Genomic DNA, 61122 nt, shown 5'->3' with positions numbered 1-61122 from the left:
ATTCATGGCAAAGATTCTAACCAGTACTCTTGAATGCAGATTTCTAATAATGTTTAGATGATGGACTGAATAAAAATTTTCCTTAACTTTAAAGGAGAAACTGTTGAGTTTGTGAAACTGCTAATCAAGATCAAGCAAAAAAAAATTAATTACATGAAATTGAATAACTGATAAAGATTATGTTTTATGGCTTTTATTTGAAAACTATTGGTTCTTTATTTAAATGTTTTGTTTCCCAGATTTAAAGAAATTTTGTCTTTATCATTTTTCTCTTTATCTACAGCTTGCAGTTTGGTAAAATATACTCTTGTGAACAAAAGTGGAAACATTTACTTTTTTTTTGCTGATCGATCCCTCCAAAATTTGGAAACTATTTGTGAATATTCTTATTTTTCTAGCAATAAGAATCTCCTCTTTTTATAACAGGATACAATTGCAAGTATTGGTTATATTACCAAGGTTTTGACTTAGATTTTAGTTTTAAGTTGTTTATACGTCCTGCAGACAAAGTCTGAAGTCTGCCTTGGTTCGGCTTTCTAGCCTCAAGGGGTTTTTTAATCTGAAATTACCATGTGGTCAATCATTACTCTTGCCACACTATGTAAATGATCTGGTAAAATTTAATAAAAACTAAACTTATTTTACAAACAAATTAGTCTTACTTTGATTATCTCTGATAAAAATCAGGATTACTATAGAGAGAAAAACTATATTTCTCTATAGCTATAATATGCTTTTCATTAGATTGCAGCCCTATACATTGTTTTTGAGTTCTGGTTATCTACCTGTAGACTGAACTAGGTTCTGAATTATCTTACTTTCCTCCAATATCCAGCTACAATGCTCCAACTAAAAACAATAACTGTTCTGTTCCTGAAGCCCTATAGCTGAAACTAAATGAATTTTAAGGGACAAGTCTCATGCCTGATGTATGGGTCACACCAAAAGTTCACTAGACCACTAATTCCATTACTGGAGGTGTTCAGACTCCAAACCAGGACGAGGTATAGGCAGTTGACTGCTGTGGACAGCTTTTCTCACAGTGACAGAACAAAACTCCCAGCATAATGAGATTCTTGCCCCTCTTAATTTTCCCTTGCTTGTGCCTACCTTTTTTTGGGGCAAGATAATGCTAAGCACAATCCTAGCAGACTAATGCTGGCCCAGTGCTTTGAGATGATAGCCAAGGCCTATGGAATAGACAAAAACTGAACTTAACAATGGACTCCAGGTCAACTCAGTCAAGAGCCACTCCTTCCAAACCTCCCTTGTTGCTCAAATGTTGCTAAAAGAATTTTGACCCAGACTCCTAGTCACCAGTCACTTCTCTCCAACAGAGGATCAGATCAGCAACCTGGGACAGGTCCACACTGACACTGAGGGATAACCAAAACTTATCAAGATGACCGATCGCTGATGCTTTCAGAGAAAAATCTTGATCAAAAGGGGGAAATGTGAACATTGTCAGAATCAAATGGAGTCATTTATGTCAAGCCCTGACAAAATGGAACCAGAGAAGGCAAGAAGGGATTTTTTTCATACGCATATGCCTGATAACAAGAACTATCACAAAAGACTCTGCAAAAGCCATATGCACAAAGGACATCACAACCTCACACAAAAAAATTCCTTATACAAGGACATCTGTCCACCAACTGCCTGTTTAACATTGGACTGATGCCACCCTTGTTATTGGTTCTTGTAGCCAAGGATAATTAATTCAAAACAACTTATGTAATCCTCCTTATTTTACCTTTAAAAATTTCTCCTTGCCTCAACCTCTTTGAATGCACACATAGTTAGTTTACTGTGATACACATATTCCCATTGCAATGCTACTGCCAAACAAATATCATTTTCTTTTAGAGAGCTTCCCTCTCTATGTGTTACTTAGTTTGACACCTTCTATTTGTCTTGTAGAATGGCCTCACCATCTGTCTATTCACTTCAGCTTAAAATGTTAGTTGCTGATTTCTCCTGTTTACCCACCCCTATCCTCAACTGGGCTTCAAGATGCTTAGCTTCTACCTATCAAACTTCTCTACATTTTCTCCTCTGTGGTCTGGTTTTTCTAACACTGTCCTGGTTTATGCCTTCATTAATTTTATTCTGTATCAGAGTCAACAGCTTCTGATCAGCTTTTCTTTCTCCTACTGAGTCCCCCTATTTCATTCAATCTGTCTCCCCCTTGCAAGGACACCTGTTCACTCCTTAGCCAGCATGAAGGACAATCTCCTGGGGGTGGATGTCCAGCCTCGCCACACCCTGCATCTGCGACTTATTCTCCACTGACACATGCATTTCAGCTACACAGCCTCCTCTAGGCTCCCAAACGCACCTTGCCCTTTCACTGTTCTTGCTTTTCCTTTCCTAGAAATAGCTTCCACCGCTCCCTTATCCTGCCTGAGAAATCGTCATCATCCTCTAGGGCTGGGCAGAAGCATGGCTCCTGCCACCATTGTCCTGTCCTGGTAACACTTGTTCTCTGTGTGCTCCACAATTAAGGCATTACCAAGCCTGCACTGGGTGTGAGGCCATGCCCTGCTTATAGGGAGTAGGCCCGACTGAAAGGAAAAGGTTACTCATAGAACCTGTCTCTGAGGAAGAGCAAGAGCCTCACACTTGAAAACAGAGCTGAGGGTGAAGGCATTGGTTTGGACTACAGAAGGTTCCCAGGGGCGAAGGGAGAGATCCCTGATGAGTGCATTTCACATGGGGTACATGTTCTAGAGATAGGCAGGGAGCTAAGAAGCAGGCACCAAGACAGGGCATCCATGACAATAAGCCAGCCCCACGGGGCTGAGTTTCCCAACACAGGATCCTTGGAAACTGCCTCAGAATCACCCGTGATGCTTATTTCAAAATATTCATTCTCGAGCCTTCCTTAGATAATAAGTCAGAACCTATAGAGATGGGACCTTGGAATCTGCATTTTAACAAAATTCTCAGGAGATGCTGAGACATATGAAACTTTTAGGACTCCTAGAATGAGGGATGGGGCATCTCGTGACAACAAGAAACACAAGGCAAAATTACCAACTCCCAGCCTTCAGGACTGGATTCCACCCAGAAGACCTAGTTCCCTAACATGAAAGAGGCTCATGATTTTCATCAGTTAATTGCAGTAATGCACCAAATGGTACTGGAATCTAGGAAACCAAGCTAGGAGGGCAGTCCATTGGTATATCAGACTGAAAGGGACAGAAGGGGTGGAGTTGAGGCAGAAGCAAAGAACAATTAGCAGAAGTTCAAGAAACAAAGTGAGGATCAAATACCAGTCCCTACCCTTACAGGGTTTTTGTGCTACACATAAACGTGGTTGTGTATATCAAGCATCTAGCACATGGCTGGTACAGAGTAGATCCACAATGGATCTCAGCTGCCCTTGGATTCATTCCACTGATTTTTCCTTTTATATGCACTTTGCGGAGCCATTGTTGAAGGTTTTAAGAAAGCTAAGCTAGGATGATACCTGTCTCCCGGCCCCACACACCTGGTGCTCACAGAGCCACATCAGGTAAGTTGGGGCTGAGTCCCCGGGTCTTACCTGTGGACAGATGCTCATACGGGTAGAAGTGCTTTTGGGCAGTGCCTTGCTTGCTCCTACTCACCAAGACCCAGTACCACCAGCCTCTATGAGCCACGTATTTCACTGTCCCCACCCTGAACTGTGGGTGGTAAATTATAGTCACACCAGGTGCAACGTGAGTTCTAGAAAGACGGAAAGTAAAGTTTCAATTAAGCAAGATGAATAGCTTCTAGAGATCCGCTGTTCAACACTGTAACTATAGCTGATAATAATATATTGTTGTACACTGAAAATTAGTTAGGAAGTTACAACTCATATTAACCGTTCTTACCATAAACAAATTTTTTAAGCTTGGGGAGGTGGCCTAGAATGAAGCGTTAAGGAATGTTGCAGAGTGTCTTGGTGGCAAGGAGAAGAAAGCACTTCAACAATGTCCCCACAGCAGCAGGGGCAGAAGGTCTAAGGCAGGGCGGGAGTTCACAGATCTTAAAGAAAAGCTGTAGCAACTGACAGTTCCAGGCCCTGAGCAGCACTGTTATAATGTGACGGACAGCGCCATCTAGTGGAAGAGAATATGAACAGAAGTGACCGATTCTCTTAAAGGTTGATAGTAACATTGCGTTTGAGTTGGAAGGCAACTTAACAGTTAATATTTTACAGAGGAAACATAGAGACTAAGTTTGATTTCTCCACAGATGAAGCCGGTTCTCAAGTGACATAGCTGTTTCCTTCTCAGCCCTGACATCCACCCAGACATAGAAGCAAACTCCCTATGGTGTCAGGGTCGAGACAAAACCAGAAACAACCTCACACCTAGCAAAAATAACACCTCGCCTGAGGCCAATGGAGATGAAGGAAACCTGAAAAGCTCCTTTCTGGAGAGCATTTTTACTATTCCACCCTGTTATATAGACAGCGCGACCATATAATTAGTCTTCCACACCAGGACAATTCTGAAAGGGAAAAGGGCATCAAAAATAATTACAGTTATAGAGATAGAGATAGAGATAAAGTTACATAGATAGATGAAATCTGAATTGACAACTGCTTTTATTTCATTGGCAGACCTTTAAAATCATTCTATACAAAAAAAAAAGTTTTCAAAAATAAAATTTTCTTTTTTTTTTTTTTGAGACAGAGTCTCGCTCTGTTGGCCAGGCTGGAGTGCAGTGGTGCAATCTCAGCTCACTGCAACCTCTACCTCCCGGGTTCAAGCGATTCTCCTGCCTCAGCCTCCCGAGTAGCTGGGATTACGGGTGTGCGCCACAACGCCTGGCTAATTTTTGTATTTTTAGTACAGACGGGGTTTCTCCATGTTGGCCAGGCTGCTCTCAAACTCCTGACCTCGGTGTTATCCGCCCACCTAGGCCTCCCAAAGTGCTGGGATTACAGGTGTAAGCCACCGCGCCTGGCCCTAATAAAATTCTCTTTTAAAATAGCATGTGTCTGGCTAGGCGCGCTGTTTCACGCCTGTAATCCCAGCACTTTGGGAGCCTGAGGCCGGTAGATCACCTGAGGTCAGCAGTTCAAGACCAGCCTGGCCAACATGGTGAAATCCTGTCTCTACTAAAAATACAAAAATTAGCCGGCCATGGTGTCATGCACCTGTAATCCCAGCTACTCGGCAGGCTGAGACAGGAGAATCGTCTGAACCCGGCAGAAGAAGGTTGCACTGAGCCGAGATCACCCACTGCACTCCAGACCCATCTCAAAAAATAATAATAATTAATTAATTAAAAATAAAATAAAATAGCATGTATCTGTACACACTAAGCAAAATGTGAAAAACTTTTTAAGATTGTTATCTCAGTGTTAAAAAAACACAAACATAAACAAAATCATTATTCTTGTATAATCTCAGGTATTTTAGAAATCCTGGTCTCTAAAGCTGTCACTACAATTTTTCCAAAGAATTTAGTTTTTCAATGTGTTGTATTATTTTTAATTCTTTTATAAAATTGCCAGAAATCTTCTTCAAAGTGCATTTTATGATTAATTAAATTGGGGTTGTTAGAAGATAGTCTTTCAGTAGATGGTGAAATACCTGCTAAGCTCAGAGCAAATTCTACATGAGGGATATTGTTGATTAAAACTTTTCCATAATTTAATTCTTAAATAATCCAGCTCCAATATTGTCACAGCTACGGTTTCTTTGCCTCTATTCAGAGAAAATGTTTTCAACAAGCTGGAACTTGTCAAATAAGTTATCTATTTATGATTATTTTGAACATTTCCCCAAGTTTAGAAAGTGCAAAATTGAGGAACTTGGTTTCATTCTGTACTGGTAAAAAAAAAAAAAAAATGAAGTTGTCTAATTAAAAGTACAAATCCTATCAAAAGATCCCTCCCACGAGTTGAAATATTCCAAAATGCAATTATAGAATTTCAAAATTAAACATCTCACATGTTTGAACTCTTATTCTTAAATTTGTTCAGCTCCCTCTTTCTTTTTTTGGTGATTAATTTATATGGCATCCTGTCTGCAGGCTTTGTTTTTGATACTTTTAATTAGCTAAAAGCAGCAAAAGCGGAGGTTTTCTTATGCTCTGTTTCATAAATGCTTTGTGTAGACACTTCCAACTGATTTTGAGGGGAAATGCAATGAAAAGGTAAATGATTTGTTTACTAAAAACAACAAAACTTTAATACTAATATGGGACATGAGTTGATTTATAATATAGTTTTTCAAAGATTCCAACACTTCCAAAATCCAACTGATGAAGGCTTCACAAAAAACTGCAATTATTGTGTACATACATTTAAAAATTTGTACAGAGGACCCTAGAGATTGGTAAGGGATGGAGGAGAGATAGAAAGAGATTTGTTAAAAAATACAAAATTACAGTGTTCTATAGCACTGTGGGATGACTTTAGTTAATAATAATATATTATATGCTTTCTAATAGCTACGTGTATATTGAATGTTCCCAACACAAAGCAATGATAAATATTTGAGATGGTGGGTATGCTAATTACTCTGATCTGATTACTATACATAATATGTATCAAAATATTACGCTATACCCCATAAATATATACAATTGTTATATGTCAATGTAAAAAATTAAAGGAAAAACAATTTTTAAAATAAATAAATGTTTATACATTTTTACAACTAACTTCTAATTTTGTAAAATAACAGTGTATTTGGACACAATTATGAATTTTATGAGCCCTACAACCAATTCCAAGTTTATTGCTGACTTAGGGGATTTTTTCAATTTAGAAAAGAAAATGTGTTCATTATAACAGTGACATTATATTCCTTTTGTAGAGAAACAAATGATGAAAAATAAATGCATATTTTTTAAAAGTTGAAAAAAAACACTGACATTACCAAAATTTCTATTTATGTTATCACTTTAGAAATAAGTATTATCTTCAATTATGAACCTTTAACTAAATTTACAATTAAATTCATAAAGTGTCAGATGTTTCTCATTTAATAGACAAATATTCCAAAAGTTTTATGAATCCCACAAAAGAAAATTGGAACCATTATTTAAATTAACATAAATAATTTTCTATTGGCAACAGCTCATGACACTGACATAAAACTGACACCATTTAACTGTTGGAGGCATTCTTATAAGATGGAACTCACACATCTATAGCTATTGCTTCACCTGTCCTATGTAAACTTGGAATTAGAATGAGTTAATTAATTTGGACAATAGTCACATGATCTGAATGAAACATCACACTTCCCAGAGGGCTGCATGGAAGGCCTTTGCAGCCAGATGTGCTAAATTGTAACATTTGGAAGAGACCCTGGTGCTTCTGCAGCAGGTTAGCATTTCTGGTTTTCATGTGGTCAGTGATGGCAGTGCAGCCCGTGGTTAATGGGAAATTTTAATCCAAGTTACATCATCAACAGGAAAAAAGCAAACTCAGCACCCCTGGTTTTTCATTAAATATGCTCTTTTTTTTTTTTTTAAGCTCAATGTTGTCAACAGGGTTTTACTGCAAAATTAAAAGTTGTTACCAAATAAATAAGCAGCTACAGATTTACCCCCCTGCACTAACTGATAAAACCGCAAGTGCCTTCAGACTATTCTGTATATGCTCACAGAACCCCTCAGCCTGCGTTACCCAGTGTTCAACAAACACGCAAGCTCTAATTTCAGACATTTCCTATTGACCTCACCACCTGGCAGCCCTGGAGCTTTGTGAACCTCAAAGACCAAGGCCTGGGTCTTTGACGTAGCAGCCTCATGGAGCAGCAGCAGCCAATATTTCTCCCACACTCAGAGATCCTAAGTCAAGGTCTAGATGTACTTTATTTTACTATCTTACATAGTATCTTGAACGAATGGTATTACTTTTGATGTATCTGGAAAGGCTCCAAGAAAATAAATAATGAATCAATCAATCAAACAGTGTTTTCTTTTTGTTGTTTTTTTTTTAATCATGGGTCATCTTTTAGGTTTGACCCCGTGTTTAAATGAAAATTCTGTTTCACACTGATAGACAAGACAATGGCAAAGCTAGAAGTACAAGTTGCAAGGGAGGGGTTTAGCGAACTCATCCAGGATGTCTTAAATATTAGGCAAATGTTAAACATACTTCACTTAAAATTATTTTAAATCTGGGATAAATGCTAATGAGACCTTCTGAAAACAGGTGTAACGTGAGTACTGTCTCTATGCTTATAAAGAGCAATCTCCAATCCTTTCCTCAATTACCTCCACACCACCATTTGCATGCCAAGAGCTCAGAATCTCAGCTGCAGCAGGAGAGGGGCTGACTGAGCTTTGGACAAGGCGCTCTCCTCTCGTATGGAGGAAAATAGAAGTGGCCTAGTTCTTCCCCTTCCTTTACAGAGAAGAGGGTTAACCTGTAGGCTACTCGCTGAAGGTTACTTACATAAACTTAAACTAGTAGGAAACTGAGGCGTACAAAGGTAAGAGGAAGCAAATCAAATTTTTCTTGAGTTTCAGGGTGGGCTTTCTTTATGTTGGCATTCTTTAATCTTTGGAGATGACTTTTTGCCTCACAGGTGGGTGCCTTGGATAACAGGTTTCCAGGATTTGTTCCCTTAAGTTTTTGTTCCCTTGTCATAGCTTTACTCGTCAGGAATTTGCAATTGAAATGGGCTGAATTCCTTCTGTGGATGATATTAACGTGCTAATAGAGCAAGAAAACCCTGCAGACTTGTCTCTGAAATCATTCTTGCTCAGGTCAGTGAAAATGCAATAGGAACTTTTCAGTCTGTAAGGGAGCTGAGTTTTCTGCAGCACTGGGCTGTTGGCTCCCTAAATCACTCCCTTCCTAAACTCACCCCATCTCTCTGTGCTCCTCTTCCTTGGCAGGCCACTCATCCTGGCTTCCCTGGGTTCTGCCCTCAGCCCACTCTCTTCTCCTGATGCTCTCTCCCAGCCATGGTTTTGGACCCTACCATAAGCTGATTCATCTCTTGCCTCTAGAAACACTAGTATCCTTTCCTGTCTCTTGCTGAGTATCCCTTTGGCATCTCAAAATCAACATACCTAAAACTAAAAACAACTAAAAGCATGTTAAAAATGAAAACAAACAAAAAACCCTACTCCCCATCCTGCCTTTTTTTTTTTTTTTTTTTTTTTTTTTTTTGCTGTTAGAAAAAAATGCAACCCAACCTTTCTTGGGACAAAAATTTCAAAGAAGACAAAAATGGCAACAGACCTCTAGATAAAAGCATTAACAGAGTTCCAGTCAGAATACTGCATTCCCTTAATGCTCAATTTAAAATGAAACCTAAAGAAACAGAATACATTGAGTACAATGTTTCTTAAGAGAATTCATTAGCAGATCTATACCATTAAAATATTAGCAAGAAGGTATGTTTCCATTGAATTACTTAGTATGTTCCTATAGTACAGCCAAAAGAGATACACACACATCAATGGCTATCATCAAAATGTTAATATGAACACACCTGCATACTTCTCTCCCTTTATCCTTCCTTCTGCCCCTCTGCTGCCAACCTGGTAAACAAGTTATCATATACACTGCTCAGAGGCAGTTTAACAATTCCATGTCCAAGATGCCTCTTTTATGTCAATTATAACAAAAAGATATTTACAAACCAGCTAATTTGCTAACTCTTTTTATTCTACATTTTCCACTCAGGACACCTATGAAAATTAGATGTTGCAAAATAATAAACTTTGTCCACAATAAACACAGGGACTTTTCTAAAAATGCTCATAAAGGCCTACGGTTATCATCTGAAACCATCTTCTAGATATGGAAATGCCAGCAGAGAGCCCTGCCCTTAAAGATGGAGTCCTGTACGCAGTCACCCTGCACTTCCCATGTCCAAGATGGTGCCATTAAGTTGTATAAGCCTGAAAACTAAGAACCATCACAATCCCCCTGTGGTCCTTCACCCACACATCCCTACCCAATAAATCACCACACCCATTTGCGTCTACATTGGGTAAATGGCTCTCCAGAGCGCGTATCCTGATCTCCCCTTCCCAGCCCCACCACCACTGCCGAAGCTGGGGCCTCACACACTCTCACCTGGGTTACTTCAACTCCCTCCTCACCTGTCTCCATTCTTCCAGGCTTCACCAGCCACTGGCCAGGTACACTTTTCAAAAATGCAAATCGGAGCTCTCCTCTGCCTTCCTTTCAACTACTGAGACTCTAAGGAGGCTCCATGTCTGTGTCAGTCTGTGGATTCCGAAACTTGGCCATCATGACAGAAGTACAGCAATGGAGATTATGAATATAGAAACTGTTAGGACTGTTTCACCAAGTAATTTTATGTATGTCGAAACTAATCATGAAAAGCTAAGGCTTCTGTTTTGGGTGTCTTCATTTTTTTATTTTACTTTCCTCGGAACTCATATTTCTTTTGTTTACTTAAGTATTGGTCTATGATGAATTGGTAATGTAAAGGGTGTAAACTGTTCCTTCACCATAGGTAGTTTGAGAGGCACCTCTGTGAATTGTCTTCCTCCTCCTGACAGTCCTTGGGATGAATTTCAACCTCCTAGAGTGCTGGGGTGTCATGCACAGTCCTGCCTACACTCACCACCCACCGCGACCCCAAAGCCACTTCCTTTCTCCTGAGTCCTTCCTGTGCGTGGACCACTAGCCCCCCTGGCTTTCTTTTCCTAACTAATTCCTGCTGGTCCTTTCAGACTCAGCTCAGACTGAGCTGGGAGTCCTCCCTCTTGCTCCAGCACCCCTCAAATAACCCATCGCAGCTCTGCTCGCGGCTCACTTTCTCTTACACGGCTATGAGCTCTGTGTCTTATTCCTACCTCTTCCCCCACACTTTGGTCAATAAATTTTTATCCAAAGAATTAATGAAAAGATGAGTAATTAGATTGACGAAAATTTCCTTGATAACCTTGTGGACAAGATGAAGACAGCAAATGAGGGTCTAGTTAGGTCATTTCAGACAGCTGTCTATTGGATGCTCAATACAATGTTATTTAATGAAAAAAATAAATTTATGACTGGGAATGATGTGCTTAAAATTATTGAATACAGAGTGCAAATCTTCTTTAATGCTTACTATACCTCGATTATCAGTGCCTGTGATGAATTTTGGTAACAAAGAGAACAATATCCAAATGGTCTCCTGTTCGCCAGCTCAGGCAGGCCAACTCTGAGGCCAGCGACATTGCAATGACACCTGCCCAACGATGGGAAAACCTGTTCTCTATGTGGAAAGCCACTGACCTAATTACCCAATCCACAGAGTTCCTGCTTTCCCCTAAGTCAGCAAGAAGAAGAATTTAGGGTAAGAGAAAACAGCTCATCCTAACTTCCCAGCACCTCCCTCTAGCGGCTGACGAAATTTAGCAATCGACACCAGCTCTTGACAAAGGAAATAAGGCTTGTTTATTTGGGTGCCGTGCACAAGTGTCCAACTCTCCAGTACCCAGGCTTTGGTTCTTAGGCATCCAGCTCCCTTTATCCAGGTGTCCTCCCTAAGGAAAGATGGAACTAGAGATGGCAACGACTCCTTTTGGACCCCAGGTTGACTCCAGTCAGGTCTCAGCATGTCATCACGGCTATCAGACTGCTCCTTGCGATAAATCAGCTGATACCAGCGCCCCTCACTCATGCTCTCCCCCAGGGTATGTCCATCCTCCTAAGCAGAGCCTACTTCTCATCAGCTTATTTGCTCCTAAAATCTGTATACGCCTAATTGCCCTAATTTTACAGAGGATCATTATCTTAGCAAGGTAACATATTGAATTGATGATGATGTGTCAGTAATGGTAATGACAGTAGTACTGAAGATGTAATGATGCTCTTTTTTCTTCTGCAAATTTTTCTGAGCACTGAACAGGGCCACTGCTAGCCTATACCCTATCTTTTTGTGAATTCAAAAGAGGTGACCCTTTCTCAGACAGGCACAGCCCCACACCCTGGAGCCCTGCTATGCAAGTGGACTACAAGCTTGACTTCAGCTCCCTCTAACCATCTCTGTAGGATATCCTTGTGCAGAGATCCACCTACACACCTGTACGCAATGGTGCTCATGTGGGGAACAGCCTGAATAAACAGTAAAAGACTAGGCAGCCTGCAAGAAAGAGGCAGGTCTGTGTTTATATTTGGGCAGGGGAAAAGCAGCTATATGGTGTGGAAGAGAAGTTGGTTGTATTGTCTTGACATTTCCTACCTCCTTCAGTAACTTTCTGGGATTGCTGGAAAGAAAAAGTCATTTCACCACTAATGTGTGGTCTTAGAATTGATATAACAAGTGAGTCTTTGCCTCACTTGTTCTCATTTTCCTGCCAAAGTTGTGGGGGGTGCATAGCAATCATGCCTCTTCACCTTTGGGAGGCCAACTTTTGTTCCTAGTGTCAGAGAGGAGCATCAGACCCTTGACCATGCTTTTAGGGATGGAAATGGCAGCCGTCTCCATATAGATGGATGGGTGAGGGATGGCTCAGGATAGAGGATTTGTTTGGGCCCTGTGAACTATTAGCTTCAAGAAGAATCTCAGAAATCACTGAGATAAAGACCCTCCCTCCCTCATATACAGGTAGAACCTGGGCCACTGATAGGAGTGGTTTGGTTGCTGGAATCCAGGGCTTCCTCCCACACCAGGGTTCTTTCCACAGCATCCACATGGCAACGGGAAAAATCTTGATTTTTCTTACTAAGTCTATTTCCCAGCTAAGTTGACTTTTCCCAAAACTCACTCTACTAAACAACTGTCCTCCAAGAGGCAGGGTGACTACCAGGTTTATGGTTTAGAGGTCATATAAATTTAAGAAACCAGGCCGGGCGCAGTAGCTCACGCCTGTAATCCCAGAGCTTTGGGAGGCCAAGGCGGGCGGATCATGAGGTAGGAGATCGAGACCATCCTGGCTAACACAGTGAAACCCTGCCTCTACTAAAAATACAAAAATTAGCTGGGCGTGGTGGCGGGCACCTGTAGTCCCAGCTACTCGGGAGGCTGAGGCAGGAGAATGGCGTGAAACCAAGAGGCAAAGCTTGCAGTGAGCCAAGATCATGCCACTGCACTCCAGCCTAGGCGACAGAGCGAGACTCTGTCTCTAAAAATAAAATAAAATAAAATAAAATAAAATAAAATAAAATAAAATAAATAAGAAACCAGACACCGTACCCTCCTCCAGATATTCAGAAAACACGTCAACTGCGTCAACTTCTTTTTTTTCTTTTTGAGACAGAGTCTTGCTCTGTTGCCCAGGCTGCAGTGCAATGGTGCGATCTCCACTCACTGTAACCTCCGCCTCCCTGGTTCAAGCAATTCTCCTGCCTCAGCCTCCCAGCTAATTTTTGTATTTTTAGTAGAGACAGGGTTTCACCATGTTGGCCAAGCTGGACTCGAACTCCTGACCTCAGGTGACCCACCTGCCTCGGCCTCCCAAAGTGCTGGGATTATAGGCGTGAGCTACTGCGCCCGGCCACATCAACTTCTTGAAAGCTTGTAGAGTACTGCAGAACCTGTTTAATTTTGTTCAAAACAGCTTTTTCAAGATTTTTCAACCACGGGCTCCTATTTCATAGCAGCTTCTCACACCCTACACAACTACTGTTCCTCCAGACACACTTTCAGAAACACAAGACAATCTTGTTTTATGTAATCAGAGAAGTCCTCATTAGATGCAAGGGGCAACCACACAAATACATAGATCACCTGCCCATTCAAACTCTATTTTCCATCCATTGAAAATATGCCTTGGCATTTATTTTACTGTGTGATAGATCCTGTCCCAGGAGATGTGAGAAGTGCAAAGCAGCCTGTGGTAGAGACAGGGAGGGCTGTCATTTCAGGCCACGTGCAACTGGCAAGACTCCTCAAATGCGGTCAGAAATTCCAGGGACAAGTCTGTATCTATCTCATCTCTAATGGAGAATAATGCCATTTCCTTTGTCTGTTCCAGGACTTGGGAAAGGAATAGTCATTTGCTGTTAGTGAAACAGTTTGATCTCTTTTCTCAAAAAGCTTTCACAAACTCAAGCAGCTGTTATTGTCTGGCAGAGGATGGTGACAAGGACAAAAGAACAGGGAAACGCCCATCACCTGAATCTTCCATGACTGTAGGGTGGGGTTGAGGATAAGAATGTTGTGCTAGTGGTTTCTAGTCCAAGAGCTAAAACTTAGAAGGGAAGTCTTTTTTATCTGATATAAATCACAAATGCCATACAGTTGACTGAATAGGACTCCTGAGAAAGAAACAGAGTTTTCCAAAAATTACATTTAACCAGACATATTTGAAAAGTAAATATTTATGGAATGTTTACTTATTAGGTAAACATTTAACTTTTATTTTTATTTACATTCATTTGTCTTCTATTCAACATAGCATTTCATTTTTAACATAGAGGAAAATCTGCCCTTGAAGATTTTTGTTTTGTTTTTTCCTGTGAATCATCAATTTATTGATGCAAAGCAACCAACACTAAAGAGGCTAAAGGGACTTTAGGTCTCTTTCGTTTTTTATTTGTAAAAATGTATGGACACACATGAAATTTTGTTCCATGTATAAAATGTGTAGTGATCAAGTCAGGGTATGTGGCTGTCCATCACCCAAGTACAATACATTTTTGTTAAGTACAGTCACCCTACTCTGAAATCAAGCATTGACTCTATTCCTTCTATCTCACTATATGTTTGTACTCTTTAAGCCACTTTTCTTCATCTTCCCCTCCTCCCCCAGCTCACCCTTCCCAGTCTCTGATCTCTGTCTTTCCACACTCTACCTCCATGTGATCAAATATTGTAGCTCTCACATATAAGTGAGAACGTTTGATATTTGTATTTTTATGTGGGTTATTTCACCTAAGATAATTAATCTGTCTTATTTTACTTCAGATAATGACCTTCAGTTCCATCCATGTTGCTGGAAATGACATGATTTAGTTCTTTTTTATGGTCAAATACAAGTAAGTTTTGTAATATAATCAAATCATAGTGATTAAAAAGTATGGACTGTGGAGTCAGAGAGCTGGGGTTTAAGTCCTAACCATATAACTCAGTAGCCATCTGTGCTCAGCAAGCTTTTTTGTGTTGCGTGTCTGAACTTTAGCACCTTTCACCTCAAATGGTGCCCCATAGGGTTGCTGTGGAAGCTGAATTATAACATATGTCATGTCTAGCAAAGTGGCTGGCTCATAATAATTACTCCAAGAATGGCAGTGGTGATGGTAGGAGTAATAGTTGGAAAAAGTAATCGCTCATAATTATTACACAATCATAATGATAGACAGAGAGGCACTGGGAAAACCACTTTGGAAAACTGCTTGACATTCTCTGCCAAAGCTAACTATTTGCAAATAAATGTCACCAATCCCATTCCTAGGTAAATGAGTATATGTACATACATATGCTACATTATATATACATATATATGTAACAATCAGGAATGCACACATATTTCACCAAAAAACATGTACTAGAATATTCATAATGGTACTATTTGTAATAGCCCAAGCCTGGAAATACCCAAATGTCCATCAAGAGTAGAATGAATAAATTGTGATATATTCAGAACATATCAATCACAAAGATTTTAGAAATCTTAAAGAGGTAGTGGCTCACGCCTGTAATCCCAGCACTTTGGAAGGCCAAGGCGGGCAGATCACCTGAGGTCGGGATTTTGAGACCAGCCTAGCCAACATGGTGAAACTCCATCTCTACTAAAAATACAAAAAAATAGCCAGGCGGGGTGGCACATGCTTGTAGTCCCAGCTACTCAGGAGGCTGAGGCATGAGAATCACTTGAACCAGGGAGGGAGGGAAGTTGTAGTGAGCCAAGATTGCACCACTGCACTCCAGCCTGGGCAACAGAGAGAGAGAGACTGCCTCAAAAAATAATAATAATAATAATAATTACAGATGATTAAGTATAGAGGTGTCCATGGTAATATTATTTATAACAGAAAAACTAGAAACTAGCTGAATATTCATCAGTAAGGAAATAACTAAATATATGTTTTCATAGTAATAATGTTCACAAATCCAAGCCCTGCTATTTACCCATTTGGATGCATTATCCAATTCTTCTGAGCCCATATTTCCTCATAAAATAGATAGGCATAGCCCTTAACTCCAGGGTCACTGTGAGAATAAGCAAAGGCAGTAATTGGGCCCCTTACTGGTGGACTGTCTCTGACTCTAGGGATGTTTTAGTTGACAAGGAAAGGACTGCCAGGATAAGACAAATATTTTGGAACTCCTAAATAGAGAAGGTCTGGAAGAGAGGAATTCTTTCAGGTTCATTCAGTGACCGCCTGTCAGGGATCGCTGTCAGTTGGAAAAGGGCATGGAGCACAGAGGTTAGGAAGTCCAGCTCTGGAGTCAGTCTTCACGAGTTCAAATATAGCCACCAACATGCATTAGCTCTGTGACCTTGAGTTGATTGTTTACCCATTCTCTGTCTCAGCATCCTTATTTATAAGATGGGATCATGGTTTCCTCCTGAAAGGTTTGTGGAGAGGACAAAATGAGATAATATACCTGTGACCAGTTTGCTAGTGAGCTGGGCTGGGCAGAGTGCTTGCAGAATGCACTGAATTCTTCCTGTCCAAACCGACCCTCTTGCATCTTCCTCCTCATCCTAGACAAAACACCCCAAACTATCCACTAGATGACAGTACCCCAGTTGTGACAATGAAAATGTCCCCTAGGGGGCAGAATTTCCCCTAGTTGAAAAATCACTGAATTAGACTGTCCCAGGTAAGAGGACCAAAATTTTCAGTGTTTTCCAAATTCCAGGAGACACTTTAAGCTCCCTGCATTCTTGGTTTAAAGAGGCACTAATCTCTCCCCTCCTCTAAAAACTCACTAACGTTTTTCACAGTCATCTCACATTTTGTATTTCATAGCCTGGATAAGAGGGATGATGAACTAAGAGGGCAAAATCTGTCTTTGACCATCCCCAGCAATCCTGCACAAATAATCTCTTAAGGATGTGGGGGCATTTGTCAGCTTTTGTACTCATCATTTGTTGAAAGAGGAGACACGTTTAGTTCAAGCGTACCATAGGGACAGAAAAGAGGCTATGTTGAATATTAGGTTCAGGGACACCATAACTAATTTAAAACAAATGTGCATGGCATTGAGAAAAACACTCTTCATAAGAAGAAACAATGCTTTAGGCACATACAGTGTACCTAATAAAATGCCTTTTGAGGGTGGGTTTAGAGTGAAAAGGGCTGGGAAGATCTCTATGTCCTGCCACAAGGTCTCTGATTCCATTATAGATGTTTATGCAGTTGTGAGTCATTCTAGCACTGCCCTGGTCTTTTACTCCCTAGGATGAAAGGAGTGTGGGAGGAAGAAGTGAGAGCTGGTGGCTAGGAAGAAAGGAAAACAAGGGAAAAGAGGAAGTAATTATTCTATTTCTTTTTAGTCTGCCTCAATCTTCAAAAGAGCATTTTACACACAGGGATGCTTTGGGGTTTGGGGGGGTTTGTTTTGTTTTGGTTTTTGTTTTTGTTGTTTTTTTTTTATGTTCTGAGTTTTTTTGTTTGTTTTTTGTTTTTTTTTTTTGAGACGGAGTCTTGCTCTGTCGCCAGGCTAGAGTACAGTGGCGTGCTCTCGGCTCACTGCAACCTCCACCTCCCAGGTTCAAGCGATTCTCCTGCCTCAGCCTCCTGAGTAGCTGGGACTACAGGTGCGTGCCACCATGCCCAGCTAATGTTTGTATTTTTAGTAGAGATGGGGTTTCACCATGTTGGCCAGGATGGTCTCGATCTCTTGACCTTGTGATCTGCCTGCCTCAGGGATGCTTTTGTAAATGAATGGCTTGGTTCTATTTCAAAATAGTCTAACTTAATGAAAAAAAAAAAAGCCAAGACATGTAGTTCAATAATATTTTATTGTCAATAGCATAGGAGAAATTCAATATTGAACCTCAGAACAAGAAGAACCTATTTACAATGCATGGCAAGGAAGAGATGGGAGAAGAAATGTCACAAAATCTTGGGTAAATATATATTTTTTATAGAGAAGTAATCCATGAACCTGCAACACGGATAGCTTATCCAACCAACTTTACGAATTACTATTAATATAAGTTACATGCTTGCCATCTAAAGTAACTAAACCCATAGACTGAAAAACTACGTGTCAAGGTAATGTGAGCACTTTAATCGCTTTACTTATATTTTCTAAAGGCAGTAGTTTCCTCTCCTTTTCCCGCTATCACATTAGACGAAGAGACAAGTTCCTTCAACACAAATTCTGATATTGGCTATTGTGAGAATCCCTGTGCGAGTCAGTTAGAAGCCCCTGCCACCAGTCTAGTGCCAACCAAATGACCAGGTGGGACAGCTATCAAAAATGAAAGTGAATTTGTATTAAGATCTGAACTTCCTCTTGGGGTCTTGCATTTCAGCTACTAGAGGTCTATAATTCCTTATCCAACATTCCACAATCTGAAAAGCTCTGCGAACAAAGTGTTTTTGTAAGTTGGTGGCATATGCATTTGGCAGTAAAATTTGAACCCTTATGGGCTACTTAGTCTTTATGTATCCATTTTTTCTGAATATTCTACATTTTGTTGCAGCATATTAAGGTGTTGATTTACAGGGTGCTGCCCCAGATCTGATCCATGAAGTTCTATAACATACAGTGTGTGTAAAATATTATCTTTTGCAAAGCCCCAAAATTCAGAATTTGAATAAACACCTGCCTGCCAGGGTTTAACATAAGGACTTCTGGACCTATAGTAGCCTCAGCATGTGCCCAAGTTTCACTGGAGCCAGGGCAGTTTCGTGAGTCCCATGCACCACACTTTCTTCAGTCTTTCAGGGAAGCGAGAATGTCTGGAACATTCTCTATCCCAAAGAAGGAAGGCATAGTACTGGGAAGAAGAGCCTCCAAATCTTCCTTTTAGGAATTTTCTTTGTGGAAGACTGTATTTCTGCCAACTACCCCAGACAATTTGACAAATAATAAATAAATATTTTTCCTCTAAGGTGATTCCTTTTCGTTAAAAGCATATGTCATTGTCTTATGGGGAAAAAGGAAACAAAAGATAGAATTGGAAAAAAAAAAAAGGTCTATCTGTGTGAAGGCTACATATGACAAGTACTGGCGGCTTCCTGATCCAGCAACATTAGCAATTTATTGTATCTAGAAAATGAATCTCTGGATGCAGAGTTTACAGAAATCGGCATCCACAGAAAAGTCAGGGAGGACTTAACGTGGGCTATGCCATTTAAGGAGAACAGAATTTGCCAAAGAAAATGATGTTTCGAGTTTTGTTGTGCCTGATGATGTAAATAAAGGGATGGTCAGCATTCAATTCATCCTTGTGCTGCAGGATCCGTGCTCCTGGCACCTCTATGGAATCCCCACCATCTTCAGTTATTTCTAAGCACACTTTGTGGATAACATTTGATAGGGCCACTCCCTTGGTCTCTGACATTCCAGAGAAATCAGATGTGTCTTCACTGAAGATATGTTTCAGCCCTAGATTTTCCAGACTAGCCTTGGGATCAATCACCTTTTCCACCTTAAATTTTGGAATGGAGAGTTTGACCTTGGCATTGGCCATGGTGCTGGGATTAGTCCACTGCGACAGCGACTCTGAGTTGAGTTGTTTTTCAATCTGAAGGACAAAAATGAAAAGAAATTATTTTTATTTATTTCCAATTGTAAAAGACTTGGCTTGATTGAAAACATAAGGTGTTATTATAAGCCCAGTTTCAAAGCAGTCTGGGTGGAACATCAAAGATGGCCCAGAGGTTTTTGGTATGTGACTCAGGAGACCCAGCAGCCACCCAGCTGTGTCCTCCTCCTCCCCAGGCTATAACAGTGTTCCCTGTGCACTGAAATTTATGAGGGCAGGGTTCTGTTTTTTCATTTTAAGTTAGAGAGTAGTTTGTTTGTTTGTTTGTTTGGGTTTTTTAAGACAATCTTGTTCTGTCACCCGGGCTGGAGTTGTAATGGTGTGATCTTGGCTCATTGCAACCTCCGCCTCCTGGGTTCAAGCAATTCTCGTGCCTCAGCCTCTCAAGTAGCTGGGATTACAGGCACACTCCACCATGCCCAGCTAAATTTTCTTTTGTATTTGTAGTAGAGACAGGGTTTCATCATGTTGGCCAAGCTGGTCTCAAACTCCTGGCTTCAAGTGATGTGCCAGCCTCAGCCTCCCAAAGTGCTGGGATTAAAGATGTGAGCCACCACACCCAACCTTAAGTTAGAGAGTAGATTTATAGAAACAAATGCCTGGATTATGATGTTGCATACACAATAGTGAAATGAATATAAAATTAGAAAGCTTTTTACACATATTTCTTGAATGCTTATTGTAATTGCTCTAGGAGGAAATCCAGAATATTCATGTACTGGGAATGGCATCAGATTTAGAAAATTAAATTAAAGCTAAAGTTACTTTTTTTTTTAATGGGAATTTGAACTAACTCTGAGCCATGCCCTAGGGTCATAGGTAGTGAATGCATCCATTTTAGCTGGTTTAAAAAATGAGAGAGATGCGGCTGGGCGTGGTGGCTCACGACTGTAATCCCAGCACTTTGGGAAGCCGAGGTGGGTGGATCACAAGGTCAGGAGATCGAGACCATCCTGGCTAACACAGTGAAACCCCGTCTCTACTAAAAATACAAAAAATTAGCCAAGCGTGGTGGCAGGCACCTGTAGTCCCAGCTAGTCGCGAGGCTGAGGAAGGAGAATGGCGTGAACCCGGGAGGCGGAGCTTGCAGTGAGCCAAGATCGCGCCACTGCACTCCAGCCTGGGTGACAGAGTGAGACTCCATCTCAAAAAAAAAAAAAAAAAAAAAAAAAAAAAAAAAAAATCATTTCCAAAACTCAAAAGGTCATTTTCTTTAGTTCTATACTTTAAGAAGAAAATAATCGAAAGCCAAAATTGACAAATGGGATCTAATTAAACTAAAGAGCTTCTGCACAGCAAAAGAAACTACCATCAGAGTGAACAGGCAACCTACAAAATGGGAGAAAATTTTTGCAATCTACTCATTTGGCAAAGGGCTAATATCCAGAATCTACAAAGAACTCAAACAAATTTACAAGAAAAAATCAAACAACCCCATCAAAAAGTGGGCAAAGGATATGAACAGACACTTCTCAAAATAAGACATTTATGCAGCCAAAAGACATATGAAAAAATGCTCATCATCACTGGCCATCAGAGAAATGCAAATCAAAACCACAATGAGATACCATCTCACACCAGTTAGAATGGCGATCATTAAAAAGTCAGGAAACAACAGGTGCTGGAGAGGATATGGAGAAATAGGAACACTTTTACACTGGTGGTGGGACTGTAAACTAGTTCAACCATTGTGGAAGTCAATGTGGTGATTCCTCAAGGATCTAGAACTAGAAATACCGTTTAACCCAGCCATCCCATTACTGGGTATATACCCAAAGGATTATAAATCATGCTGCTATAAAGACACATGCACATGTATGTTTATTGGAACACTATTCACAATAGCAAAGACTTGGAACCAACCCAAATGTCCAATAATGATAAACTGGATTAAGAAAATGTGGCCCATATACACCATGGAATACTATGCAGCCATAAAAAATGATGAGTTCATGTCCTTTCTAGGGACATGGATGAAGCTGGAAACCATCATTCTCAGCAAACTATTGCAAGGGCAAAAAACCAAACACTGCATGTTCTCACTCACAGGTGGGAATTGAACAATGAGAACACTTGGAAACAGGAAGGGGAACATCACACACCGGGGCCTGTTGTGGGGTGGGGGGAGGGGTGAGGGATAGCATTAGGAGATATACCTAATATAAATGACGAGTTAATGGGTGCAGCACACCAACATGGCACATGTATACATATGTAACAAACCTGCACGTTGTGCACATGTACCCTAAAACTTAAAGTATAATTTAAAAAAAGAAAAATAAATTATTGAGATAAAAATAAAAAGAAGAAGAAGAAAATAATTGATGCTTATTGGAGGGTGTTTTAAGAACGAAAGGTAAAATCCAAGACAGCTGGATAATGGCTGAAAGATCAAAGCATCAAATGGAGAGAGGAAAAAACAGAGAGAATAATGCACCAAAGAAGAATAAGGACAGGAATTATAATTCAGTTAATAAAGTGATGGCTAAAACATAATGGCAACCAAAGGAGCAAGCTGGAGACTGGATGGTCCTCTGGAAAGTCAGCAAATCACTGAGGCCCATGTGGATATATAGCAAGTGATCCCGGACTTCAAAGAGCCCCTTCTTGCTTCCTGGCCGAGGGCTGAGGCCAAGGCGGGGTGGAGCTAGAAAGGAAGCCAGGGAGGGACTAAAAGGAGAACAGGCCTCAGCCAGCTGAGCAGAGGCGAGGGAGCAGAGAGGAAGCTAAAACTCCATTCACCTGCAGGGAAAACTGCTACTCTTATTTAAACTTCGTGCCTTAAAAATCTATATAAATAAAATAATATAATAACCCTTATCATATAAAATAAAATACTTATATATAATGTGTACCATAAAATAGTATCTGCATAATTCAAAATTTTGGAGCATATATGTATACATATTAAAATCTCATAAATGTACAACACAAAGAGTGAACTGTAACATAAATTGTGAAGGCCAGGTGTGGTGGCTCATGCCTGTAATCCTAGCACTTCAGGAGGCTGAGGCTGAGGATTGCTTGACGCCAGGATTTCAAGACCAGCCTGGACAACACAGTGAGATCCCACCTTTACAAAAAAAAAAAAAGCCAGGCATAGTGCTGTGTGCCTTTAGCTACTTGGGAGGCTGAGGCAGGAGCATCACTTGAGCCCAGGGGTTTGAGGTTAGAGTGAGCTACCATCATGCCACTGCACTCCAGCCTGGGCAACGGAGCAAGACCCTGTCTCTAAAACAATAATAATAATAATAATAGTAATATGTCAGTATTGGTTCATCAATTGTAACAAACATACCACACTAATGTAAGATGCTAATAACAGGTGAAACTGTAGGCCTGGGATGGGACGGGGAGTATATGGGAACTCCTTGTACTTTCTGCTCATTTTTCTGTAAGCATAAAGCTGCTCTAAAAATAACATCTACTAATTTTTTAAAAAAAGAAAGAGCAAGAGAGAGTATGCTTGATATCAGGTCACATGATAGTGGACCTGGCAGTGCATAGCAACGTAGTGCCTTACTGCCTAGGAGATGAGGAAGACACTCTAGCCTTCAGTTGAGAACCTGGCTCCAACTACCTGGGCCCAAATCCTGATCCTGCACACACCCTTGACTCATTATCTAACCAGTTACCTACCCCTCTGTGCCTCAGCTCCCTCACTGGTAAACAAGAGTGTGGTAACAGTCTCTAACTCATCAGCCTGCTGTAAGAATTAAATGAGATAATGCACGTAGGCAACTTAGCACAGTCCCTAGAACACTGTAAGTGCCAAATAAATGTTGGCTGTTGTTAATATTAAGGAGGAAAGGCCCCAGAAAGAACCATGGGCCCTTGGAGGTGACTGAGCCAGTGGCAATAAGGGAGGGCTGCCGGCCCAGCTCTCACAGCCCACACAGCCCTGTTCACACAACTCTTTGCCAAGGCAGGGGGTGCCTTTGTGGAGAGCACCTGCCTTCTTCTTACCTTCTCCAAGCCTGTGGACTCATCCTCCACATCCTTGGGTAGCAGGATGAACATGCTGAGATGCTTATTTTGAAAAGGAAGCTCTATGATCTTACAATTGATACTGTCAATGTTTCCCATACAGAACGTGGCCTCCATGTTCATCATCTGCACTGGTTTGGTGTCTGTCTGTAAAAGGGAAAATTTGGACTGCTTACTTTTCAATTTACACATGCATAAATATATATATATATATGCATATACACACACACACACACATATACCCACATGTATATATACAGACACAAATACATATATACCTACACCTATATATATACAGACATACATACATATATACATACACCTATATATACACATATACATATATATGCATACATACATATACACACATATATACATACATATACATATACACACACCTATATATACATACACTTATATATACATACTATATATATACCCCATACATATATACACACATGCACATATATACACACATATATATGCAAACACATAAATATATATGTACATATATACACAGATTTGCTCTTGACACACTCTCAGATTATTACGGCTTATAATTCATCAGCCACCGAGATCCAAACCGTATTGCACCCAAACCAGAGACTGTCCTGTGAAGAGTTTGTGTTCCTTTGAAAAGTTATTCATATACTTTATAATCTACATGTTACACATTACATGAAGTATATATAATACTGTATTTGTATAGATCAAACCTTAAAAATAAGACTGTATGGCTGTAAATACAGGCAACGTTTGTTATTCTTTACAGATGCCTATGAGATCTTTAAACTATTCCTGGTGGAGCTGACTTGAAAGTAAATTCTACTGCAAACCCACATAACCATTTATATGGCTTTTCCTAATCAAATACCTAATTTCAAAAACTGGCTGGGCGCGGTGCCTCATGCCTGTAATCCTGCACCTTGGGAGACCACTTGAGGTCAGGAGTTCGAGACCAGCCTGGCCAACATGGTGAAACCTTGTCTCTACTTAAAAATACAAAAGTCAGCCAGGCTGGTGGCACATGCCTGTAATCTCAGCTACTCGGGAAACTGAGGGAGGAGAATTGCTTTTGCCTGGGAGCCAGAAGTTGGTGTAAGCCAAGATCGTACCATTGCACTCACTCCAGCCTGGGCAACAGAGCGAGACTCCGTCTCAAAACAAAACAGAACAATAACAACAACAAACTTAGCACATAGCAGAACAAAACAATATTTGTTGTGACCTCTCTGTCTTTAGTTTGAATTGCCCACTCCCCACTGTACTGCCACCTACTCAGATCTGAGCTAATGAACAAAGTCTGAATTGAAGATAAGAACCTTGGTTTTTAGTCCCAAATGTGACATAAACAGATTCTGTGGCCTTGAGCAAATCACTCAATCTCTCCAGGCCTCAGTATTCTTGTCAGTAGAATGAAGAAATTGTAAATTCAGAATAATGGTTACCACTGGGGAGGAAGAAAGAGGAACAGGACAGTGGAGTGAGCAGTGAAGGGACACATACAAAGCAATGCAACTGTTGTTATATTTTTTCTTTAAAATATCTGAAATAATTAAGGCAAAATATTAAGTTCAAAAAGATGATTGATCGGTATATGGGTGTTGTTTTATTATTCTATATCATTTTCTGAATGCTTGGAGCATTGCATAATTTTTAAAAAGGAAAATGTTCTTTAAAATTATCTCTAAGTCTTTTTAAAATTATCTCTAAGTACCTTTGAGCTCCACTGTATGCCCTGCTCTTTTTTTTTTTTTTTTTTTTCAGAAACGTTGTGTTCCATGGTAAAGTTTAGCACAACCTAGCACCAGGAATGGTGTGGAGTCACAGCAGCAGGGACAGGCAGGTGACCCCCACAGAGCTTCACATGGCAAAGAGGATAAGGAAGACGACCATCAAACAGAAGAGATCCATGGCCTCAGACAGGGCAAAGCCCAGAATGGCATATGAGAAGAGCTGCTGTTTGAGAGATGGGTTCCTGGCATAGCCAATGATCAAGCTGCCAAACACTGTTCCAGTGCTAGCCTCTGAACCAGCCACACCAACTGTGTCTGCCTCAGCACCAATAAACTTGGCTGCTGTGTCAATGTCCCAGGAGACACCCTGGTCTAGAACTCCTATCTGGCCACCTAAAGTGGGGAGCTGCTGAAGGAAGGCTGTTTAGATGAATTCTCTGGGCTATTCAAGAAGGAGGCAGACACAGGCCTGATTAGACCCCTAGTACAACAGCGGATCAGAGCTGGAGAAATAAGTAATGCCCCGGTGGTCTGCATTTTTTCAGTCTCCCAACTTTAGCCCTTGGTCTCGCCCTGCTCTTCTTAAAGGGAGCCCATGGAAGGGCCTGATCGTTCAGGTCTTTCTCTCCAAGCATTGCCCAGGCCTTTTCTTCTCTTTGCTCCTATTAACACCTGGCCTCCTGTCTCTGCTCCAGAGATGACTGATTTCCTGAAGGAAAATTAATTCACGCTAAGATGTAAAAGACTGACAGTAATGTTGTATAACCTATTGACATATACCTCCCATGGGATATTTGCCTGTTAACTAAATCTCTTTGGGGAGAAATTTCAAGCTTCATATCAAGCCTGCAAGGATAATACTCCAGTAAACTTGCATCTGGTATCTTCAAATACTAAGCTGAACCTCCCCCAATACCTCTCTCCAGCAGAGCTAAACCTTATTTATTTTACTTTTGTATATAGCTCTATTTTAACACTTGCTACAGCGTTAGAAATATTATCTAGTGATTATCTTTCCACTTCCCACCCCAACTAGAATACAATCAAGGCAGAAACTCTTATTTTCTACCCCAGCTTGTAGTTGCTCACTGAATATTTGGCTGATAAATAATGGAAGACTTCAACTCTATGTGTAACCAAAAACAGAATTATAGGAAAACATACTACTTTGGAGGTTAACAGATAATTCTTCCCTTTATGTCTCCTAAAGAGGATATTGTCTTAAAATATATTCCTCCCAAAGAAATTTGTCTAAAAATCTCCAACAGGTTAGACTGCTCATAGTTTCTGAATGTGCACATAGTTGTGGCCTCCAAAAACTGTCATCAATTTCACTTATTGGCACTGACTATGGGTACTTTATTTTCTGAAACACATGTTGAGACATATCTTCTGAAAAGAGGACCAAATAAAGACTATCTACCCCAGAAAATATAATACAACATATATACTAATATAGATATATATGGATAGATATCTTTATCAGAATAAGTACTATACTAAACTTTTAATGACATAACTTCACCAATTTAGTCTAACCCTTACCGGAGACACCACGGGGCATGAGAAAAGGTTTAGTAATGTCACTCAAAAAGTTCTAGGGTTGACAAAGCAATTCAAAGAAAACAAAGGAGAAGCAATAGCATTCAAAAGAAGGGTGTAGCCTCATGCAGCTGTGAATAGCATTTTATTGCTTTATCAAGTGAAACACTGAGAGATCAATGACATTTCAAACTCTTATTAATTCTGTTCATAAAGGCTGAGTTTCCAGGATCTTATATAACCTAGCTTTATGATTTAACAGCAAGAATAAAGGAATAGCACACATTCTTCCTCCCTTCTCAAAAAACACACATTAATACTTTCTTAATGAAAAAAGTACGACCCTTAGTGTGGTCGTACTCATTGACTATTGCAACATTTTCATGGTATTCCTTCCAGGCTGGCTCTGGGGTCTTGAAGAGAGGCACCATTGGCAACCTGTTTCAGATTTCACTTAAACAGAGTTAGGAACCCTTTGCCAGCCCTTGCTACAGAGGAGAGCCAATCACTAATCAAAGGAGCCAGAAGGGTCACTCTATGACAGCAAAGGCCGTGTGGATGCCGTCAGGGCCAGTGGGGCCAACACCCCTCCCTAATTCACAGTAGAGGCTGGGTAAAGTCACGTTCCACTTCCACTCCAGATAAAAGACAATACTGAGAAGGTCAAAAAGCCATGCTTAAAACTCAAGGACCTCTGTGTGCAAAACACAAGAGTGTGAAGAGCCTAAGGTATGTCTCTAGAATCTCAGACAGACCTCTTGTGTGCAGGGTCAATCCTGTCTCTGCAGTCAGCTTTGAGAAGACCACTGCAGTTGGGAAGCTAAACTCAGGAAGTTAGGAGGACCTCCTACCCATCCCTCAGCACCCATGGATATTTTGAGTCAGTAAGGAGCAGTAACAGTCATCATTGTCTTCTCCCAGTGAAAATGCCCAATGGGTCTCGTACAGGAAACCATGGTAGTCCCAAAGGCCAGTCAGGTTTTGTCTGCTATTGATTGTTTAAACAAACTGACCCTTAGGGACTGATCATTCATTCAACAAATCTGCTGAGCACCTACTGATGTGTTAGGGACTTGGCCAGAAATTGTAGACACTGAGGTGAATAACGCATTGTCCCTACCTTAAAAATCCCATGCGCTAGTAGGGGATCTATGTAAGTAAACAGATTTCACTGTGGAAAAGTACATTCTGGCAAGGGACAGGGGAGAGCATGAATAAAAATTCCATTGGAACAAAGAAAGAAAGAGTAATGGAAGCCATCCAGCTAACCCAGGCATAGATTGTATCTTGCAGGGCTTTTCTTCATGGACGCTAGCATTAAGAAGATGCTGCTATATTTGGCAAAAACAAGATATTGATGCTAGGTACTCTAAGTACTGGGAGAAGCATGAAAACTAGAACTGATGCATCGGAGCTACAAGGTAACTAAGCTACCTTCAAGTATTGTACTAACTGAAGTGCTGCTTCCAGTCTAACACAAGTCAGATCCCACCCACGGAGACCACATCACATCATCATATAGATCTCTGGGTTTTCCAATAAAATGGGTCAAATTTCCAGTCTCAGTTCCTTGGTCTCATTTACAAAAGAGGTACTTTACCCATTTTTTTTTTTTTTTTTTTGATGGAGTCTCACTCTGTCACCCAGGCTGGAGTACAGTGGCACAATCTCAGCTCACTGCAACCTCTGCCTCCTGGGTTCAAGCCATTCTCCTGTCTCAGCCTTCTGAGCAGCTGGGATTACAGGCACATGCCACCATGCCCAGCTAATTTTTGTATTTTTAGTAGAGATGGGGTTTTACCATGTTAGTCAGGCTGGTCTCAAACTCCTGACCTCGTGATCTGCCTGCCTCGACTTCCCAAAGTGCTGGGATTACAGGCGTGAGCCACTGCGCCCACCCTCTATTAATTATTTTAACATATTTACTTCAACAGTATCAATGAGACTGGCCTGCAAAACAGGCTCTTAATTCTTCCCATAATAATTTCCAGTGATGCCAATGAGTAAGCTATACTTTGTTTTTTCACAGCCAACAAGTGCTTCAAAGCATCTGGTTTTGTTTGTTTGTTTGTTTGTTTGTTTTTCTTGAGATGGAGTTTCACTCTTGTTGCCCAGGCTGGAGTGCAGTGGTGCAGTCTCGGCTGACTGCAACCTCTGCCTCCCAGGGTCAAGCGATTCTCCTGCCTCAGCCTCCCATGTAGCTGAGATTACAGGCACCCACGACCATGCCCAGCTAATTTTTGTATTTTTAGTAGAGACAGGGTTTCACCATGTTGGCCAGGCTGGTCTCCAACTCCTGACCTCAGGTGATCTGCCTGCCTCGGCCTCCCAAAGCCATGGGATTACAGGCGTGAGCCACCACGCCCAGCCATCAAAGCATCTTATAAATTATAAATTAAAATCCCAGAACAATATACTTCACTATCAACAGATAAGGAAATGAGATGCTAGAGAAGTTAATCAATCAGGAACAAGATTCCTAGATGTCAAGGTTTCATGATAATCCAAAGTCCTCTGATAACAGAGTTTGGTCTTTTCCTTTTCTGCTAAAGTTCTCAGATGTTTGTAGCTATTTTTCAGCCGGTGACTTAGCTTTCCTCGATGGGTTATAAATTCTATAAAGTTTCACTCAGCTCAGATCCTTGAAGACATTATGGAAAAGAGGAGCAAGGGCCTCTGGATTCTGGCTCTTTTTGTACCACTTACCTTCCAGCTGTTCATCTCAGGAAAGGCACTTTGCCGGCCATGCCCCCAGGTTCCTCGTTGGAATGGATTTATGCCCCACTCTGTCCCTATCATTTTTCACATCTATAATTGGGCTCCTTTGACTGCTACATGCTGCCCCACGTACCTTGTTGACTCTGAAAGGACATTCTTTTGTTTCTGATTCAGGAAATTTCTTCATCCACTTGCCAACAAAGTAGGCAGCATTAACCACAAGGATTTTGGTCTGGTCGTTCACACTGTTGTCAGCTAAAATGTTCTCAAAGTGGCCTGCAACAATTTTAGGAAAACACAAGTAGCAGAATTATTCTTCCAAACTACATCTGAAATTCACATGCATATTCGCTGAGTATTTACCACTTCATGGAGTCACACCATGTAAGGCCTGGTAGTTCCAACCATCAAATTTCAGAAGGACTCTTTTCTCTTCTTCTACCTTGACACAACCAGATCTACCAAAGAGGTCAGCAGAGGAGAATGAAGGAGCGGGGAAGAAAGGAAGAGAAATAAGAAGGAAAGCACAGCTACCATTCTGAATGCCTATTCTGTGTCAGGCAGTATACAAGCTATTTGATACACATGATATATATTTCTTCCTACTTTACGAATGAGGAAGCTGAGACTCAGTGATGATAAGTCACTTTCTGAGGATGATATACAAACAAGGGTGGATTCAGGATTCAAAGCCAGCTCTTTCTGACTCCAAAGCCTGTGCTCTTGAATGAAAATACGTAATCACTTTCTTTATGGCAGAATTTCACATATATTATCTCAGTCTTTTCACAATGGTCCTATAAGGCAAAGATCATTATCTCCATTTTACAGTGCAGTAAACTGAGGCTCAGAAAGGCCAAGGAGCTGTTCTAGTTTCCTCAGCTGGAAAGCATGTCTGAAGGTTCTCCCCTTCACCCCACAGCTCTCCATCCACTCTCTCAATTGCACTCCTTGAGGGCAGGCTGATTGCCTCAAGGTCAACTGTAATCACCATAGGGCTCAATCACAATTGCAGTTATTATAAAGCTAAATCCCAACAGCCAAAACAATTCAAGGGGAGTGATCCCTTAATAAAAAGAACTCCTCACATTTGAATAGCCCACAGGTTTTTTATAAAGGGTTTTCATTTACCTAATCTCCAATTTTCAGACCAATGTTCAGGGCCCACTTCACAGGCCTGTGACCCCTGTGTGAAGGACCCTGCACTTGGTTTAATGTTCAGCTGTCACCACCTCAAAATTCTTAATAAATGTTTAAACGAGAGGCCCAGCATTTTTACTTTTGCCTTGGACCATGCAAATTATGTAACTGGTCCTGCCAACGCTATATAATATGTTGAATATATATTAGTGTTGTTGAAGAAACCTGAAGAACAAAGAAGTGTGGGAGCCGGTAAATGACAGAGCTTCAACTTCAATCCTGAGCCTCCCATTTCAAATTCAGAAGTGTTTTCATGGCTGGATGCAGTGGCTGACATCTGTAATCCCAGCACTTTGGGAGGCTGAGGCAGGCGGATCACCTGAGGTCAGGAGTTTGAGACCAGCCTGGCCAACATGGTGAAACCCCATCTCTACTAAAAATACAAAGATTAGCTGGGCGTAATGGCATGCACCTGTAGTCCCAGCTACTTGGGAGGCTGAGACAGGAGAACCCCTTGAACCTGGGAGGCGGAGGTTACAGTAAACCAAGATCGTGCCGCTGCACTCCAACCTGGGTGACAGAGCAACATTCTGTCTCAAAAAAAAAAAAAAGAAAGAAAGAATGGCATTCACAGCAACCTAGATGGAGCTGAAGACCATTATTCTTTATTTTTTATTTTTTTATTTTTTTGGGAGATGCAGTTTCTCTCTTCTCACCCAGGCTGGAGTGCAACGGCGCAATCTCAGCTCATTGCAACCTCCGCCTCCCAGGTTCAAGCGATTATCCTGCCTCAGCCTCCCAAGTAGCTGGGACTACAGGTGCGTGACACCATGCCCAGCTGATTTTTGTATTTTTAGTAAAGACGGGGTTTCACCATGTTGGCCAGACTGGTCCTGAGCTCCTGACCTCAGGTGATCCACCTGCCTTGGCCTCCCAAAGTGCTGGGATTATGGCATGAGCCACCATGCCTGGTCTGAAGACCATTATTCTAAGTGAAGTAACTTAGGAATGGAAAACCAAACATTTTCTGTTCTCACTTATAAGTGGGAGCTAAGCTATGAGGATGCAAAGGCATAATAATGACATAATGGACTTTGTGGAGTGGGGGAAGAGTGGAAGGAGGTGAGGGATAGAAGACTACACATTGCATACAGTGTACACTGCTTGGGTGATGGGTACACCAAAATCTCAGAAGTAACCACTAAAGAGCTTATCCATGTAACCAAAAACCACCTGTTCCCCAAAACCTATTGAAATAAAACACAATATAATACAATTTTAAAAATTAAATCAGGTAACATGTGCCTCATTTTACAGTTCAGTAAATTGAAGCTTTGTGTCCAAATATCAGTTAGTAAGTACCAGTGTCTGGATTTGAACCTAGGTGCTGAATGACTCCAGAGACCCTGTTCTTTCCATGTTCTCATCCTGCAGTTACTGTTCTGTTAGAACTTCCTCAGTCAGTACAGAGAGAGAGCAGCTGGAGGCGCTAGTCATTCTCGCAGGAAGTGGGTCTCCCTTGCCCCGGAAGTGTATCCGTCCCTAGACAGCAGCGACTGCCCAGGCTTCATTCTTTCATGACTAGATTCGGCCTCCCAACGGGTCCCTCCAGATGCAATTATAAATATATCCACTGGGGAGGGGGACAAAGTCACTGATTTGCCCTCAAAATCATCATAACCCTAATTCTTTTCCAGCAAGGAAGACGACTCACCAGCAATTTTAAGGGAGGGACGAGGAGTCCGACGAAGGAGACGCCTAGGGGAAGCACTGAGCTGGAGAAGAACAGGTTAGGAGCTTCTTGGACCCCGGGGCTATCAGAGGAACGACCAGCATGGGGAGCTGCGGCACCGAGGACAAACTGACACTACGGTTTTGTTTTGTTTGGTTTTCTTTTTTTTTTTTTTTAAGACAGAGTCTCGCTCTGTCTCCCAGGCTGGAGTGCAGTGGCGCGATCTCTGCTCACTGCAAGCTCCGCCTCCCGGGTCCACGCCGTTCTCCTGCCTCAGCCTCCCGAGTAGCTGGGACTACAGGCACCCACCACCACGCCTGGCTAATTTTTTGTATTTTTAGTAGAGACGGGGTTTCACCGTGTTAGCCAGGATGGTCTCGATCTCCTGACCTTGTGATCCGCCCGCCTCGGCCTCCCAAAGTGCTGGGATTACAGGCGTGAGCGACCGCGTCCGGCCGGTTTTCTTATACATATGTTGCCTATGTCCCTTTTTCCTTAACAAATTTGTAAAATTTGTCAGCTGAAAGGGGCCTCGGGGATCATGAAGTTATAATCCAGTCCCTCTATTTCCAGACTGAAAAATGGCCTCATGATTGGCCCAAAGTCATATTTTGTTAGAGGCGCAGCTAGGATTCCACTAGGGCCTGTGACAGCTCGTCAGAGAGCAAGACAAAGTAGACTAACACTGAAGCACCAACAGTTTCTACCAAGTGATGAGATGATACAAGAATTGCCCAGAAATCCAAGTTGTTTACATGGCTTGAAGGGAAAGAATTTAGCTTGTGTAGTAAAAATATCCAGAGAATCCTCCAGATGTTTTTTTTATCCTTGGAGCAAGCATTTATGAGATGGAAGGCCCTGTTTACTTGGTGATTGATAGCAGAACAATTAAAGGGTACTTACCATCTGTGAGATCCTTAATTGAGTTGTTGATCTGACCTTTCGTTTCTTCCAGTTTATCTTTGAAGTCAACAGTTTCCAGTTCCTTTGCATAGGGTCTCTTCGTAGAGCTGATGAACTCCTGAAAAACATGCAGTTCATAAAATCAGAGTCTGTAGTCAAGCTATTGCATAGTTATTCTCTTCTAACAAAAGGATTATTAAACATCAACTGCTATATGTACACTTTCAAAATTGGTAACACTATGTGAACTGAAACCTCATGTAGAAGTCAGTGAATTTCTTTGTATTGAATGTTTCATTTTTTTCAATTATAAGACAATTTCAATTATTAAATGCATCTATCAATTTAATATCAGCTTTGGGGAAAACAAAAGAGACACTATGTTAAATATACCCAATTCTCTTATGGGTTCTAATTTCAGAAACATGAAAATGTTGTATGTCTACAGATACATATATATTAGAATATAGGAAATGTATAGAAAAGAGAATTATGAGCAGAAAACTCTTGTCCTTGCTGAACTAAATATCCTGTAGACCCTTGCTACTCAAACTGTGGTCCAAGGTGGTGTACAGCGTCACCTGAGACCTTGTTAGAAATGAAGAATCTCAGACCCCACCCCAGACATACTGAATCAGAATGCATTTTAACAAAATTTCCAGGTGTGCCATCTGTAAATTAAGGTTGGAAACACAATGCAGTGGAGAACATAGCAGGAGTTCTTATTCTAATGCTTATTTAAAATGTGCAACCCTAAACCCCATTCCCACCTTGACAATCAGAACTACCTGAGTTCAATCAGAACTACCTGGGTGTTAAAAGGGCCTGAAGAACTTGCCCTTTTAACACGTAGATAGTTCTGATGCAAGAGATCCTCCACAGACCACACTTGTTTGGACCTTTAACTAGTAAATTTGCAGATGCTGTGCACCTAGCAGGAGCAATGGAAAGCAGTCCTTTAAAAAATCTTTTGTAATGAGCCGAGATCATGCCACTGCACCCCAGCCTGGGCAACAGAGCAAGACTCCATCTCAAAGGAAAAAAAAAGAAAAAAAACTTTACAACTCCTAGTCTGGTTAAGATCATTCCAGATGTAGCATGGAAGTTCAACCAAACTAAATATAACTTGATTCAGTGTCATGTCAGTTCACTTCCAAGCACAGGGCTTATTGAATTTCTTCAGGGCAGCTTCAGCCTTAGCCAATTAACTTAGCTTCAGTTGATTGCAAATCAACCTTGGGACTCACTGTCACCATTGACTGAGAGAACCAATCTCACCTGAAAACATTAGAAAGCCTCAGCCAGATGAAGAAGGGCCTCCATTGTCCTCGCTGCCAGCAATAAAAATGTGTTAATTGTCTCTTTAATGATCATTTAGGGAGCTTCTAGAAATTCTATATGCTCAGGCTTCAACTCACATCTCAGTTTTTTTTTTTTTAATTCTTCAGATGATTGTTGGAAGAAAATGGTTGTGTATATGTATCTTTAAGCAACAAAAAATATACTCACAATATCTAGTAACCCACGTCCTCAAAAGATCTTAACCACAAAAATACCTACTGCAGAAAGTTGCAAAATCATGGTAAAATATTTAAAAGCTGGTAGTCTAGCTTTTAGATTTGGAAAGCTTGAAATTCTGACCATCCAAACAGGAACTAAATCAACTCTGTATTACTGAAGTACAGAGGGAACCTTCATGTAGTCTAGAATATTGTCTGTGTGTTTCAAATACAGATTTTTAAAATATTACAACAATGGGTACCATAGTGTTGTTTGTATGATTCCTTAGAGCAATGGCTAAACTTAAATAACCAGAGCTGCCTGTGGAGATCCCCATCTGACCAGCCCAGCCAACAAAACTAATTTGTGACTGATGAAAATTGTGAATTCATAGTTATTATTTTTCTTACTGATTTTGAGAAACATCAGAAGAACTTTGTGTGTATAAAAAAATGAGGTGGAGAGCTTAAAACATTGTCCCAGGCCATATGCCCTGCTCTTTAAGGAGAAAGAAGTTTAAATCATGAGCTGTCTTACACTCTGTGGAGCTACATTTATTAGAGAGTTAATTACTCTGTTCTCCATTCTCTCAGAGGAAAGTAAAAGAAAGGATAAGATTTATTTGAGAGGGAAAAGGAAAGCCCATAAGCTTCTCTATATTTTGAGTTAGAAGATGTGACTGCAATTGATTCCCACTATACTCAACCTCTCCACTAGGATTTATTTATTTAAAGCCTCAAATCACAAGTGAACATCCTAGAAATGAATTTCACTGAAAAAAAGTTGTAGGTCTAACAACATGAAAATGCCACTCCTTGTAAAAAGTTAAGTCTTGCTACTTGCTTTAAACAACTTACTGTAGAAAGATTCAGAGATTTGTCTACGTAGAGCCGCTTGATTAGTTTCAGTGAGTAAAAGGAACTAAGTTTGTTTACATCCGATGTTACTGTTTGAAATCCAAAGGGCACATCTTTGACATTTTCAAAATGAAGAACCTGTTAACAGAAAAATCCATTATCCAAAAAGCATTGCCTCTGAATGGTGCTGCAGTAAAGTGGACACGTGGTAATGACCAACGTCCTTGGGCATACAGAATCCTCCTGCCTAGTTCCCGTAAAGTAAGGCTCCTCAACCTCAGCGCTATTGACATTCAGGCTGGATGAGTCTTTGTGGGGCTGTTCTGGGCACTGCAGGATGCTTAGCAGCATCCCTGACCTACTAGATGCCAGTGGCATCCTCCCCCTATTTGTGAGAACCCAAAATGTCTCCAGACATTGCCAGATTATCCCAGAGTGGGAAGGGGAGGACAAATTGTCCCCATTAAGAAACACTACCATAAAGGTACTCTTCCAAATCAACCATTGAGAACATTTGTCCTTTCTTCAAAGTGATGCACTTAATACTCACACAGAAGGATTGCCAAACTTGGAGAACAATGAAGCTGGGTTATAATTTCTATCCAATTCAGAGACCAGAGAGAGAGATTAATACAAGAGACACCATCATCAGGCAGGAATCAGATTTCAGGACAAGTGCATCTAGCCAGAGTCTGTCTAGTCCCTCTGGGTGCTTTAGCAAATGCCAGGTAAATAGATGTGTCATTTCTGATGGGCAGCTACAATAAATGGTGGGCTGCCCTGGGCGGGCTAGAGTCAGATGGCCTTGCCTGTGAATCCCAGCCTTCACCAACTCTTCTCTAACTCTTCAGAGCCTCCTTTCCTCTCCATAAAATGGGCTGAAAATACCTGCTTTCCTGAGTTGTTATGAGGATTACTTATATGTAAAACACGTAAAATATTATACGGATTCAAACTGTTAATTATTCTTGTAATAATATTGTAAGCCATTTAAAACCAGGATACTATCTATCATTTGGAGGGCTTAAATCATTGTATTTTGTTCCTTTTTTTTTTTTTTTTTTTTGGTCCAACCAATAGTCCAGCATCTTTTCTGCCTTGCAACACCACTACATGTAATGTCAGCATAAGATGATACCCTCCTCGCTCCATAACTCATAATGGCCATGCTGTGATTCCACAACCCAGATAACGAACGCTGCCAAATTGGCACATTGTCCCAGTGAATTACATAGTCTCAGCATTGCAGGGTCAAATGCTGGTCCCAGACAGTGCATAACTCTCATGCTTAAAGATGGATGAAGGAGACCAGAAAATTTAAGATCCCAGGTAACTACTGCTGGGGAACCAGTTGCATATACTGAGAAGATCTTGAGGAATTACTGAGGAACAGACCCACTACCTGGAAGTTCTCCTTCTTTGGCCTTTTTCTAATGGTAGATGAGAAATGAGGAATGGGAGATTGAGTAGGGATAGTGGACTTGTGCAGTTCAGAGATGTGGCTTGATGAGAAGATACATCTCCTCTTCGCAGGAGTGAAGCTGCTTCAAGTCCCAAGTGTAAATTCTTCATCCTTACCTAAATAACTCTTATGGGCTATACTTTCTGGGCACATGAATACAAGAAGGTGTTGCCTTTTTAAATGCTTATGAGCTAATAGAAAAGAAATTCTATTGAACCTAGAATGATTAGCATAAGAGTAATAATGAAATAGAATTAGAAGAACATTCACCTATTATCTAAAGTACATGAGGACTTAAAATGGAACAATCAGGAAAATCATCTCATTTGAAGGTCTAAGAACTTTATGAAACTAGATAACCATAGCCAGAAAGAAACCCTAAAACGATACAGATGCTCCTTGATTTATGATGAGGTTACATATCAGTAAAACCATTGTAAATTAAAAATATTATAAGTCAGAATGAAAAAGCTGTGATTACCCAGCAGATCTCCAGGTTCTCCATCACAGCCTGGTGCCTGTCCCAAATGTGAGTTGCATTACCTACAAGCGAGCTTTCACATTTAAAAATAGATTAAGATGCCTGTAATCCCAGCACTTTGGGAGGCCGAGGCAGGTGGATCACCTGAAGTCAGGAGTTCGAGACCAGCCTGGCCACATGGTGAAACCCTGTCTCTACTAAAAATACAAAAATTAGTTGGGTGTTGTGGTACGTGCCTGTCATTCCAGCTACTCGGAAAGCTGAGGCACAACAATCGCTTAAAACTGGAGGCTGCAGTGAGCCAAGATCACACCACTGCACTCCAGCCTGGGTGACACAGTGGGACCCTGTCTCAAAAAAAAAAAAAAAAAAAAAAAAGATTAAGAGAGTCCTGGAATGGCACAATTCTGAATCTTGACCAATTCTGGCCACAAAGTCTACATTCCTTTTTTCCATAGGCACTGCCTATGGGTTCTAATAACTGTATTCCCCCTTAAAGTAGAAACAAGGTTTGGGGCTTACCTGTCCAATTTCATTTGCAGTGTCACCTTTAGCACCCACTTGAGCAAGTGACAGAGAGGTGGAGAGACAGATTGGAGAGAAGAGGACATTGCCCAGTGGCTCCTTTTCACATAGTTGTTTGAACAGATCAACAGCAAAAGCTGAATTTGCTAGTTGCAGGGCATCCATTGCAGGCCTGGAAGCAAGGACAAGGGAGTGGTTAATTTCTAAAGCATCTTTAACGTCTTCTCAACTGCATTCTGCCAACACTATAAGAATTCTATTTAAACAAAGTAATTGTCTCAGAAGAAACAAGGAACTTTCTGTAAATTCAAAAGTAAGATCAATTGTGAAGAAACTTCCAGGCAAATGTCCAAAGGCATATGAGGTCCTCTGTGTGTCCAGCTCTGCCTAGACTCTGCAGTCTTGGGCCTGCTCAGCCACAGTGGCCATTGTGGGGAGCCCAGTGGTCACACCTCTTCTCCAGCATATGTCTGAAAAGTTGACAGCACTAATCAACATCAGTTGGTTTTATTTATCACATATTGTTTCCACTAGGATTTCAGTTAAATGACAAAGTTAAAATTTTTATAAAACAAAAACAGTCAAATTACAGCAGTTTTGCATGGTTCAGTTTAATATTTAGTAAGTGTTATGGGTTGAATTGTGTCCCCCAAAAAGATATGTTAAGTCCTAATCCCCATTACCTGTGAATGTGACCTTATGTGGAAACAGGGTATTTCCGATTTCTTAACTAATATATAATTAGTTAAGATGAAGTTATATTGGAGTTAGGTGAGCCCTAATCCAATATGACTGGTGTCCTTAAAGGAATAAGAGAAGAGACACAGAAACAGACATACACAGAGGGAAGATGTGAAGACACAAATGTCTTCACCCATATGGCAATGGAGGCAGAGATTGGAGGGATGCTTCCACAAGCCAAAGGATGCTAAGAACTGCTGGCAACACCAGAAACCAAGAGAAAGTCGTGGAACATTCTCCCCTGGAGCCTTCGGAGACAGCATGACCCTGCCGACATCGTCATTTCAAAGTACTGGCCTCCAAGCCTGTGGGTGAATAAAGTTTCTGTTGCTTTAGGCTGCTGGTTTGTGGTGCTTTGTGATAGAAGTGCTAGAAAACCCTTAGAGTTAAGTGATGTTTGCAGGACACCCAGCACATAACAATGCTTAACAAACAGCAGCGGTTATTGTGTGTGTTCTTGTACGCATCTGTGTGTAAGACACTACCCAGAGTGTTACAAGGATCAGTGGACCTCCTCCTTCTCTAAGCTCATAGTCTCTTTGGGCAGATATGTAGACAAATAACTAGAATACAGAGCTGCCCAAGACATGTGAGTGGTATAACAAGTAATATGGGAGTTAAAGAAAAGAGGGAACAGTTTCAAAATATGTAGCCTGGTAAAGTGGATATAGCAGCAACTAGGCATCTTGTCACATCTCAGAGCTCTTTAATTCTAACACAGCAACTTCCAAAGTGTTGTGTCTTGACTCCTGGCAGTCCCTAACAGCCTTTCAGGAGGTCCATGAGGTTAAAACTATTCTCATAATAATACTAAGACATTATCATTCTCAATCTCTAATGGACAGCAGAGTTTTCCAGAGGCTATATGACATCCCTTCTATTAAGCCAAATATTAAGAAGATTTGCAAAAATGAAAAACAATATCACTCTTCTCATTATATTTTTTCACTTTAGAAAATTTTTTTAAATATATATATTATTCATATTAGTATTTAATGGTTATATTATTTTAATAAATTAGTAAATGAACATTTCAAAATGTGTCTGGTTTTAATTTCTAGTTTGGTAAATAGTGATAATATAATCTACATTTTTTTAAAGAAACAGTTCTTTGGGGTCCTCAGTAATTTTTAAGAGTGTAACAGGGTCCTCAGATTTAAAAAGCTTCACTGTTCTAATAAAGGTCTACCTACCTATTTAGTCTAGTAGTTACTGATCGACTCTGAAGACAATTAGGTAAATTCAGGCAGTCAGGGCTTCCCTTTCTGGGAGCAGAGCTGAACTACATGGACTCCTGAGGCTCTGCCTAAGCCAGGACAGCATGTTTCTAAGGGAAATGAATTGATATTACTACCCCTGGGTGAGCAGTACAGGGATTAAACTCGAAGTGTTCCCCCAAAGCCTCAGGCACACACACACAGACACAAGGGCCAAATGTGACATTGAAGGTCTTCAGGTAGGACATGCACCCTGGCATCAGAAAGTAAGCTCCACTGCTTACGGTAAGATAGAGGACTGCCTTCGGCCAGTACCCAAACATGTGTCGAGAGTCAAAGGCATGATGAATAGGATTGCAATTTGCACCTTATACCTGGACACAAATTCAGAATGCAAAGATGAGAATAAGATGGAGGAGAGGACTCCTGGTCTTTAAACATTTCTTCAGAATTCTCCCTTTTATGGGATATATGGCTTGTGTGTAGGATGGACTCAAATCGATTATATCTCAGAGTCTGAAAAAGCGAGTTCATTATCCAAAAAAATGTTTTGTTGACTCTGTTCATGCTCACTGGTCATCTCCACGGGCTTCCTCCTTCTCCATATGTCCCTGATAAATACAGCCGTGCACTCAGGCCAGTTCCCATTGCAAATATACCATGAGGCCTCCTGAAGTCAGGTGGGCCTCTCACTTTTCTTTAAAGCCCACAACCTTACTCCTTCTCCCCTCAGGGCAGGGGCAAGGGCTGACAGGTGACATCACACCCCAGGGAAAGGTGACTGGCATTAGGTGTATACTGAGGTCAGCAGAGTATACTGAGGCAAAAATGAAAGCCTGTGGAGTGTTTCACCCAGTGTGCCTGCCACTGGGAAAATATAAAGAAACTCTTCACAAAAGGTTTGGGGAATCTGTGGACAGACTTTCAGAGTAGGAAACCTGGCTTCCTTCCGCAGCACATTTAATATTAATAATGCCAAGTTCATCTACAAGTAAAACTCAACATGTACAAGAAGTAATGAGTTATTTCTTCACCAAATAGAGAAGCCTAAACCCAGATCCCTGCAAGCTTCGTAAAACTTCCACCAGTTGAGAGCTAATGGCACTGATAATAATATGAAAACACACAAACTGCTTTAACAAACACAAGTAGCTCCTCCCAGCATGTATTTATTATCCTCCAAGAGAAACTAGAATAATTTTGCATAGTCAATAACAAACTATACTTGTAGTGATTTCCTTTGTATAGAAAAATGGTGTTTAAGATCTTAAATTAATGTGCTGAGGGAGTTTGGCTGCAAACACCTACAAATGGATCTTAGAAGTGGATCAAACGGTGAGGATATGTTCATTTTACCATTTTATTCCACTAAAGCATTATTCATTCACTCGTCATAACATTTTGAGATACGTTTAGTCTAAATGATTGTGGATACAAGATCATTGTGGCTTTTAGTGTAGTTAATTACATAATACAATTAATGCTCTGTTGCAATTCAAGGCTTAGATCCAGGTCCCAGTTGGAGATGTAAATCGGTGCACACCTGACATCCTAACATCTCCGGGGCTTTCTCTCACCACTGGCAGACCTTCCCTTTGAGTGAGTCCCTTCCTTTGCATGCTAATCCTCAATGCATGAACGCAAAGAGATCTGCCTTCCTGTTCCTATGCTGACTGGCTCCTTTCTCAGAAAATTCTCCTTCATGTCTGGGAAGGTCATACAGCCCTTAGCATCTGGGGTCCCAGCGGCAACAGCATTGTTTGATGCTGGCTAAAGGAAACAGAAAAGGTCTGTACATGGAAATGGTTGTAGTGGCAAAAAATCACCCACTAAGTAATCAATCAAATACTGCCTGGTAAACCTGATCAGTGGCTCTGTGATTAGCCCCAATGAACTAAAAACACTATAAAGTTGATCTGGTCTGAGGTAGCTCAAAAGATGACTTTGGCCACAGTTGCCACATGACTGTGTTGCAAGACAATCAAAGCATTTAAACAAACCTCAGCAATGTTAGCAATACATGCCCTGGAAAAAATACAGACTTCCTACACAGGCCATTTTACATGATCAAATGCTACAAAATTGTAAGTACCAGAGTAGAGATTAGCAATTCCTATATAGTAAATTTATGTGCCTAATGACTTCTGTTGAAAGTGCTAAAATTGCTACAATTTTTTTTTTCATTTTATTGCCTTGTCACAAGGGTCTTCTTCCATTTCTGTGAAAACCCTGTCACCATTTTAACAAGGAGAACTTCGTTTATAGTTGTAATGTAGAAAACGCTACATCTTTCAGCACTTAAAAGTTTAAAAGGAACTTTATTTTAACCATAGAAAAGTGAGACAGATGGAAGTTCAAGTAGTAATACAAATGCAGTTTTAAGAACTTATTTCCAAGCACCTTGCTTTCGCAATCTGTGCTAAATTATAAACCTTGAAAGTGGGACAAGATCTTGGAGAGGATCTAGGCTTGCCACACCCCTTCATTTTACAGATGAGAAAAATGTGGCAGACAAAGATGAAGTGAGTCTCCCAGGCCACCCACGCAGGGAGTGAGAGTGGCAAAACCAGACCTAGAATTCATTGCTTCTAGCTCCCAGCCTGGCACTTCCCCGCCACACCTGATCACCTGCTTTCTTGGTAATTGCATCTTTGCTGACATTTGTTCTCTCAGAAGTCTCTCAAGTTCCAAAAATCCCACATGTCCTGAAGTCTCCCCTTGAAGATATCAACATATCCTGCATGGTTTGTTTAATCGACACAAAACTTCTTCCCTATGATTTTCCTACTTGAAGAAGCCCTTGTTCCCTTTCTGCCACTTATGTTGTAAACTCTTGGTATGATGTTGCTTTCATCTAATAAGTATTAACTGAGTACCTAATGTGTGTCAGGGTAGGCATTAAGAAAACAAAGGTGAAAACGACATAGCCCCTGCCTCCAAGGAGCTGTCAGTTAGTGGCATGATGAATGTTTTAAGTGTTTTGATGAGCACACAAGTCACTATGGGACCCCCAGGAGTGACAGACCCCCCATACTAGAAACCTCAGTGACACCTCCTCAGAGACAGTGACAACTGAGTAAGTCACATTAAAAGTGAGTCCTACAGGATAAGTAGGAGTTAGCCTTGCAAAAATGCGGGACAGGGAGAACTGACTCAATTCAGAGAGGCCCCAGTGAATGGAGACGCATGTACTGGGCTGGGGGTAGGGCTGTGCTCACTTCTCTAGACTTATAGCTTGTCACTGGTCTTTGTATGAAGATTTCCTAAGTTTTTTATGCATCTGAGCCAATGTTCCTCAAATATTTTGTCTTTAGACCATTTAGGTGAGAAAAAAGTCCTGTGGATAGGATTACTATATATCCCACTTTGCCTGGGATAATCCTGGTTTATGTCTGTTGTCTTGACATTAATAACAGTGCCCCGTTTACTCTCAAACATATCCTGATTTGAACAATATATGTTCATTTTACTTATAGACCATCAACCACACTCTTCAACCACACATCAAGGGTGTGCATATTTAAACAGAGCTATGAGCATAGTTTTTTCATCCCTTCAAACCTTAACTTTTGGCTGGGCACAGTGGCTCACACCTGTAATCCCAGCACTTTGGGAGGCCAAGGCGGGCAGATCACTTGAGGCCAGGAGTTCAAGACCAGCCTGGCCAACATGGTGAAACCCTGTGTCTACTAAAAATACAGAAATTAGCCGGGCATGGTGGCACGTGCCTGTCCTCCCAGCTACTTGGGAGGCTGAGGCAGAAAAATCACTTGACCCTGGGAGGCTGAGGTTGCAGTGAGCCAAGATCATGCCACTGCACTCCAGCCTGGGTGACAGAGCAAGACTCCATCTCAAGAAAAAAAAAAACTACCTTTTTACTGTGTCAGAGTATTGTAGATATCATTTAGCCTGGCCTGCCTCATTTTAATGATGGAGAGACATGGTGAAAACATCTCTCAAGTATTTGGTATAACCAGTCCTTAGGGAATGCCATGAGAAACCTTGCCTATTATAATATCAGTAATGGAATGCCAAAAAACACAACCTCTGTTGTCCACATTCTAGGTCTTTGAGGAGCAAAGGATATGCAGGATTAAGAAAATAGGATATTTTGAAGTTTCTGCAATGTGAAAGACCATGAGGACTAAACGAAGTGATTAAGTGAATCAATGTATATGAAAAGTGCTTTGTGGGCAAGAAAGTACAATACAGCTATTAGTAATTGCTTTAATTTCCCATGGCAGGGGGTGTCTGCTTTGCTCTGAAGCATCATAGCTGCTTCTGTCTCTTTAGAAGCCTGATCTTGACCACTGACCCAGCCCACTGTTGCCAAGCAGTAAACTTACAGCCAGACTCAGCCACACCAGAATGGCCCAAATCGCTGAGACTGCATAGCCCCAAAGTCAATCTGCAACCCAGAGGGATTGAAGTGGCACAATTCAAGGCGTTAGGAAGCAAAGATATAAACCTGCTGACTCATTTCCTTTGGAGACTCCTTTCCTCAGACAGGCTTCATCTCCACCCATGAAGGAACTCATCTAACACTTACACTAACTGGCAGGGACTGAGGTTTGGAACCCATTATCGAAAACCTCCCGGGAGATATAGGGGATGAAAAAGATGGTAACAGAACCCATGGTGTTGTGGAAACATCCCGAGCTGCAAGTTTGAAGGCCTGATTCGATCTCAGCGGTGCTACTTACAGGCTGTGTGACTTTAGACACCACATCACCTCTGTGAGTTCTGCTCATCATCTACAGAATGAGGGGGCTGGGCTGAAATATGTCTAAGATCCCCCAGCTCTGAGGATCTGGTTACGAGTCTCTGGAATAGCCTGGCATGTTGGGTTTTAGTATGATATGCTTAAATGAAGCCATAAGAAAAAGTGTACAGCATATGAGTAAGAAACTACAAGCAGCCATTATAATTTATAAGTCCAAGAATATGCATCTGAAATGTGTAACTTGTTTAAAGTTATGCTGAAACCCAGAAAACTGAAGAGAGAATAATTTCCACTTAGAAGAATGCAGTTGCAAGTAGATGAACAGTGATCTGATGCTTAAAAATGCCAAAAAGAAGGGCAGTCCATATGCCTAAATCTCGGCCTTGCAATGTCAGCCAGGGAGAAGAGCCAGCCAGACACACCAATACTTCTCAACTTTCCCCAGTTTGCGGGTACCACACCCTTTCTGAAACTAGCATTGCAAAATTCATTCTGAGTTCCAAGGTAAGCCTGAAAATGTCCTCAGAAGCATTTTCTCCTCCGTGAATCACGGTTGCACCCCTCTACCACCAAAACCTCCGAGCCATGTGATTTCTTCATATTCTTACCTTGTATGGTTAAGTGATTTTACTCCCTCTGCAGTGTTCCTGGTGCCCAAAGGGTTGGGAGCTGGAAATACTGCCAACATGGGGGATGAGAGGCGAAAGTACTCAACCCGACAGCCCGTCTTTGAAAACAGCCCCAAAATGGACATAAGTCCACTTTGTTCACCGTCTCAAATCAGCTCAAATAACGATTTTTATGAATTTCCCTGAAAAAGGAATTCAACAGCCCTGCTACCCTACCTTGCTTACCTGGAGTCACAGTTATCCTGGAAAATGCGTGGAAAAGGAACAGGCAAGCGAGGAGCACAAAGACCTGGATGTGGAGGCGACCGTGTCTGGGCAGAAGCAGCGGTGGCTCACCTGGGCAGCGCCGCCACGCCCACTGTGCCAGCCCAGCTCCACGCCCCGCCCCGCCCCGCCTCGGCGGCACTCCTCTCCTACTCAAGCCTCTTGGCAGCTTGTCCACAATTGAAAGAAATGATTCAGGCTGAAGTTGCTGTTGTCTGCACAGCTTCCAAAAGGCCTCCAACATGTTCGGGCAGGAAGGGGCTGTGAGTTACATGCATACATACAGACATGCGTACGGCCATCCTCTCAGCCCACGCAGGACCGGAAGGTGAAATATTAGATGAAATAAAAGGAATGTGTGATGATAGTAATACTACAAATTTCTCAAACACGTTGGTGGCACAAAAACTACTCTGATCTCCATTCTTTTTGTGTAAACTGCAGCAGCTCATTCTGCTAGATGCCAAAAGAGGTAGCTGCCCATTAAACAGAAAGACAATCAAAAAAGAAGGAATGGATATATGTATAAACACAGTGCCTACCTAAAAATTAGGTACTATTAGCAAAATACTTACTACCAAATTGGTAGGAGATATTGTTTAATGGGTGGCGCAGGAAGTTTCTTTTTAAAATCCTGTGATTAGGATCACTCATGCCTGGCGCGGTGGCTCACACCTGTAATCCCAGCATTTGGGGAGGTTGACGTGAGCGGATTGCTTGAGCCCAGGAGTTTGAGACCAACCTGGGCAACATGGTGAGACCCCATCTCTATAAAAAATGTAGAACAATCGCCTAGTGTGGTGGTGCATGCCTGTGGTCCCCGTTACTTGGAAAGCTGAGATGGGAGGATCGCTTGAGCCTGGGAGGTCAAAGCTGCAGTGAGCCGTGAGCTAACCACTGTACTTCAGCCTGGGTGACAGAGCAAAAGAAACAAAAAGAAAAAGGAGTACGCAGCTCTGCTCTGAAATCTCTTCATGGAGCCTGCTCTTGTCCTCCTGTCTTCTCACAGCTTCTTCATTTGGCGGGACCTACTCCCTTCCAGCCGAATCAGTCTCAGGAAAGGACCTGAAATGGAGCTGGTTGCTTCTCTGCTGTGCTCATCTAGAATTCCCTATTATGCATTTACTACATTGTTTCATAATAACCTCTTACGTTCTCCTATATGTGACTACAACAATTTTAAAGGTAAGTGCCAAGCTTCATTCATTTTTATAACACCAATGCTTGGTACAGACCTGATATACAGTATGCAGTCAACAAGTGCTTGTTGACTAATGAATAAGAGAAACTCACTATACTAAACTTACTAAACTAAGATTGATCAACAGCTTCCCCTCCCCTATGTTCTGGGTATTGTAATGTTAACTGGGATCAAAGTCATAAACTAAGTGAACTCCAAAAACAGAATTTTAGGCATCAGTGGAGCAAGTGGAGGGAAGGTCATAGGTGAGGAGGTGTGGAAGGATGCTTCTTAAAAATTCTATTATCCAGCTGTAGGAGGGAAAATGAGAATTTGGGAGCAGTGTCATAAATTTGCAAACTAAATCTAACCACTCATTGCTTGAGAAATCCTGAGCAAGTTGCTTAATCTCTTTAGCTTCAGATTCCTCGTCTGTAAAATGGATCTATATATAGTTCTCATTTGTCAATAAGATCTATAAAATGAGATATAGACAGAGATGGATGAAGAGACAATTCTTACATAGTTTCTGGCACATAGCATGTGCTTCCTAATGATGGCAATTAGTACCACTTTGCCCATTGGTTAGGTAGGCTCGGGGAATAGTGGACAAAAGACTGGAGCATGTTATTGACATTGAATTCACCACATTTATTGAACACCTGCTTCGTGCTTGCTACTGTGGTCTACAGATTTCAAGCGACTTGCATTTAAATGGTAGAGCTTCTCTATTCTCCTTTTTGAAGTTTTAATTCCCTCTAAAACACTCCTGTTCAGCGCTTGCTCAGCTGGGGCAGAAACATTTCCAATGACAGGAATTCAACAATACCCAAGGAAGTTCTAGCAAAGTGAAATGCCTTTGGGTGATTCTAACTGGGTGAAAGTTAGAGGCACCATTCGATTGGGGCTATAAGACATGTTCCCTCTCCCCAAAGGGTACAGTAGGAAGATAAGAAACAAAAGAAAGCATCTGGAGGCATGTAATAAGGGACTTAAAAGAGGTGCAAAGGACAAAAGGAGTTCAGAGATGAGTGTGACCTTTTCAGTCTGGCTATGACTGGGGAAGGATCATGGAGGCAGCATCATTGGACATCAGGAGAGCATTTAAGCCTGAGAACGGAGGTCCAGAGCTAGGATGATACTAGGTATATTGGACAGATATGTTAACAAAAGATTAAACAGAACATTTCCTGTCAAAAGCTTTCACTTGCTGAAGTGAGGGTCTGGAGGTCAGACCCTGTACCTGAATGTTCTCACCCTCTCATTGAACCCAAGTAAGGCAAGGACTCACAAGTCTCAGGTGTAACATCATTGATAAAACACACTGTTGATTTAGGCAAAATAGCAGGAAAAAAAAAGTGGTTCCCATTCAGTGGAAAGAGTATTAAAACCGTGATTCTATTTGACTGAGAAGACCCATTTCCCAGTAATATTCTTTTCCACGGCAGCCAAAATTTTAAGTTCTTTAGAATTCTACCTAAAAAGACACTAGAAAATAGAAAAGTGGGAGAGGATGGAGTTATACAAGTAGTTCACATTTTTTAAATTACAGAATTTCAAACTAGTTTCTGGAGAACATGCCTGCTGATTAATTTTAGGAAAGAGTGGCCTCAAGAATGTCTTCTGCATTCAGTAGGTTTCCACTCTGCTTCCCTGTTTTAACTGGACATTTTGATTGGAGTCTGTGATTGACTGAAAAAGCATTTTTTGAGTGTGTCAGACCCTGGGCAAGACCCAGAATAAGACCTAACTATGGATCTCAAGCCGACTACAGTTTAGCTTTGCATTTCTATAAGTCAGATACCTACACTAATTGTTATACTGTGTAAAAAAAAAACAAAAACAAAAAAAACAAACACACACATATATCCTGAAGGAAATGCCTGGAAAGAACAAAGTTGTCATGTCAATTATGTTAATATGTGGACTTCGAAGCATCCGACTTATAAGAAAAAAGGTTCTACTCATACTAATAACTCACAGAGCAACAATATCAAAATAACAATATGGTGTTATTATCCTGTTCTAATCTTCAGTCTCTTGCCTCATGAAAAGCTTTTTATGTGGGCCCATGAATAGTCAACTCTAGAGTATTTTTGAACTCCCTTCTTCTTGATGAAATTTGACCCTATAAGAAGCAGATATGAAGCCAGATTTTATAGTTTTCTATATGATGTACTATACAATTCACTTATTGTGTTTACTGTTGAGGGCCTCCTTCAGCTGAAATCTAAGCAGATTTTTTTGGTCTGTTTTTTTCACTGATGTAGTCCAAGAACTTAGAAGAGTATCTGGTACATAGTGGGTACTTAGGACATAGTGGTTAGAGAATGAATGAGTGGGAAATAACCCTACCTGACAGGAATTCAACTAAGGATGAATTCAACCCAAAATTTGAAGTCAGTTTGACATTTCCTTAAATACCAGCTACCTTTCCTCCAGTTCTCTTTGTATATGAAGACCAGTGCATCTGATTCATCCCAAACACTTTATTTTTGTAAAATAAATGATTCTTTTTTTTTTTATTTTGAGACGGAGTCTCACTCTGTCACCCAGGCTGGAGTGTAGTGGCGCGATCTCAGCTCACTGCAACCTCCGCCTCCCAGGTTCCAGCGATTCTCCTGCCTCAGCCTCCCAAGTAGCTGGGATTACAGATGACTGCCACCACGCCCGGCTAATTTTTGTATTTTTAGTAGAGACGGGGTTTCACCATGTTGGCCAGGATGATCTTGATCTCCTGACCTTGTGATCCACCCGCCTCAGACTCCCAAAGTGCTGGGATTACAGGCGTAAGCCACCGCACCCAGCCAAATAAATTATTTTTTTAAAAAAATTTAGTGACAAAGAATACACCTGTCTGTAGGAAAAAGCATTTGCTCTATAATTTCAAAAATAATCCATAATGTTTTCCCCTCTCTTTGTCACAAAAACCATTTTATTGACTATATATTTAAAAGAGTAGATTTTTTGGAGGGGAGATACATAGCTCAAAGAATGAATTATTCATTCATTCATTATACAATTTTATGAAGCAATAACTTCCTCCAGTTCAACACAAGTAATCATTGGACTAAATATTTAATAACCTAGGAGACTGTTTTGTTGGTGCTTTTTCTTACCTATAGGTTGAAGCTTTGCAAATATTATACTTGATTACTCAGCATCGAGGCTGAGGGATGATTTGACACACCCAGCCACTCCCAGGAACAAATGAAAGGAGCTTTGTTCTAGCATGTGCCTCTCGCTTTCTCTCTCTCACTCTCTGTCTCTGTCTCGCTCTCGCTCTCACTCAATCTCTCTCTCTTCCTAAGAGAAGTTTCAGCCACAAATGCTCAGCATTCTCCCCAGATTCCTACAAATCATCAAGTGATTTTTTTCTTCACTAATAAAGGTGATTCCCACTAATTCACATGATGCCTCTCCCATACAATAGTGGAATAATATTAGCCTTCCACGTTTCCAGCCATTCACAGTTCACGATAAAGGATCCTAACTAGTCACTGAGGACTATTATGTCTTTTCACTTGTGGAGAAACTGAGTCAGAGAAGATAAAGTGACTGCTTTAAAGTTTCTGACTGAGATGGAAAAAAACTATTTTAAAAGCCCCAGATTTATAATTCTTTATCCTAACTACTCTAATTTGAGGATTTATTTCATACTTTTTGTCTTTTCAACTTCTGGTGTTTGTCTAGAAGAAATTTTATATTAAATGATAAACTGTTACAGAAAACAGGCTATGTGAAATTTTCTAAGAAGCAAACTCGAGAGAGAAAAAAAAAAAGACCACAGTGAAAAAAAATAGAGTTAAACAGGACCCCAAAGTTAAACCAAAACCAGATAGTAGGAGTGGCACAATTCACCTCTAAAATGCTTCATTAACCAGGCGCGGTGGCTCACACCTGTAATTCTAACACTTTGGAAGGCCAGCACAGGAGGATCACTTGTGTTCAGAGTCTGAGACCAGCCTGGGCAACATAGCAACACGCAGTCTCTATTAAAAATATATATGAATAAATAAAATGCTTAATACTATGTGTAAAGTTGTATCTGAGCAAAAAATTGAGTGACAAATCCCTTAGGCCACTGCACTCCAATGTAGGTGACAAGAACGAAATTCCATCTCAAAAAAAAAATTATTTTATATATTTTCTTCAAGTCCTCTAAATATCTAATTTGCTAATACAAAATTAAGCAACCCTTAAGCGCTTTATAACAAGAAGCAGAAGCTCCTAATTTCTACTGGCTTACTGCAACCTCTGCCTCCCAGGTTCAAGGGATTCTCCTGCCTCAGTCTCCCAAGTAGCTGGGACTACAGGCGTGTGCCGCCATTACCAGCTAATTTTTGTATTTTTAGTAGAGACAGGGTTTTGCCCTGTTAGCCAGGCTGGTCTCAAACTCCTGACCTCAGTTGATCCGCCCGGCTGGGGCTCCCAAAGTGCTGGGATTGCAGGTGTGAGCCATCGCGCCTGGCCTAAACAATTTTCATAGTAGTTATTTCTGGCTGGCAAAATTAAAGATTATTTTTCCATATCTTTGGCATATCTTGCAAATTTTCAACAATCACCATATATCATTTCTTATGATTAAAAAGTTGCATTTCTTAAGCAGTGGAAATTCCAGAGCATCTTTGTGAGGCATAGGACCTCTCAGCTGCACAACAGAAGCTGACGTCGTCCTGAGATGAGCAACCAGCCCTTGGCACAGCACCCCTACCGCCACCCACACCCCAGGTGAGCCAGGTTGAGGAGAGCCCAAGCCCGGGGCTCTGGGGTGCTCAGGAGCACCTCCGAGAGTATCAGCCCCCCCAGGGGAGAGCTGCCCAAATGGGAGCACGCCTGACCTCTTTCTCCCTCCTCCTCCCTTCTCCTCCTCTGCAGCATCAGCCAGTGTGCTGACTCAGTTGCCGGCCATGATCTCTGCCTTGATAGGTGATGCAACTGAAATGTGCCGAGGAGAAGCGCAGCTCTTCGCTAAAGGAAGCTTGCTTCTAGTAAGTCCAAACCTTGTTTCCAAATGGTGAAGAACATACACCCACAGCGCCTTGTGTGAGCATTTTTTAAAGTCATATGAGGAAGACCTTTTATACATGCTTTGCAATAACAGTTTATGTAAGGTCTATTTTCATCCCAATTTATAAATGAAAAGGAAAAACATGCAGATGCCTAGGGCTATTGAGTAACTTCCCCCAGGTCACAACGTTAGTGAGTGGTAGAACCCGATTTAAATCCAGGTAGCATTCTTAACAAACATGCTGTATCCACGTGTTAAACGTTATATTCTTGACCCTAATCTGAGATTAAATAAGCCTATTCCTGTATCAAATATAAAAAATACAGCCGGGTGCAGTGGCTCATGACTGTAATCCCAGCACTTTGGGAGGCCGAGGAGGGCGGATTGCTTGAGGTCAAGAGTTCGAGACCAGCCTGGCTAACATGGTGAAACCGTCTCTACTAAAAATACAAAACTTAACTGGGCCTGGTGGCGGGTGCCTGTAATCCCAGCTACTTGGGAGGCTGAGGCAGGAGAATCATTTGAACCTGGGAAGAAGTGAGATTGCAGTGCATCAAGATAGCACTACTGCACTCCAGCCTGGGCAACAGAGTGAGACTCTGTCTCTAAAAAAAAATATATATATATGTATATATATACACATAATATATAAATATACACATAATATATAAAGATATAAAACATAAATATATAATATATTTTTGTATATTATGTAAAATATACATATGTATTATATATTTATATTATGTAAAATATAAATATATATTATTTATATTATATAAAATATAAATATATATTATTTATATTATATAAAATATAAATATGTAATATATATTTATTTATATATTATATATTTATATATAATATATATTTATATTTTATATAATATATTATATTTTATATATTATATTACATAAATATATAATATATTATATAAAATATATTATATATTTATATTATATAAAATATTAATATTTAATATAATATATATTTATATTATATATTATATTATATAAATATATAATATATTATATATTTATATATTATATAAAATATAAATATATAATAGATTTATATATTATATAAAATATAAATATATAATATATATTTATATTATATTATATAAAATATATAAATATATAAAATTTATAAAATTTATATATTATATAAAATATATAAATATATAAAATTTATAAAATTTATATATTATATAAAATATATAATATATAAAATTTATATATTTATATTATATAAATATATAAAATTTATATATTTATATTATATAAAATATATAAATATATATGTTTATATATAATAGCAATTATAAAATATATATTTATAATTGTTATATAGAAATATATTGATATGAAATACTTTTTCCTCTAATAAGCACTTAGTTCTATGTGATGTCAGGATCCAATTCAAGAGGAGAGAGAATGCAGGAATTTACAGGCCTCAGAAACACAAAGTCATCTGGCTTTTCTTGGAAAGGGAGGAATTTTGTTTTAATTTTTTATTTTTTATTTTTCTGGGTACATTGTAAGTGGACATATTTATGGAATATATGAGATATTTTATTACAGGCGTGCAATGTGTAATAATCACATCATGGAGAATGGAGCATCCATCCCCTCAAGCATTTATTCTTTGTGTTACAAATAATCCAATTATACTCTTTTAGTCATTTTTAAATGTACAATTAAATTATTATTGACTATAGTCACCCTGTTGTGCTGTCAAATGCTAGGTCTTATTCATTCTTTCTAGTTATTTCTTGTATGCATTAACCATCCCCATCACCTCCCCACCCCATGGGAAGGGAGGACATTTTCATGAAGTCTTGGAAGGTCATTTGGCAGAGGCAGGGGAGATGTATGAATCAGCCTGTACTAGGTATGTAAAGCACTGTGCTAGACTCTGCAGATGAGAACTCTGTACTGGTCTCTGCCTCCTAAAATGGGATTTAAGAGTGAGTCCTTCTATCCAGCAATTTCAATTTCTCCCAGACATGGAGGACTCTGAGATTCACTTGTAGCTCCAAGAGTGCCCCCCATAGAAACTTGACAACAGACACTTCTTCATGAGTCCCATTCTGGACTTCTGTCTCTTCACTCATTCCCACATATGAGGGGACTTCAAAAATTCATGGAAATTTGAATTATAAAGAGAAAAATTAAAAATATAAACTCTACTTCTCAACGTAAGCTGCATCAAGTTCAAGACAGTTTTGTAGGTAATGATATCAGCCATGTAGTCCATCTCTGAATAAAGGAGGGTCCTGGGAATTTATGTCAGTGCAGTCCCTTTTTCATTATTGCTGAAGAAAAATGGCTGCCCTTTAAATAATTTTTTTTTTTTTTTTTTTTTTTACAATTAGGAAACAAAAAGAAGGCAGAAAGAGCCAAATTAGGACTGTAAGGTGGATGCCTAAAGATTTCCCATGGAAACTCTCTCACACGTCCCCTCATCTGATGAGAGGAACAAACTGGAGCATTGTCATGGTAGAGAAGGGCTCTCTACTGAAGCTTTCTCTGGTGTTTAAATAACATTTTGGCTGATTTTCTCAGAATGCTCTCAAAATAAGCAGATGTAATTGTTCCTTGGCTCTCCAGAAAGTCAACAAGCAAAATGCATTGAGTATCCCAGAAAACCGTTGTGATAACCTTTGCTCCTGACCAGTCCACTTTCGCTGGCCCACTTCTGTCTCTTGGTAGCCATTGCTGTGATGGCGCTTTGCATTCAGGGTCATACTGGTAAAGCCATGTTGCACTTCCTGTAACAGTTCTTCAAAGAATGCTTCAGGATCTTGATCCCACTTGTTTAAAACTTCAATTGAAAGCTCTCCTCTTGTCTGCAGCTGATCTGGCTGTAACAGTTTTGGCACCCATCGAGCAGAAAGTTTGCTCAGCTTTAATTTTTCAATCAGAATTATGTATGCTGAAGCACCTGAGATGTCTATGGTGTTAGCTATTGTTTGTGCTGTTAATCATTAGTCCTCTTCAATTAGGGCACAACAAGGTGAATTTTTTTCTTCACAATCTTCAATATCTTCTCATCCCTTCTTAAAATGAGTTATCTATTTGTAAACTGCTGACTTCTTCAGGGCATTGTCTCCATAAACTTTTCACAGAGCATCAGTGATTTCACCATTCTTGCACTCAAGCTTCACCACAAATTTGATGTTTGCTCTTGTTTCAATTTTAGCAGAATTCACATTGCTTTGATAGGGGCTCTTTTCAAACTGATATCTTTCTTAGCACCTCAAACTAGATCCTGTTTAGACATGTTGTAACTAGTTAGTATGAGTTTATTTTGATACAAAAAAATTGAAATCCATGCATTGTTTTTTCATGATACACATTTTTCATGAACTTTTTGAAGACCCCCTTATATTATTTGCATTCATGCCTGGTTCCCCTCTAGACCCTGAGCCATGGGGAGGCCAGGGACCACAGTTTATCTGTACATCCCTACTCCCTCTCCTAGAACTCACAAAGTTCTTTTCACACTACACATTAAATAAACTTGTCCTAGTCTAGTAGTAGAAACCAGTCAATTACCTCTCACAATGTCATAGTGCAGACAATGATTGTTAGGACAAGAAGTGGTGTCCATGAAAGATGGTGTTGCTATTTTAATATCTTGAAATATAAAGAAAGAATTAAACATTATAGCAAGTAAATCAAAGGTTTAGTTTTTTGTCCAAGTAGATAAAGATCCTTATGCTAGTGGTCCTTCAACATCACTGCACATCAGAATCAAGAAGGAATAATGTGTGTGGAGACAGGTGAAGAAGTACAATCAAATTTCACATTTCCAGACCCAAATCATCAGAGACCTGGGATTTAGAGGTCTAGGGTGAGACCCAGGAATGTGAATCCCTTTGGGTGGTTCAGAACTGGTTGTTCACAGACCACACTTTCAGAATCACAAGCTTCTGGCAGGTTCTGCACTGACCACAGGTGGTCCAATGGTCAGCGCTGATTCTAGCGTGAGACTGGCTGGTTCCCACTCTGCCATTAATGACACCATGGCCTTGAACAAATTAGTACATTTCAGTTTGCCTCAGTCCTTTCGTCTGTGAAATGGAGGTGACATTAGCAATTCCTCATAGGGTTATAACAAGGACAAAATGAGATAATACATGCAAAAGGCTTAGAATATTGCCTGCCACCAGTAAATGTTCAAGAAATGTTAACTCTCATGATTTTTGTACTCTAAAGGCTGTAGTGAAGTTACAAACTTCAGAGAGATTGGTTTTACCTCAATAGTAGGGATAGACAGAAAATTTTTTGTCTGTATTTGTATTAATATATTTCAAGATTTTTTAATTGGAAGAAAAACTGATAGTCTTTAAAGCTTGAGAAGAATTAAGAATCATTAACCATATCACATTCACACACACACACACACAATTTATGTGAAGTTTTCACTTTCTACCTTTGGGTTATGGCGTCTTATAACATTGAAAACAAGAATAAAATGAAATTTACTCATAGTGAGAAAGGAGATTAAGATTTCAAAGAGTGGAGTACACATTTAATACTTCATATTAAATAAATATCATTAATATGATCAACAACACATATTATCATAATTATGGTGTTTTGCAGTTTATTAGTTGTTATTGTTTACCCAGCCTTTTCTTCAAAGCAATTATATATGTATTATCTCTTTCAAACCTCACAATAGATCAGTCAGTTATGTATTATGATCTCCATTTTACAAATGAGAAAAGTGATATTAGAAATTTAAGTAATTACTAGTAAGAAATAAAGTCAAAATCACACTCAGAACTCAGTGAGACTGTACAAATACCATACTGCCTTCCACTGTCTAAAAAAAAAAAAAAGACTGGAGGCCGGGTGTGGTGGCTAATGCCTGTAATCCCAGCACTTTGGGAAGCCGAGGCAGGCGAATCACTTGAGGTCCAGAGTTCGAGATGAGCCTGGGCAACATGGTGAAACCCCGTCTCTACTAAAAATACAAAAGTTAGCTGGGCATGGTGGCATGCACCTGTAATCCCAGCTACTCAGGAGGCTGAGGCAGGAGAATCTCTTGAACCTGGGAGGCAGAGGCTGCAGTGAGCTGAGATCACATCACTGCGCTCCAGCCTTGGCAACAGAGCAAGACCTTGTCTCAAAAAAAAAAAAAAAAAAAAAGTATGGAAGAAAATGAATGAACCAAAGGTAATTCTCTCAAGATTTATTATCAGTATCCTTTCAAAGGAGGTTTTGAAGGGGAAGCCCAAAGACTCAGCACAAAGCCAGACCACCATGTAGACTCACTTGGTCCACACCATGCTCACCCCCCCGTGAGGAGAGCATGATTGGTGTCCATGGTAGATGCCTCCCTGGAGTCCCTCATCATGGAGCGTACCCCTAACTGAATTATATATGTCACTTGCTAGGATGGCGAAGATGGTTCATTTTCTCTTCTTGTGTCACATAATGTGTCCTTGATATTAGTCATAAACCTACTTTTCACAAGCTCTTATATTCCAGGAGTTGATGAGCAAACCAGTGTTTCCCTACTGTCATCACTCACGACACGAAGATATCATTAGCCAGGGAGGAAAGAGCCAGAGGAAAGTGGGGCATGTCTGAGTGGATTCACGGCAGGAGGAGGCTGTGTAAGAGGGACAGGACCTCTCCCATTCCACTTTCCCTGCCCGAACGATTACAAGAATGTCTCTAAGTAGCTGAGCAACCATAGAATCAATGCTAGCTTGAAGTTAAGGAAGGAGAAAAACTAAAAAGAAATGCAGTTCCTTTAAATTAAAAAAAAAGCCAATTAATACGTTATTGGCACATGAGTTAAGAATTAAATAGAGAAGAGAGACATAAGGTGTAAAGTAAACAGAGAGATTTCTCGCCCAGTAATAGGAAATCTGACACCTCATGCCAGAAAATGAGCACAAAGAGTAATGTGGCGTTTGAGTCATGAACTAAAAGTCTACAGTACGTGGAAGGTGTTAGCCATTCTTTTCCAGGAGGAGATAAATTGCCAAGTCATCATAAAGCTCACCAAATGGGTTTTAGGCTAGGAGATGTTGTTAGGTAACAAATAAGAAAAATCTAGGCCAGGCACAGTGGCTCACACCTGTAATCCCAGCATTTTGAGAGGCAGAGGTGGGAGAAATGCTTTAGACCAGGGGTTCAAGACCAATCTGAGCAACATAATGAGACCCCATCTTTACAAAAAATTTAAAAATTAGCTGGGTGTGGTGGCACATGCCTGTAATCCTAGCACTTTGGGAGGCCAAGATGGGAGGATCACTTGAGCCCAGGAGGTTACAGTGAGCCATGATCATGCCTTGCCCTCCAGCCTGGGAGACAGTACAAGACTTTGTCTCTAAAAACAAAGAAACAAAAATGAATGTCAGAAAGAGGTTTCCAGGTTTCTTCCTTTTGGAAACACCTTCTGTTGATTGACTTTCCCCACACTGGCACCACCCACAGTGGGTTTGGTGCTGATGATGCAAGCTTACTTGAGGACCAGGTGATTATGGGCTGTTAGGGCAATTGTTCTGGGTGGAGAACACAAGTTTTGTATGTTCCAGCTCCAAGACGTTGAAATTATTTCAACTTCAACATCTCTACAGTGGAAAAGTCAAGTACCAGCCCAGATGTTCAGAAGACTGAGTCCCAAGAATTATATGATCTCTTGTTTGATTCAGGCTCACAGTTACCTGGGGTCTTTCAGCACAGACTATGTTCCAAGCTTAGTATAAATATTAATATTATCTTTGCTGTATATAACAGGTAATCGGTGTAAACTAAATTGTTCTAACCCAGAGGAAAAAGAAAACAACTGTCATCTTCCAACTGCCTGCTGTACAGTAATTGAGAAGTCTGAATCTAGTGAGGAGGTTCCTGTCCTCGTCACAAGACAGAGATATACAGTTGCAAATTGTGTATGGTGAGCTAACAAACATCCACTCATCACCTGCCACGGGTCAGGCACTACAGCATCAAATACTTCATTGATAATGCCCATGCCACAGCATGTCTTCAAGTCTCCACACACTGCACAACTCCTGGCATCAGAACGGAGTTCAGAGATCCCCAGTTCCCTTTTCTCTGGCTCTCCCTGGACCTCCCTTCCTCAGGATGAAATTAAAAATCAAGCCACATATAAATTACAATCTCATCTCTCATGGTGACGCCCTCTTAGCTTGGGGCAGGTGGCTCTCATGCCTTCTTTAAGTCTCCATTTTCTTATCTTTAAAATGAAGTTAATAACACCTACTTCTTTGGAGAGATGGGAGAAATAATTAGCCCTGAAATGCTTTGAAGATGAAAAGTGCCACATTACTCTTTGTGCTAATTTTTTGGCATAAGATGCCTAATTTCCCATTAGCATTGGCATGTTCTTCAGGAAAACCAAGGATGAGACTCTACTAAAAGAGTTTGTATGATTAATTTTTGGCAAATGGACCAGCATCATCATATCATATTTGCAGTCTTCTACTATCTTAAAGAACACAACCATCCAGGCACAGTGGCTCATGCCTATAATACCAGCACTTTGGGAGGCTGAGGTGGATGGATCACTTGAGGTCAGGAGTTGAAGACCAGACCAGCCTGGCCAACATGGTGAATCCCGTCTCCACTAAAAATACAAAAATTAGCTGGGTGTGGTGGCATGCACCTGTAATCCCAGTTACTCAGGAGGCTGAGGCAGGAGAATCACCTGAACCTGGGAAGCAAAGATTGCAGAGAGCCGAGATCACACCACTACACTCCAGCCTGGACGACAGAGCCAGACTCTGTCTCAAAAAAAAAAAGAACACTATCTCCTAACCAACTTATTGTTTTGAAAACCAGTGCAAAATAGAAAGAGCCCAACATTTGTTTTGCTTTTCCTCTACAAATCTTAAATAACTAAATAGTAGATAAGGAGAAGTTTTCTCTCTGTAGGTATATTTCAGCTAATAAATATGGAAGAAATGATAGGAATACAACCCCTAATTAATTCATATATTTTAGGCTATGATTATCAATGGCTGATACCATCTCAAAAAGAGACACAATCAGATATTGTCTATTTTTTGGTGGAAGCTCACAGCATCGTGTTTGAAGTAGTCTAAGCAAAACAAATTGAACCCGGATATCATCAAGTTTCTGGATCTGACTACAAATTTCAGGAAATATAAAGAACAGAGGAGCACTTTAAACTATACTACAAGATTCAGTCAAAAAAAATTCAGATTATAGGAAACTTTATAAGCATACAACCTGTTTTCTTCAACAATTAAACTTCAAGGACAAAAAAGAGTTCAAAGGGGAACTTATAAATTCAACTAAATTTATGAGACGTATCAAATGATCACAAGTATTTGGATCTTGCTTCATGCTAGCCATAAAACAAATTAATGAGAAGACCAAGGAGATTTATTGATGATACTATGAAGCTGATATAATTTTTTTCAAGTGTAATAATTATATCAGAGTTATGATTTCTTAAAATCCTCCTCGATTTAAGATAACTACTAATATTTTTTACAGATAAAGTGAGGGTTCATAAAGTATTTTCTCTGTGTTTGAAATGTTTCATAATAAAAGTTTAAAAAAGAAAAAAAAGACCAAGCATGGTGGCTCATGCCTGTCATCCCAGCAGTTTGGGAGGCTGAGGCAGGCAGATCACTTGAGCCCGGAGTTTGAGACCAGCCTGGGCAACATGGAGAAACCCTGTCTCTACAAAAAAAACCAAAGTTAGCAGGGTATGGTGGCATCTGCCTGTAGTCCCAATTACTCGGGAGACTGAGATGGGAGAGTCACTAGAGCCCAGGAGACTGAGGCTGCAGCGCTCCATGATCACGCCACTGCATTCCAGACTAAGCAGCAGAGCAAGATCCTGTCTCAAAAAAGAGAGAGAGAAAAGAAATTGCAATTTTTAAAAAAAGGAAGATGTAAACAGCCTCTGGATACAAGAAAGGGAAGAGATTGCTAGAAAAAATGGATTATTTTTTCTAGGCAGGTCGTTTTACCAATTAAGGAAAGGCTTCAAGGTGAGGGCACCAGCAACACCAGAACTAGACAGAGGACAAGGGGGAAGAAGAAAACTAATCTGCAAGAGAAATAGTTTGAAGCAGTCAAGAAAGAGTGTTAGGTTTTTATTAGACACCACTCGTAGGTTAAGTGTTGGATAGCAGTTGAGAGTACAGGTTCTGGACTCAGGTTTA

At 40.5% G+C, this 61122-nt stretch overlaps 2 protein-coding genes across 2 annotated transcripts; both read right to left on the bottom strand.

The window, feature by feature from the left end:
• Window positions 1-17810: 17810 nt before the first annotated feature.
• SERPINB5 (serpin family B member 5) lies at window positions 17811-45804 on the bottom strand. The gene is made up of 7 exons (XM_054461408.1): window positions 45706-45804; window positions 38168-38342; window positions 35703-35840; window positions 33346-33463; window positions 29704-29846; window positions 23554-23721; window positions 17811-19566 (listed from the first exon to the last, which is right to left on the bottom strand). Exons 2-7 carry the CDS (start codon window positions 38333-38335, stop codon window positions 19174-19176), a joined length of 1128 nt encoding a protein of 375 aa, XP_054317383.1. The 5' UTR covers window positions 38336-38342; window positions 45706-45804; the 3' UTR covers window positions 17811-19173.
• LOC129019126 (ATP synthase F(0) complex subunit C1, mitochondrial-like) lies at window positions 25438-25938 on the bottom strand. The gene is given in 2 exon segments (XM_054461409.2): window positions 25438-25676; window positions 25679-25938. Coding segments are annotated over 2 exon segments (408 nt in total). The 5' UTR covers window positions 25848-25938.
• Window positions 45805-61122: the final 15318 nt, after the last annotated feature.

This window comes from Pongo pygmaeus, chromosome 17 (assembly GCF_028885625.2).
Source record: "Pongo pygmaeus isolate AG05252 chromosome 17, NHGRI_mPonPyg2-v2.0_pri, whole genome shotgun sequence".
Taxonomy (NCBI): Eukaryota; Metazoa; Chordata; class Mammalia; order Primates; family Hominidae; genus Pongo; species Pongo pygmaeus.
Note: the sequence above shows the minus strand (reverse complement) of the source record. Positions and strands in the feature narration are given on the sequence as shown.

Bases quoted from the DNA above. Each gene is read 5' to 3' on its own strand.
- SERPINB5 (XM_054461408.1), bottom strand. From the start codon at position 38,335: ATGGATGCCCTGCAACTAGCAAATTCAGCTTTTGCTGTTGATCTGTTC. The intron at 35,841-38,167 runs GTAAGCCCCAAA...TTCTGTTAACAG, and splicing joins CTGCAAATGAAATTGGACAG to GTTCTTCATTTTGAAAATGT. The intron at 33,464-35,702 runs GTAAGTTGTTTA...CATGTTTTTCAG, and splicing joins AATCTCTGAATCTTTCTACA to GAGTTCATCAGCTCTACGAA.